General features: G+C 40.1%; 1 protein-coding gene across 1 annotated transcript; it reads right to left on the bottom strand.

Annotated features, from left to right (window-relative positions):
• Nucleotides 1-297: 297 nt before the first annotated feature.
• Nucleotides 298-43,323, bottom strand: LOC124144993. The gene is made up of 6 exons (XM_046514624.2): nucleotides 43,124-43,323; nucleotides 28,161-28,424; nucleotides 10,886-11,058; nucleotides 9,922-10,093; nucleotides 4,654-5,370; nucleotides 298-2,387 (listed from the first exon to the last, which is right to left on the bottom strand). Exons 1-6 carry the CDS (start codon nucleotides 43,302-43,304, stop codon nucleotides 1,534-1,536), a joined length of 2,361 nt encoding a protein of 786 aa, XP_046370580.2. The 5' UTR covers nucleotides 43,305-43,323; the 3' UTR covers nucleotides 298-1,533.
• Nucleotides 43,324-52,541: the final 9,218 nt, after the last annotated feature.

Consider the following 52,541-nt stretch of genomic DNA (forward strand, 5'->3'; position numbering starts at 1 on the left):
GCATAATGTGGGAAGATATCCCAAAGTGATGCAGGTCTCAGACGTTTACCACTTAGGTGAAACCCACGAGCACGGGTATGGTGCTGACAAACCTAGAAACATAATCGGGGTGAACGGGGATTCGAACCCACAATCATAGGTTTCTGGTGTGCCCAAGGGACGCAACCCCAAGAGTAGAGGAATGTCCGCTATTGCTGATCAGCTAAAAATGTAATACATGCATTACAAAGCACAATTGGACAAAAATTACCGACCCCTTAATATTTTGGATGACTTGGTGGTGGAGGACTGAGATTGTTTTAGAGACAAGATATTGGTTTCAGTCACTGCTTCAAAATGAAATTTTTTTTCTACGAAACAAGTACCGATTGTTTTTTTTTCACAACATATGCTTGCTGGGATTCCAGGTTTGAATACGTCCTTAGCAGACAATACTGGTCATTAGGTTGCTAAATAGATCGGTTGGTCAGACTCGATGACTTGGTTGATGCATGTCATCGTACCACGGCGGTCTGAATCATTCCTCACAAGATCAATCACTGCATTGTCTGATCCTGACTCAATCATATACAGTTCTTTATGACATAACTGGAATATTGCTGAGTATGGTGTTAAACAACAAAATAACACTTAATTATCAGGACAGCCATCCTGCCAAGCAAGCAATTATTCCTTTTGTAAATATTGAATTGTTTTTAGTTTTTTGTTGAACAGATTATTTCTTTAAAAATATATCTGAATAAACATGTTTTTTTTACATAAGAGAGCGGGATTAGTCCCTTAAACAGGTAAAGAATAACTGTTAAGTCCATTTAAAAAGTTGGAGAGATGAAGACTACACAAACTCTTAGTTCCTATTATATGAGATCATGCCATCATCACCATACAATGCATGAATTTGGACGAATTAACTTTTGATTTCTTTTAACAGTTTTTGAAACGTATGTAGTTTTGCTTATCAATAATATACTACTCCGCTTTGGATAAGAATATTTTTTATCTCTCCATGCAAGATACACAAACTGATCCTCATAATCTGTCCAGTGTGTAGAATGATCTGATTATCCCTATCAAATTTGAGTAGTGTAGATGAGACTGGCAAATCTCTATGCAGAGGTGTTTGATTGATGTTGGCCCAGCCCACCGGTCTATACCCACAAGGGAAATGTGGTCAATATGATGCTTTGTGTGAACGTTATTGAAACAACCAGAACAACTCTGTTACCCCTTCCTCCTAATTGTAGCACCCTGACAAAACATCCTTAACCTCAGACAAAGCAGATACTCAGAAATAAGCCCCTCCCATGCAGCTAGCAAAGCCCACCCAAGAAGTGATCAAGTTTAGCGAAGCCCTGCACTTATACCTGAGAGATTCAATTGGTCTATGTACAGACCCCTTCAGTCCATACCAAGTGTTACATCAGGCAATGTGATCTACAATATGGGTGAGGCAGTTGATGACAGACCAACAGCAGTATGGGGTTGATAGCAGCAACAACACAAACAGCATCATAAAGCAACATCGCACACAACTCACAAGCTGAACATTGTCCTTGGATGGTAGCGAATATGAATCCGGCGTTTCTTTATAAATCTGTACATTAAGAAAAACAAAAACAGAAAGCAAACAGAGAATACTATGAACATTGTCTTTCCAATTGGGTCCTGACTTTTCGGATCACGAACCAAACGTCTGCTTTCATGCTGATTATGACTTTTATTCCTATGATGACTTTTCACAACATGTGTGTCTTTCTTAAAATTAGACCTTTGAACTTTTTGGTCATCTTTTTCCGGTTCATCATAATAGGTATACTCCACATCATCAGCATTTCCCTGAGGGTTATCCCCCTTTAGTGGCTGGTCCATATCCAGGTTATCAACCAACCCGCCATCATCGTCTTTCCCGAATCTTTCCACATCATTCAACTCATCCCTCTTTTCAGCACCAAAATGAACAATCTTCCTATCACGAACGTTCTCCTCCTTATCAGGATACATGTCCTTATCCTCATACGCCTCATCATCAACACCCTCATCCCCATCTTCATCCTCGTCCTCGTCCCCCTCATACTCCTCCGACTGTTCTCCACCGTCACCCCCGTCTCCGAACCCATCCTCGCCCTCCCTGTCTTCAAGGGCTGGAGCCATCTGATTCAGGGCCAAGTCCTCAGCATTCAGCTTCTGCTTCACCGGGATCAGGCCCTCCTTCTTCACTTTCTGGGAGTCTCCCAGACTCGCGTCTGCCTTCTCCAGCAGGGACCGGGAGCTCTCAGGCAGCACCCGGTGTGTGGAGTTGAGGTCGAGAGGTCCCGGGTCAATGAGGTAACGGAGATACATGGCAAGAGCACCTGCTCCTACAGCCGTCTTGTGGGAAAAACAGCCACCTGGAAGAAAATTCGTGCAGATATAAGTAGACCAGTATTTACCATCCAAACCTTAGTGATATCACTTGGGTGACATCAAGTGATATCTCCACGGAGCTTTCGCTTCCATCAAATTGCATCACAATGTTTTGCGATAACTGTGACATCATCAGTTACCATGACATAACAATCAAATTACATCATAAATCTCTTTGCACTGAAGCTGGTGAGCTGTACTTTTGTACACTTGTTATGACTTGTTATTTATCTGTTTACAAATGATTTTGGATGATAAATAGAATTTTACCCTCGTATCTTTTGATATCAAGTATATCAATATTTGACAATAAAAGTATAAAAGTCCTTGTCAAGGCTCAGGGTTTATACTTTCATCAACTCTTGTTGACATATATTTGATATCTGAAGACAGATATACCGTATTCGACGTAATAAGCGCCCCGCTCTAATAAGCGCCCACGGCGATAATTGCTCATATATTGGCTAGTGAACAATCCCAATTAGCACCCCTTCCAATTGATCAATGTACACAAGACTTATTTATTCGTGCATAATACGCACTCGTGTGTTATATGCATCCTTAATTATGGGCCATTAAATTCTGAAAAAATATATCTGTCGTATATAAACATTTCAGTCTGTCAGCATAAACCACGAAATTTATCTTTCAAATCTGTTTTTTCAACCAAAATAATATTCTTATAAGAGCCCCCTGTTTTCTAATTTTGAGAGCGCCCTGGGCGCTTATTACGTCGAATACGGTAAGATATCTTTATATACTAGTACCATATAAAAGAAAGATTAAGTTTTTGAATTGGATCTGTAAAGTCTTGAGGTTAGCCTCAATCCTACCATTAAGAAGAGATTCAGACACAAACATAATGACTGAATGTCAAACAAACTGTTGATTGTGTGAAAGTTATACCTCAAAGGCATTTTGAAAGTTCGATAGTTGACATCAATACAACTCAATTTAATAATGATCAACAATGAAAATATTCTGACAATATTTGCAAAATCTGTGTTTTGGGAGGAATGAGTGCATACAACTATACTGTATGGCTTTTTGATATTTCCAGGAAACCCACATACTGGTCATATGAAGATTGTTTTGTAGCTAGGATACAATGCTTGCTTGTCATTCCCAGTCAGGATGATAGTCAAATATAAGCTAAAGCCTCATGAAGATTTTGGGTGATCCTTTAAGGCGAAGCGAGGTGGGGCGAGTTTACTGATATAGTGTTGTGCATGCCTGTGTGTGTGTTTGGCTGCTGGTGCTAGTCCACTGAGATACCATGCCACAGTTTAACATGGATACCAAAATCAGGACCCTTGAAGATCAGGGGTAGAATAGGTCTTCAGCTCGCTGGCTTGGCTGATGCATGTCATCACATCCCAATTGCTTGGATCGATGCTTATGATGTCAATCACTGGATTGTCTGGTCCAGACTTGATTAGTTACAGACCACCATCATATAGCTCGAATATTGCTGAGTGCGGCGTTAAACAACAAACCAACAACAACAAAAGCCACAATCAGACAGTGTGCTGGTTTGTTGTTTAACGCCGCACTCAGCAATATTCCAGCTATATGACAACGGTCTGTAAATAATCGAGTCTGGACCAGACAATCCAGTGATTGATATCATGAGCATAGATCCACGCAATTGGGATCGATGACATGCATCAACCAAGTCAGCGAGCCTGACCACCCGATCTCGTTAGTCGCCTCTTACGACAAGCATAGTCGCCTTTTACGGATGGGTTGCTGAAGACCTATTCTACCCCGGAATCGTCACGTGTGCTGACTCTGACTTGTATTACCCCCTTAATGTTGTGTGTCAGGTAGGGTAACGAGTACTTTAAACATCTTTTTGTATGACGCGGCAAGGAACTTGAACAACCATCCTTCTGCTCCCGGGCAGATGCTCTATCGCCTACACAACGGAGGCGTTCCCTGGTCCTTTGATCAGATGGACAAGGTAAACAATGAGTGAGTGAATTTGGTTTAATCATTGTGTCAGGTATATCTGGTACTGGTCAGGTTTATCACGGTGTGCCACCTTGATGCGACAAGAAAGTTTGAGGTGATGCAGGTCACTTTGGCATAATCCCCAAGCCGACAAACACAGAAACATATGCAGGACAAATTTTGTGTTCAAACCCACGATCATAGGTTTCAGCACACAAAAGCTAGTGCCTCAGACACCAGAGTCAGCTAATTATATACAAAGAAACTACATATGAAGACATGAAAATGCATACAAACCTTCCATAGATTTCTCCACCAAAAGTTTTCGCTGTGGTCCTCGGGATGGTACATACGAGAGTTGTCTCCTTGCAGTCCCACCAATCAAAGCTTTGGGAATGTTCACGTGTTGCTGTTTTCGTTGAAAATTCAAATTATTGGGAACTTTCAACAGCTGATTTCGATTTGGTTGATTAAGGCTATTTCCTGGATTAACTAATGGTAAGTGTTTTTGAGTTTGCTCAAAATTATTTCCAACAGCCGGACTTTGTTTTACTTTGTTTACTGTGTCCCCAATATCTGCTGGTTTCAGATGGGGTTGGTAGGAAATATTTCCTTTGTTGCCGGACAGAGGTTTTAGCCTTCCTCTCTGCTGATGAAATGCATTCACGCTCGGTGCATTATTCAACCTGCTCTTCCTCGACTGATAATTCAATGCTTTTGATTGGTTTGCATTGAACTTTTTTAACAAAATACTATTTGGCAAAGCAGCATTCATTTTGACAACATTATTTTGATTATTGTTCAGTAACTTATAGGATTGATCAGCCATGTTGGCATTGATGAGCTGGTACTCGGTGCGGTTGAAGCCGTCCTGGACATGTTTCTGTTTCTTCTTCTTCTTTTTGCCACGGTTCGGGTCACCAAAGCAACCCGACTCCATCTGCCATGACAGCACCTGCTGGAGGTAGTCGTGAGTCAGGTGCTCGTAGAAGCCGATGTTGGGGCATACAAACTCTACAATCAACAACAAGAAGATTCATCAGTCATGGCTTGGGTAGACAAGTAAGATTGCTTGATAAAACTGCAACAAAAATAGACAAGCATAAAATACCTATTCTACCCCTGCCAATATGACATGTCCGGTTGTGTTCAAGGTAAGAAATATTGTACAGTTTTCAAGATCTGCTGCGGAAACATGCACTACCGCCATTTTCAGTCTAAGTCAAAGTCATTGCTATGGAAACTCGAAAAATACATTTTTCAAAAATCCCAATGTATATCAAGAGGCACCAGTTTACCACTAGACTAGTGCCAAGTTTGGTGAAGAAATATTGTATGGTTTTCAAGATCTGCTCCAGAAAGGAGCACTACCACCATTGTCTGTCTAAGTCAAAGTCATTGCTATGGAAACTCAAAAAATGATTTATCAAAAGGCACCAGTTCACCACTAGACCTATCCTTGTGCTAAGATACAAAAAAACACTTCAAGGAATCCAGTGATATATCAATGTTCTACTCAAATGGATTACAGTTTGTACAATACAATATGATAAAACATCCATGTTGAAATGGTTTTATACAATAAAAATTAGAATAAAAACAAAAGTAAAAACAGAAATACAATACTTTAAAAGAAAACAAAATTGCAATTGTAATATATATTCTGGTTAAATAAGTAAAAAAACACTAGCATAGCCACTTCTTCTGTTATAGATACATTTACATAAAACAAATAAAATTTTCTGAATGTACAGAATAAGAGTTACGTCCCTTTCATGGCCACATGATTCTAATACATATTGCAATACACTGCACATCACAGAACATATCTCAATACAAAGTGTCAATACTCATCTCTCCTATAGTGTCAACAAGTTAAATACTTCCACTCCTCATAGTTTAGTGTAAACTATCAGTCTTCAACATGAATTTATATAAACTTATTTAAACAAATGTTAAAAGGACATAGTATCATTAACATCAAAATAATTCATTTTAAGACAGTGAACGATTCCCTGTGGGAAGATTAGCTGTGAAAGCAATTGAGATCAATGCAATAAGTTTATTGTTTAAGAAGGAATTATCTCCAAAAGATTACCTACACTGCCAGTGTTTTGTCAAAATTTGAAAAAACAGCATTACAACCATTGTGTCATTACAACCAAGGCGGACTGTATCACTCCTCAATTTAAAGTGTTCGAATTAATGAGGTCAGATCTAATATAACTAAAATGTGTTGAATTAGCAGTCCAAAATTACAAACGGTAAATAATATTGTGAACATATCTCCTTACAATCTTCTATCTTCAGTTGACGGTTAATGTAACATCTTTAACTCTTGACCAGTCGTTAGTCAAGTAGTTTCTCCCCATGACAGTACCATATCGGATTGGTTTGGATTGGTTACAAGATAGCATTGCATTAACAATAAGATTATCTAAAAATTATATCAAACTAATCATGGTTTGAGTCGGAGAAATCACAGGAATCTGCTGATTCTAGTTCTGGAATCAACGCAAGATTCTCATGATGTTTCCATTACATCAGTTACAGACATCATAGTCCCAATGTATTGATCACAATGGATTATTGAGGATGAAACTGGTTATCAACCCCATACATGTTTAGACTGCAATTGACTATCACTCTCCTATGCCTACATATGAGACCCGTGAAGATTCAGGGTAGAATAGGTCTTCAGGAACACATGCTTGCCGTAAAAGGCGACAATGCTTGTCATAAGAGGCGACTAACAGGATTGGGCAGTCAGGCTCGCCGACTTGGTTGATGCATGTCATCATATCCCAATTGCGTGGATTGATGCTCATGATGTCAATCACTGAATTGTCTGGTCCAGACTTGATTAGTTACAGACCGCCATCATATAGCTGGAAAATTGCTGAGTGTGGCGCTAAACAACAAACAAACAAACAGCCTCCATATAACACAATGTTCAGAGGTCACATAGATACTACTGGGAACTTGCATCACAAGTCATATTATTAATAGCACTGGCATAATATGTTCAAGATGATAATGTCACTGATCAAATAACTGTAGAGACATGTACTGAAAATAAGAAAAAAAAATATTTGAAGAAGATACACATTATATATAATAGCTATCTTCCTGGAGATGATAATTTCATAGATCAAATCACTGGGACGACATGTACAGCAAATTAAAATTTTTAAAAAAATGATGATCAATCTGCTTTATACATGCCGGTTGATAATAATTTCATAGATCAAATCACTCTGGAGACATGTATGGAAAATTAAAAACTTTAAATATTTACATCAATAAGCTTCTAACATGTCGGCTGTTTAATCCCAGCAATCAATCTTGCTACACTACATAGTATAGAGGACTTCCTCCTCCATAACTGACAGCTAGGACTGATTGATTGACTTATCCAGTCAATATGTTTCTTCAGGACACACAGCATCATAGGCATGTGGTTATCAAACCTGTAACCACATTCCAATGACATGTTGAAACATCAGGACTAAATTAGCCCCGTGAGCACAGATCCTCGGTGTCTCCTCGGTGAGAGCAGACTAAAAGTGGGATTGGCTGATAGTGTTTAATACTCTCTGGTGATGTGGGATGGTCTTCCAGGTCCAGACTGTCATTGATAGCCTACAGTGATATACAGTCAAGTCTTGTTAATCTGACAACTGACCTTATCCGACACTAATGATGGGAACCGATTAAAATAGTGCTATTTAGAATCCTTAATCCGACAGTCTCGCACTCCGATCAGTCTTAATCCGACACAGTGATCAGCGTAGACCGTGGTTATCTGCTTGCAAGTACACAGCCTGTGTCTTAATGCGAGAAGAGTCGGCTAGTAGCTGCATATTAACGGCTACAGAGTCGAAACAAGTTTTGTTAATCCGACATAATCATATGCAACCAACCATGTCGGACTAACTGGACTCGACTGTGGCTGGAAATTTGCTGACTGTGGCGTACACAAGATGACAAAATATTCCTAAAAGAGGACAGTCACTTCTCTTCCAGACTATACGATCATGCATAAATAGTAAGGTATTCCTTAACATGACAAAATATTTTAAAGTTTATGCGGTATCCAAAATGACATGTATATAAGACACATAATGTAAACCAATGTATGTATTATATCGTAAAAATTGTTTTGTTCATTCATACCTGTATCAAAAACCTAATTAACACGGTGAATAACGTTTGTTTGTCTGTTTCTTATATAACGCTGCAGTCAGACATATTCCAGCAGACTTCAAGTAATTTCATTCTGGACCAGACAATCCAGTGATTGACGCCATGAGCATCGCTCCACGCAATTGGAATGCAATGTTATGATATTAACCACAACACCAAGCCAGACCACCTGATCCATTTTGTTGCTTCTTATGAGAAGCCTAGGTGGCTGGGGATCTATATACTGGGAAGCCTAGGTGGCTGGGGATCTATATACTGGGAAGCCTAGGTGGCTGGGGATCTATATACTGGGAAGCCTAGGTGGCTGGGGATCTATATACTGGGAAGCCTAGGTGGCTGGGGATCTATATACTGTGAAGCCTAGGTGGCTGGGGATCTATATACTGGGAAGCCTAGGTGGCTGGGGATCTATATACTGGGAAGCCTAGGTGCTGGGGATCTATATTCTGGGAAGCCTAGGTGGCTGGGGATCTATATTCTGGGAGGCCTAGGTGGCTGGGGATCTATATACTGGGAAGCCTAGGTGGCTGGGGATCTATATACTGGGAGGCCTAGGTGGCTGGGGATCTATATACTGGGAAGCCTAGGTGGCTGGGGATCTATATACTGGGAAGCCTAGGTGGCTGGGGATCTATATACTGGGAAGCCTAGGTGGCTGGGGATCTATATACTGGGAAGCCTAGGTGGCTGGGGATCTATATACTGGGAAGCCTAGGTGGCTGGGGATCTATATACTGGGAAGCCTAGGTGGCTGGGGATCTATATACTGGGAAGCCTAGGTGGCTGGGGATCTATATACTGGGAAGCCTAGGTGGCTGGGGATCTATATTCTGGGAAGCCTAGGTGGCTGGGGATCTATATACTGGGAAGCCTAGGTGGCTGGGGATCTATATTCTGGGAAGCCTAGGTGGCTGGGGATCTATATACTGGGAAGCCTAGGTGGCTGGGGATCTATATACTGGGAAGCCTAGGTGGCTTGGGATCTATATACTGGGAAGCCTAGGTGGCTGGGGATCTATATACTGGGAAGCCTAGGTGGCTTGGGATCTATATACTGGGAAGCCTAGGTGGCTGGGGATCTATATACTGGGAAGCCTAGGTGGCTGGGGATCTATATACTGGGAAGCCTAGGTGGCTGGGGATCTATATACTGGGAAGCCTAGGTGGCTGGGGATCTATATTCTGGGAAGCCTAGTCGGTTAGGGATCTATATTCTGGGAAGCCTAGGTGGCTGGGGATCTATATACTGGGAATCCCAGCTGGTTTATTCCATATCAATGTTTGGTGCTAGATATACTTGTCTCACACTGTGGCCATTGCCTGAATCGAGGTAGCAACAGGACAAGTGTTGCTACTCACGCTGCTCCAGAAAGAGGTCCTGATACTCCGTCCTAATGACCCCCTTCATGTAGATGTGAACAACAGCCAGCATCTCGTAGTAGTTGTTGGTGCAGAACTCCAGCTGCAGGGTCTCCACATCGGGGTACCCCTGACCCTGGATGATGTTCTTCATCTCCTGGAGACAGCCAGCCTGGAACACCACAGGGAGGGTTAGACAAGGCTAGATGAAGTTAGACAAGGCTAGACAAGGCTAGATGAAGTTAGACAAGGTTAGACAAGGCTGGATGAAGTTAGACAAGGTTAGACAAGGCTAGATGAAGTAAGACAAGGTTAGACAAGGCTACATGAAGTTAGACAAGGTTAGGCAAGGCTAGATATGGTCAGAGAAGGTTAGACATGGTTAGACATGGCTAGACCAAGTTAGACAAAGTTAGACATGGTTTAAAAAGGTAAGACAAGGTAAGAGATGGTTAGCCAAAGTTAGACATGGCTAGACAAAGATGGACATGGTTAGACATGGTTTGACAAAGTTAGACATGGCTAGACGAAGTTAGACAAAGCAAGTTAGACATGTAAGTTAGAACCTACACCGAAATGTTGCTCTTAATTGTAATAAAGAAGTGGTTCATCCATAAATTCTTATCCTTACTTAGTACTCCAACTTCTAAATGCCTATCAAAAAAGTTAGACATGGTTTGACAAGGTTTGACAAGTTAAGACATAGTTAGCCAAAGTTGGATATGGCTAAACAAAGTAAGACATGGTTAGACATGGCTAGACAAAAGTAGACAAAGTTAGACATGGTTTGACACGGTAAGACATGGTTAGCCAAATTTAGACATGGCTAGACAAGGTTAGACATGGTTAGACTTGGTAAGACATGGCTTGAGAAGGTAAGGCATATGAGGGTGTCACCATGGTAACTCCCTTGATTCAAATTCAATATACTCCACGAAAGATCAACAATGTGTCTCAGAACTACCTTCTCTGCTACCATCGTCCACAGGATCTGGTGAGTGAGGCCATACTCCGTCAGTCCCCGCAGTGTCATGGTCTTAACACACTGGTCGCTGATGATGCAGGAGCGGCCATACTTGTGACTGGCCCCTGTCAGCTCCCCCATACACCGGTCACTCACTTCCTCATCCAGGTTGGCTGAAAGCATATCAACACGTATAATTATCTGCTTGTTGACATATAGTAAACTACTTCAGGAAATATAGTTGTATTTTTGTTAGCATAGAGTTGTATTCTTGTTGACTTTGATTGACTAAGGTTGTGACATAGTTATACAGTCTGAAGCCCAAGTTGAGTCAAATTCTGTCCAACTAAGTAAAATTAGCTTATAAATGCCATATGATAGAAGTAAAATCTACTGAAAATGATGCCAAGAGCCAAGTTCGGGGTTGTGGACTCAAAAGGGTTTTGGCACAGACTGCTAGTATATTAAGAATTGATATCAAGACTCTGTGTGTGTGTGTGTGTGTGTGTGTGTGTGTGTGTGTGTGTGTGTGTGTGTGTGTGTGTGTGTGTGTGTGTGTGTGTGTGTGCGTGCGTGTCTCTGTGTGTGTGTCTGTGTGTGTGTTCGCCTCTGTGTGTCTGTGTGTGTCTGTGTGTCTCTGTCTGTGTGTGTGTCTGTGTTCGCCTCTGTGTGTCTGTGTGTCTGTGTGTGTGTGTGTGGAAGTATAAATGAAACATAATGCCATAAAGGCAAAAGCATTTTGAAGTCAATTCTAATTGATAAATACGTCAACAATATTAACTTCACAGACTGCTTATGTATTCCTTAACACAATCAAAACTGTAAACAATTCAAAATCAGGGGCATGGGCAAGCCATGCCCATTCTATTGTCAGCCAATCAAAACATAGCCTGATATTATTTTGGTTTACTTGAACATAAATGCAAGAACAATTGCTTGGATAGCCAATCAAATGCTGTGGAATCACTTGCAATTTACTCGTTGTTTGTTAACACATTATAGTGTCAGATGATTGACATAAAGGGATCATCTGTTGGCATATAGTTGACTGTTTGTTGACACAGAACTTCATTACCAGCTTGTGAACATACAATCTCATTAAAATCAGATCTCAGTTCTCGCTACCGCTAAACAAAGATCTGAGGACATCCCATTACAGGTCACGTCAGACCGACCTTGCACGAACTTTGACTGACCAATGGAATGACCAATCAGAAGGCAGCTTTCTCGTGCTTTACGGCACCAATTTCAAATTGGCAACTACGCTTCGAAACATATTTTGACAAATTCTCAATTACAAATTTGAAACCTGAACAATTGAACATTCTGGAATGGCTAATAGATGGTCTAGATTGTATAGATTACAACAGTCGTTAAAGCCGTAATTATCGTTCGGAGTTTTCGAGGTTGCATGATAAGAAATCACATTCTGACTGTCACTTTCATAATCTGGTAAGCAATGCTCTGATTGGTCGGATGAAAGGTCGTTCTGACGTGACCCCTAATGGGATGTCCTCAGATCTTTGTTTAGCGGTAGCGAGAACTGAGGTCTGATTTTAATGAGATAAGTGAACATATAAACTACATGCTTATAACACATAGTGTTTGTGCATGTTTGTTGATTAACACCAACATTCAAATATTCCAGCAATAAGACGTTGGTCTGAGGATAACTGAGTCAGACAATACAGTGATTGATAACATTAAGTTACAATAAACCAATCACCAAGTCTGTCCATCCAATCCATTGAGTTGCCTCTTCTGACAAGCACAGGTTGGTGGGCAGCTGTTGTGACCACCGATGTTTCGCATATCGGTATCAGTGTGTCACACTTGGGCAGTGTTTAAAACACCCTCCTGCCCCACAGTCTGAGACGGTTTATTTTCCTTACTGACGGACAGTTTTGAAATGTTGCACACCCGATGGTTGGGCTATTGCCTAAATTACCTGAGCATTCTAGTTTTAATTCAGTGTGAGGGGTAAATTAACTGTTAACGTTAAACACTATATTCAGTCACTTCCGCGTATGTTGAAGTCGAGTTTCTGTCTTCATTTTCTATTGGCCAAATGCTCGAAATTATCAGAACTCACTATTATTCTATAAGGTTTACCGTTTACCGATGCTGAATCTAACAGGAGTCATTGCTATTGTGAAGACAAACAGTTATTGATCACCAACTGGTAGATTGACATAAGCAGTCATGTGGGGATTAAATGTTCACATTTACCCATGTGACTTAGACAAAATACCACTGAAATACTTAGTCTTTGGTTAGGGCAAACTTCAAAATATTCCACATCTGTGACAGCAAAACCAACCAATGTCACAATTTCATGGCATTTTTCAATTGTGACGCCTGTAAACTTCAACAAATAAACAACAATCAACAGACTTGCAGCAATTCACAACTTGTTAATTCATTAACAAAATATTTTCCCTAAATTTTAAAAAACCCAAAATAAACCCCAAAACAAATATGGTTACCAAGAACTAAACCTTATCAACAGGTGAGGAAGGTGATGAATGAGAATGTTGACCTGACTCTGTGACCCCCATGACATACAGGCGACATGATGACACTACACGACACGACACGACACGACCAGGTAGCTAGATACTCTGTCCCTGTAGGGGTATTCCCGCTATTAATCATTATGTTCTGCAGGTAAACATGGAAATCACCTCCCTAAGGGTTTCCTTGGTAGTTATCGCTGTATATATCCAGCTACAGATTGATTGATCTAGTCGCACAGACAGAACAGGACCCATTTATTGGGGGTGTTGTTTTTCCAACTGCAACTGTGAAGTCACATCCCACCGGAGTAATAAATTCACATCCAGCAACAGATTGATTAATATGATCAGGCGTGATGTTAGGAGAATGAAGTTATTTCTGCAATACTTGTTGCAACAATATTAATGCCAGTGCCAGGGATGGACAGCGACTGAAATTCCCCATTCAATTTACATTTCGCTAGTAAAAAAACATCATCACTTCATGGAGACACTCCCATACAACTTGGTCTGTAACGATTCACTATGAGTTATCGAGAAATGTTGTGTCCTGAAGTGAGTCTGGTATCACCAGTTTGATTGTTTGTTTATTGTTTAAAGCCGCACCCAGCTATATTCCTGCTGTCTGTTTTTTGTTGTTGTTTTTTTGTTTAACACCGCAATATTCAAGCTATATGGCAGCAGTCCATAAAAAATTGAGTCTGGACCAAACAATCCAGTGATTGACATCATGGGCATCGACCAGCGCAATTGGGATATGATGACATGCATCAACCAAGTCAGCGAGCCTGACCACCCAATCCAGTTAGTCGCCTCTTACGACAAGCATAGTCTCCTTTCATGTCAAGCATGGGTTGCTGAAGACCTATTCTACCCCGGATCTTCATGGTCATATTCCTTCTGTATGATGGGGGCCAGTAAGTAATCGAGTCGGGACCAGACAATCCAGTGAATCATATTGTGAACAAAAATCCATTCTGTCGGGATAATATGACGACAGTCTCATCAACAAAGTCAGCAAGCCTGACCATCCGATCCATTTGGCCTTACGACCAGCATAGGGTGCTGGAGACACGTTTTCATCCGGAACCCCCACGAGGCTTGTACCACCAGTGATCATAAGGCACGTCGTATGGAGGTGAGGTGAAATGGGGTTTAACGTTGCGTCCAAGATTATTGCACTTATATAGCTACGTGCATGTACGTGTGTGTGTTTGTGTGGCTGCTTGTACTAGTCCGGACTGATGCCTATTTATAGTGCTAGCTCACTGAGATACCATGCCGCAGTTTAACATGAATACCCCACTCAGACACAGTATACTGACTCCGAGCCGACCAGTCCTTGTTTTAGCTCTTAATGCCGAGCGCCAGACAGGGTAACAACAAGTACCAGCTTTTAACATCTTTTGGTATGACGCGGTCGGGGATCGAACCCCGGACCTTCCGCTCTCTAGGCGGACGCTCTACCACTAGATCACGGAGGAGGTCCATGTTGTATGCATGCAACACGATGCATGTACACATAATGCGCATGTATCTGTTTAATCGCATGGAAATCGTTTGTATAATTCTTTTTCTTATGCTAGGTGCAAACGTGTCCAAAGGCAGGGTTAGAAATTAACAGTTTTTGTCCACTAGTCCTTATTATGATAACATGTAGCAAAACCCTTGAAATGGGACAATTTCTACTAGTCCTAAAAAATACCTTTACTCTTGGGCAGTTTGGTAAGGGCTACAGGACTAGTGCCAATTTCTAACGCTGCAAGGTATTGTTAGTTTGATTGTGGTTTGGTCTGCTGGTCATGTTCTTCAATGATTGGATACAACAACTTCAGATGGCAAATTTTGAATTTTCATGTATCATACCATGCATGATGTTATTGACTGACTCTCTGGCAGCGGTAGAAACAAACATTTTTTGTCCACCTCTCCTTATAATGATAACATATAGCAAAACCCTTAAAAATCGCAAATTTCTACTAGTTCTTATGATACCTTGACTATTGAGCAGTTTGGCAAGGACTACAGGACTAGTGCCAATTTCTAAGGCTGCGAGTCGGGTCTCGTGGAGACAGCATCTGCCCGGAGAGCAGAAGGATGATGGTTCAATCCCCGGCTGCATCGTACCAAAACATGTTGAAAGATGGTACTTGTTGTTACCCTGCCTGCCGCTCAACTTTAAGGGGCAAAAAAAGGACTGGTCATATCGCTATTTTCGTGCAACAACCTTGAATGCTAAGTTTAACCCCATTTCATCCCACCAGCTGTTGTTTCCATGGTAACAGACCCATAAAAAACAACATATCTTCGAAGACAAACATGACCTATACAAATGTAGAATGATACTTTTTGTCTACCAAATATCATGACAACATTTCATTTCCATGCTGACAACCTATTTAAATTCCAATTACATCTCTAATGCATTTTCAAAACGCTTGAATATGACCTATTGTTATACTACATTTTGTGTCACAGATGTGACACTGGCTTCATTAAAGTGTTTCAAGGTAAAGTTGTTAGTTTTCATATTAACAATGACATATCAGCAAGTTTGTTTGTTTGTTTGTTGTTTAACGCTGCACCAGCAATATTCAAGCTATATGACGGCTAATCGAGTCTGGCCCAGACGATCCAGTGATTGACATCATGAGCATCAACCACACAATTGGGATACGATGACATGCATCAACCAAGTCCGCGAGTCTGACCACCCAATCCCGTTAGTCGCCTTTCACAGCAAGAATAGGTTGCTGAAGACCTATCAGCAAGTCCACTCATCACACACATCAGTTTTGTTTATATTATTTGTGTGCATTACCTGATTACTAAGGACAAGTTTTGTTCAAATTGACATCAGGTGGCTGATATACGGGTAACATGCAGCCTTCAAAATTCATGCTAGTCCGTTAGCCTGAGACTTCTACGGGCAATAGTGCTAAGCTTAGTTCTAGTATAGGATCGTTAAACTTATCACTCGTTATGTAACAATAACATAGTAATTCTACAAGCTTCAAGTCTGAAAGACGTTTTCCTCCATCAAAATGACAAATGGATAATTTATTGATATTTGACGAGTTTGTTGTTGTTTAACTAGGCACTTAGCACTATTCCAGCCATATGACAGTGTTCTGAAAATAATTGAGTCTGAACCAGATGATCCTGTGATTGACATCATGAGCATCGATCAACACAAATGGATTGCAGGGACATGCTTCAATCAAGTCAGAGAACCTGACCATCTGATCCTGTTATGCACCTCTTACAACAAGCCCAGGTTGCTGAAGACTAATTCTAACCCAGGTCTTCATGGATACTGTGATATTTGAGATAAGCTCTTAATGCACTTCAACATGTTCAGAGTATAAATTGTGTTTTGGGAGCAAGAAATCAATACTCCTTTATTAACTATAAACGGCTTCACTTTCTGTGTTTAATAAGAGGATTACTGTGGGCTTCAATTTATGTTTAATACTTAACGAGATAATTTCCAAGCAACGAAAAAGCATATCCTATAAGAAAGGTAATATAAATCAATGCACGTGATCGAAACTCAATGATGATGTTTATTGCTAGTAAAATGGATATTGTTTTATAAATTCACTTTGCAATTTTTAATATTACTGTAATAAACATTCCTTATCAGTGGATTTTCACTTTATAAGTACCGGGGTATTGGCACATATGCAGCCATCTTCATTAATTAAATCATCGCAATATTTCAGGATTCAATTTCAAGTGGCGAGGATAATATCATAAACCATATTTCACTAATTCTCAGAGTTTGCAGCTGGTCCTGTTCGAACAAGACACAAATGTTTACAATGTTCACATTTTCTGTCAGATTTGTCCAATTCCTATTTGCAGCAAAACTGAAGCATTGAGAACTGGTTCAGAATTACAGCCCTCAAATGGTTTTAGTCATTGAGGACTACCATCATTGGATTATTACTTTCCCCAGCTCAATTTTGTTACTATTAGTGTCAGGCTAGCAGACTAGCGTGACTTTGACTTTCGCAAGCTGTGCCTGGTACATGTGTGCACATTCCATATACGAGTGAGGGTGAAAACACTATCAGTTTTCAGGGCAGGTACAATCTCAAGGGCATCTCCCACACAATGAAAGGCCTTTAACCTTTAAAAAAACCTGAATTTTAAAGGCTGGATGCTTAATCGGCGCTTTCTCTCACACTGACAACAGCCATGGATTGTGTTCTAGTAGAGCAAATCAACAAGGAATTTGTAACAGATCATTCCCAAGAGTTGGGAACAAATCAAAACAGACTATAAACATGACAAAACATGACACTTAAGCTCCAATGTCACTATTGTTTCCAAGTTGTAATATGGCTTCAGTATTGTATGTTTAAAATGATATCACAATTAAGTGGCAATTTCTGGGGACCAGGTGTTAGTTAATCCTCTTAATAAATAAACAAAATGGCAGATAATGACAGGATGCTGAATACATTTGTACACAATTTATATAGCATACAATGGGGGATCTGGTTTAGTATAGGTCCTCAGCGACCCATGTATATTAAGTTTGTTAGTGGTTTAATGCTGCAATGTGAGTGTGTGAGTGAGTATGGTTTTACGCCGCTTTTAGCAATATTCCAGCAATATCATGGCGGGGGATACCAGAAATGGGCTTCACACATTGTACCCATGTCGGGAATCGAACCCGGGTCTTCGGCGCGAGGAGAGAACGCTTTTACCACTAGGCTAATGCCCGACCGCCCTAATGCTGCAATGTAGGCAATGATCCACGCCATCAGGGTACGATTACACTCAATCAACCAAGTCACAGACCCCGACCACCCGATCCATTAAATACATCAACGTCAGAGAATAATCACTCTCTGTTCTCTGGAAATCAGATTCCAATTGGATGTAAAAGGCAAAATAGCGAACAAACACAAGTCACAAGCAATTTAAAATGAGGAGGTCAAAATGTTAAAAAAGACAATTTGTACACCTGCATTTTGAACAAACTCACAACATTTTCACATTATCATTTTTATTGTATGTCTGTGTACACAGTGAGTATGAATGTCACCATTGTTGGAGTCAGTTGAAAGCAGTAGGACCAGCTTTTCAGGCGTTAATGTTCAAGTCAAGGACAAAAAGAGGACACTTGAACATAGAAATTGTTTGAGTCTGGACTTTGATTCCAAATCACTACCGTATTTCCTCTATTAGACGCCGGGTCAATTGTTCAGTGCAAAACATAGAAGCCGGGCCTCTAATAGACGCCGGGTCGATCAACTGATACAATCAATGATCCCTTTTTGGGACCTAAATTACATAATGATAGTGAAACTGGGGTATTAATAGAAGCCGGGCCTCTAACGGTCAAAGGCTTGTCCCAAATAAATAGAAGCCCGGGCGTCTAATAGAGGAAATATGGTAAGTACATACTCAGGGCGCTGGGACTGTAAAATCGAGGATGATAATAGGGCTGCACTTTCAGCATACATTGCGAATGCAGTAATTCGCTTCACCAGCAGACTATTACTATTATTCATCCCATATTGATCATGCTTAAACATGCTTTGTGAAGATCCAGGCTAGAATAGGTCATGCTTAAACATGCTTTGTGAAGATCCAGGTTAGAATAGGTCATGCTTAAACATGCTTCGTGAAGATCCAGGTTAGAATAGGTCATGCTTAAATATGCTTCATTAAGATCCAGGTTAGAATAGGTCATGCTTAAACATGCTTCGTGAAGATCCAGGTTAGAATAGGTCATGCTTAAACATGCTTCGTTAAGATCCAGGTTAGAATATGTCATGCTTAAACATGCTTCGTTAAGATCCAGGTTAGAATAGGTCATGCTTAAACATGCTTCGTTAAGATCCAGGTTAGAATAGGTCTTCAGAAACCCATGCTTGTCGTATGAGGCCACTAACGGGATCTGGTCAGGGTCCCTGATGTGGTTGATGCATGTCATCGTATCCCACTTACGTGGATTGATGCTCATTATATCAATCACTGGATTGTCTGGTCCAGACTCGATTATTTACAGACTGCCTTCATATAGCTGGAATGTTGCCGAGTGCGCCATTAAACAAGAAACAAAATGCTTGCAGATCTTCCTTTACTCATCGTGTGCAGGCATCAAACACACATGAACACATAAAGAAAGCACTAAGTCTCACTTATTCTTAATGAAACGTGTATCGCTGCTGTGAGCTTCTGCAACATCTTACACACTTGTGTCAGCACACAAACAGACAGAAAATACAAGTCACCTGAAACAGCATTTCAAACAGAATTATTTAAGAACGATGTCTACTCATTCCAGGTGTCAAAACGTCACATAGACTGGACTATACGTAGCAAAACATATTGAACACCCAAAGAAAACTATCAATGCCTGTTGTGAATGATAACATGTGAGTACATACTCAATGGCTAAAAGAAACTATCTGAGCCCTGTCTGATTCCTTGGTACAAAGACCGCCTCCGTGATCTAGTGGTAGAGCGTCTGCCCGGGGAGCGGAAGGTCCAGGGTTCGATCCCGGGCCGCATCATACTTAAAGACATTAAAAGATGGTACTTGTTGTTACCCCGTCTGGCGCTAGGCACTAAGGGGCTAAAACAAGGACTGTCGGCTCAGGGTCAGTATACAGTGTCTGAGTGGGATATTCATGTTAAACTGCAGCATGGTATCTCATTTAGCAAGAACTACAAACTGGTATCAGTCCAGACTAATATAAGCAGCCACACACACGTGCATGCATGTTGCTATATAAGTGCAATAATCTTGGACGAGACGTAAACCCAATTTCACCTCACCTCACCTTGGGTACAAGTTGCTGGGACAATTTTTGGCCTATCCAGCACAGTCAAAAACTACATCATGCTTCAGTTGAATGAACAGAGGAAATAAACTTGGTCAAATGTGAATAAAATTGCGATAAAAGATTGCTAAACATGATTTACAATTTGATTAGTGTGAGAAATGTTTCGCTGGTGAAGCATCTGTTGAAACTGAAACCAACTTGCGTGACTGCACACGTCTCTGACGCCTTTACAACCTGCATTCCGACCTGCAGCAAGTATACCGGTATTCCCACATGGACCTGCAACAATGCCGAGGACCCATAACACCACTGAGCCAGGCTTGGTGTAGTTTGATACTGACAGATGCCATTGAAATTGCTGGCATTCCACACAGCAGTATGTGTCAGGTACCACACTTGACTTCGGCATGAAGCTACTAATACAGCAGTTATAGCCCACTCCCAGCAATATCCCTGTTACATCACAGCAGGCTGGAAATAATGGAATCTGGCATGGCTAAACATTGGTTGATGGCATGGGGAATAATCCATCATCATCACAATACGACACATAAGTCACTGAGTGGTGATGGGAACTGGCCTGGCTTTTGTATTGCACTTTATGGCAATAATGATGTATTGTGATACATACAATATATTGCATGCGTTCTTTCATCTGTAATTTGTTATTAATCTGAATAAAAATACCCATGTTTTAGTGTGTTGAGTCCCAAATGCACTCATACATCAGATTTCGTTCCCTAACAGTAATATTCCCATATCATGTATTATGCACTTATTAGACTAGTTATAAAATGAAATGTACTGGTTGTGACCTGAGTTGCATGATAGGATTGTTCCAAACGCTGAGTGGGTGGGTGGGTGGGTGGGTGGGTGGGTGAGTGAGTGAGTGAGTGAGTGAGTGAGTGAGTGAGTGAGTGAGTGAGTGAGTGAGTGAGTGAGTGAGTGAGTGAGTGAGTGAGTGAGTGAGTGAGTGAGTGAGTGAGTGAGTGAGTGAGTGAGTGAGTGAGTGTGCTGTTTTATGCACCAGTCACCAGTATCACACAGCTTGATCAAAGAGGCTTGTAAATTTGTTTACTGTTAAACAACACACTCAGCAGTGTGAGTTTAATATTTAACGCCAAATCGGCAATATTTCAGCCATATTGTGACGAGAAAAAAATTATACTTTAAGAATACATATATTTAGATTAAATAAAAACCTGTCATCGATGGACAGTAAAATAACTAGAAAATCACAGATTAATATTTAAAGCTAGCATACAATACATAATAAAAATGGGCTATAGATCGCCAGCAGCTGAAGGTAGATCACCATGTTAGGGTCCATGCCAAGCCATATTTACATCATCCCTTAAGGTGTTGGCAATTATTAGCCAAAGTTATATGAACACATATTCTATGATTAAAAATATGGCAGAAACAAAATTACTTCGAATGACGTGGTCTTACATACCCTCTCTGGGGGACAATCATTTTACACACTCAGCAGTATTCCAGAGGGGACTGGGTAGGGGAGATGGCGGATTAATTAATACATACACAGAAATAAACATTGTTCACTGGACATGCTGACGTTCTGAAAACTAAAGCGAGTTGTGATTCCGAAAATAAATTTTGGCCTCTCCCTTTCAAAGGAGACCGCCTCCGTGGCCTAGTGGTAGAGCATCTGCCCGGAGAGTGGAAGGTCCGGGGTTTGATCCCCGGCCACGTCATACCAAAGAGGTTTAAAGATGGTACTTGTACCTGTCTGGCGCTCGGCATTAAGGGGCTAAAACAAGGACTGGTCGGCTCGGAGTCAGTATACTGTGTCTGAGTGGGGTATTCATGTTAAACTGCGGCATGATATCTCAGTGAGCTAGCACTATAAATCAGCATCAGTCCGGACTAGTGCAAGCACACACACAAACACACATGTACGTACATGTCTGGCGCTCGGCATTAAGGGGCTAAAACAAGGACTGGTCGGCTTGGAGTCAGTATACTGTGTCTGAGTGGGGTATTCATGTTAAACTGCGGCATGATATCTCAGTGAGCTAGCACTATAAATCGGCATCAGTCCGGACTAGTGCAAGCACACACACAAACACACATGTATGTACATGTACGTCGCTATATAAGTGCAATAATCTTGGATGCGACGTTAAACCCCATTTCACCCACCACCTTTTAAAGGAAACGAATATGTCTTGAAACAGAAATATACTACTCAAAAGTTGTTAAAGACCATGTGATTCTCTCCTACCACCATATTACTATGGCACCCCAATCCACATCAACTAATAGTAATATGAAAGAATCGGGTGTTTTTATAAAAAAGATGCATGTTCATGTGGCTCATACTCATTATAGTGAGTGAGTGAGTGAGTGAGTGAGTGAGTGAGTATGGTTTTATGCCGCTTTTAGCAATATTCCAGCAATATCACGGCGGGGGACACCAGAAATGGGCTTCACACATTGTACCCATGTCAAGAATCGAACCCGGGTCTTCGGCGTGACGAGCGAACGCTTTAACCACTAGGCTACCCGACCGCCCCCATACTCATTATAAAAAGAAAATAATATTTACAGTAAATCTGTGAAACGAAAAAACATTCTGTTCCATTAAAGTTGTGCAAGTCCAAGACTTACACCTTTGTTGTTGAGCAACAGACACCACGCTTCTGGCGCAATCAGGATCATCCTTCTAAACCGGTGTCTGCAGGATCAAGACATTGTTTACATGCCTTGATACACTCAATACTGATGGTTTATCACCAGACATTATCATGGCAGACATTGGAGGAGGGGATCCCCAAGATAAGCCGTGACCTGAAGGCAGGCTGGTTCCCCTAACAGGAATATCTCTGTATGATGCGGACACACTTCGTCATGAAGACACAGACAACTGGTGCTAATAGCCCGGTTAAGTTGGATGTCCAACATGAAGCTGTGTGAGGCAAGCTAGGTTTGTGTAGCAGAACTCCCAATTGTGAAACTGTAAACAGCCTTGGAAATTCGTTTTTTTTAGACTGGTAGAGGGGACTACTGTAAACCTGATTTTTCAAGTCCTCAGAGTTTGTAGCTAGTCCTTGTTGGAGAAAACAATCATGTTAACTTTACATTTTCAATTCATATTCCAGAACTCCAACTTGTAAAATTGTATACAGCCTTAGAAATTTGTTTAGACAAGCCCAGCCGACTAGAGGAAATGTAATTTCACTGTGTCCTCAGAGTGTGTACCTAGTAGGGCTGGGACAAGTCCAAATCTACTACCCAGGTACCCGACCCCCTATTACCTGACCCTACCCAGGTACCCGCTGTTGGTCTCAAGAGTTGGAAACAAATCTCAGATTGGGCATTGTTTCACTGCAGCTATTTAGATACATGTATCAAACGATCAGTTCATGCGTACACTGAAGTTGACTGAAGCTTTATCCTTACTCAAACATATACAAGTCAAAAGGAATGTATGCATCGTCAGAAAGAAATGTGAACATTAGCGACTTGTGGTGTAACCACTGAGCTATAGTGAGTTTTTGTCATTAAACAATACATCACATGACTAATCACGGGTTCCGGTAGTACTGTCGGTACCCGGGTCCTACTCAGGACCCGGCCGACCCGAGTACTCAAGTTACCCGTCCCGCCCATAGTACATAGTCCTTCTTGGACATGACAAAATGTTTAGTTTACATGTTCTGTCAGTCACATTCAGTTCCAATTTGTAGCGAGGTTGAAGCATTAAGAACTGGTTCCGAATCATAGCCCTCAAATACTACAGGTCATTGGATTTTCACTTGTCCTCAGCAAAATTTAGTAGTGTCGGACCAGCGGACAAGCATGAATTTAAAAGGTTGTGTAAATATACACAATATATATAATGAGGGTAAATCACTATTGGTTTTCAGGGCAGGTACAATCTCAAGGGCATCTTCTATACAATGAAAGACTTTTAATCATATTATTATATAATAAACCTTTTTCAGGATATTCTATTTCCTTATTATGCGTGGGAAATATCTTGAAGTGTCTCAAATACCTGCTTGTCTGACAGTCCAAGATGGTCTATTTTGTTGATGGATGGTCAGTTTTGAAAAGTTGCACACCCTATGGTCATGAGTTAAAGTTACTAAGTTGACAATCCACCAGTTTATTGTCATTTTCTGAGAACTCACATTAAACCCTTCTGTTAATTGTTTTCATTAGTCTAGAACCTTCTGAACTGGCAACATTTTATGTGGTCTGGTAACTTTGCAATGTTGCCAGTCCGGTTGTCTGACTGAAATATTGAGGAATTTTATACACTGTTATTAAATATGAACTGAATTTTATCAGTCAAGATGAACCCCACAGTAATCCTCCTATCAAACACAGAAAGTGGAACCATTTATACTTAATAAGGCAGTATTGATTTCTTGCTCGAGAAAACACTTTTTACAGTCTAAACATAGTACAGTCTTTTATTATCAGTACAAAAAGGCTGCAGGCTCACAGGACATGTATAACATTGTATAGGCAGAGAGAGGTACTCACATATTAATTTCCAATTGAAATGGCATGATATGTATGCTACTCAACCTTTGCTAAGGACAATACCTTTGATTAAAGATGACTATTTTGGTCCTCAGCAAATGTTGTATCACCAAAAAAACAAATTTATCTACATCATGTATCAGAGCTCCAGTTAAGCTTTTGGTGTTGTGATCATGATGTAACTGTCATTGTGGAGTTTGGCAAGGTTGATGGAATGCCCGTTTATAATTTCAAAATAAGTTGCTGATTTGCTAATCGAATACGCAGGGTTACTTCACAATATTTTGATGATACACACACGTTATATTTTTGTAGCGTATCTGTAATGTTCGTTGCGTATTACGCTTGGAATTTATTTTACTGTGTATTTCTGCATTACGCAGATATGCAGCTTATCTGGAGCTCTGTGTATATTTTGATGAACAAGATAGTATGGTTTTAGGTATGTTTTTTCTCATATTTATGAGATAATAGTGGTATTCATCCTGCACTGAATATAAATGACATTGCGTACACAATGAGCATGTTGAACAGTCTGAACATGATGAAGTGCATTCAGACTCAACAGAGCAGCTGAGAATATATCAAAGGAAACGTGACAATCCAGTCTAGTAATGGTCTTCAGCAATCCATGCTTGTCGAAAGAGATGGCTAACAGGATCAGGTGTTCAGGCTCGCTGTCTGAGTTGAAACATGTCATCGTATCCCAATTGCTTAGATTAATGATCACTGGATTGTCTGGTCCAGGCTCGATTATTTAGAGACCGCCATCATATAGCTGGAATATTGCTGAGTGCGGCATTAAACTACAAACAAAACAAACCCCCTTATATCACAGAATTATCCATTTTTATGGAGGAAAACTTCTTTCAGACTCAAAGCTTGTAGAATGACTATATTACGTTTTACATATTGAGTGAAAAGCAAAACCATACTATGTTCAAATTACCCTTAGCATCATAAAAAACAAGGTTAAGATCAACACCCAGTAACACTAAAATCAATGAAAAAAGCACTGCAATCACAAAAATGCGCATATTCGCAAGAATAGTAAATCTAAAAAGCATGTAATTAATCAGACATCAATATGCCATCACTGATGTAAAAGCATTGGAGACCATCAATACAATCATTGTGTGATATACCTTGTCAGATCACACAACAATAAACATAGCCGACAGTCCCCGGAGACAACTTGGCTTGTGATAACATGGTGGTATGAAAGAAGGGCTGTGGCAAGAGTTCAGGCATCATGTGCAGAATCAATCAAATTGTATGGCTGGGCATGGATTATTGATGGGTGTCCTTGCAGTTGGAAAATTAGGAGACAAACATACAGTGATTTATATGTGAGGTATGTTATCATATATTTGATACCTTTCATCTGTCATGGCATGTGTACAGAGTGATTCGGAATGAATAATAATGTATCATAATGCCTCAAATTCACTTCATGATGAGAACGAGTTAAGGAAGGATGCAATAGGCCCATTTTGGGCTGTTCAGATCAATATTTTGGCCAATTATTTGATCAATCACTCAAGAGCACAGGTATTCTTGTTATCACGCTCAGCACTTTCTTCTCATCTGGTTACCATGGCTACTGAGCAGTCAAATTTCACAAATGTGCAATAAAATTAACGTGAACTGTCATTTTACTTCCAGCTGAGCGACTGCCTCATGGTCTAGTGGCTAGAGCATCTGCACGAAGAGAAGAAGGTCGGTGGATCGATCCCCAGTGGAGTAAAAGCAAAAGATGTTGGTAATTGTTGTTACCCTGCCTGGCACTCGGCATTAACGGGAGTCAGTGAGTGCACTATGTCTGAGAGATGTATCCATGTTAAACTGAGGCATGGTGCCTCAGTGGGCGAGCACTATAAAATCGACATTAGTCTGAACTGGTCCACTGGTACACTCACACACACACACACACACACACACACACACACACACACACACACACACACACACACACACACACACACACACACACACACACACACACACACACACACACACACCCACTCACGCACACATACGCACTCACGCACGCACACACTCACACACACTCACACACACACACACACACACGCACACACACGCACGCACGCACGCACGCACGCACGCACGCACGCACGCACGCACTCACACACACACACACACTCACACACACGCACTCGGACACGCACTCGCACACACGCGCACGCACACACACACACACACACACACACACACACACACACACACACACACACACACACACACACACACACACACACACACACACACACACACACACACACACACACACACGCATGCCAGTTGTTATATAAGTGCAATATTCTTGACCACAACATGAAACCCTGTTTAACCTAACCACAAGCTGAGAAGTTGACATTTCAGTCAAAAAGACAATAAAACTAGGATAATGTCTTCTAATTTGTAAAAAAAACAATTTTATTATTTATCTTCATTTGTTTACTTTATGTCACACAATCACACTTTTAAGATTTTTATATAAAACAAGCACTTGTCTTTACAACAACTATTTCCATGGTGACCACATAACCTACACCCGGGGTAGAATAGGTCTTCAGTTACCCATGCTTGCCATGAAAGGCGACAAACGGGATCAGGTGGTCAGACTCGCTGACTTGGTTGATGCATGTCAATCACTGGATTGTCTGGTCCAGACTCTATTATTTACAGACCACCGTCATATAGCTGGAATTTTGCTGAGTGCGGCGTTAAACAACAAACCAACCAACCAACCAACCAACCAACCAACATAACCTACAGTTTTGGGGTAAAAATCTGCACACCAAGTTTTAAGTGGTCAGAAAGGGACCTAAATGTCCATTCATTCAAATGGAAAATGTGGATGTAACTGCTTGAACTAGAGGTCAGTTTCATCATCTTCAGTTTCACTAGCCTGATTGAACGTTCATGGAAAACAGCTGGCCACCTGTACAAACCTTGTACATATTTAAAATATATATCTTGAAATGGAACAGGTGGCAAAAAATACACAGACAACATGACAATTCACCAGCCATATTGTGGACCATGTCATATCTCACACACAGAAAAGCTTTAGGGTATCCAGAGTTGGAAGTCAGTAGAATCACTAGCAGTTGTCAACAAAAGGACATATATCCTTTAGCAGAAAACAGGTCATAAAATTGGAGGTATTATATAATGATTTGAGACCTGTGATTAACTTACTAGAATCATGATTACAGTGGAACTATCTCTTTTACACAACAAAGTATTGGATGTGAGTGCAATACCTTTTCAAACATAAATCATATCATTTATAGGTACTTTTTTTTATCTTTGTATCACAGTGATTAACCAGTTTCAAGCAGGTTTGGGGGGTTGGATAAATTTGATAAACCCTTAGTGCTGTGCCTTTTTTGTATGAGAAAGTCTTACCATTTTTCTGAGCCTTGTAGATTTCTGGCAACCACTTGAGTTTTGGGTCAATGCCGCGATGTTTCCGATATATCGACCATGGTGTGCCCACAATAAACTTAAAATTATTGTAGTAAGTCTCGTCATCTTTCCTCACATACTCCAAGGCCTGGTTGCTGACCTGAGTTGCCTCCCGTACCAGGTGGCGCAGTCGCTCCAGGACGTCGGGGCTGATCTGCTGGTGTTGCCCATGGTTGTACTCATTCAGCAGGAGCTGCACCTGACCTGAAACATGAAACAGTTTGAGAGTGAGACAACAGAAACACAGAACACATGGGGCTGATTGAAACCTGTGACACATGGGAGTGGGCTGATTGAAACCTGTGACACATGGGAGTGGGCAGACTGAAACCTGTGCCACATGGGAGTGGGCAGATTGAAACCTGTGACACATGGGAGTGGGCAGATTGAAACCTGTGACACATGGGAGTGGGCAGACTGAAACCTGTGACACATGGGAGTGGGCAGATTGAAACCTGTGCCACATGGGAGTGGGCAGACTGAAACCTGTGACATATGAGAGTGGGCTGATTGAAACCTGAGTGAGTGAGTGAATATGGTTTTACGCCGCTTTTAGCATTATTCCATCAATATCACGGCGGGGGACACCAGAAATGGGCTTCACACATTGTACCCATGTCGGGAATGGAACCCGGGTCTTCGGCGTGACGAGCGAACGCTTTAACCACAAAGCTACCCGACCGCCCCGATTGAAACCTGTGACACATGAGAGTGGGCTGATTGAAACCTGTGACACATGGGAGTGGGCAGATTGAAACCTGTGACACATGAGAGTGGGCAGATTGAAACCTGTGACATATGAGAGTGGGCAGATTGAAACCTGTGCCACATGAGAGTGGGCTGATTGAAACCTGTGACACATGAGAGTGGGCAGACTGAAACCTGTGACACATGAGAGTGGGCAGATTGAAACCTGTGACACATGAGAGTGGGCTGATTGAAACCTGTGACACATGAGAGTGGGCAGATTGAAACCTGTGACACATGAGAGTGGGCAGATTGAAACCTGTGACACATGAGAGTGAGCAGACTGAAACCTGTGACACATGAAAGTGGGCAGATTGAAACCTGTGACACATGAGAGTGGGCTGATTGAAACCTGTGACACATGAGAGTGGGCAGACTCAAACCTGTGACACAGGAGAGTGGGCAGATTGAAACCTGTGACACATGAGAGTGGGCAGATTGAAACCTGTGACACATGAGAGTGGGCTGATTGAAACCTGTGACACATGAGAGTGGGCAGATTGAAACCTGTGACACATGAGTGGGCAGATTGAAACCTGTGACATGTGAGAGTGGGCAGATTGAAACCTGTGCCACATGGGAGTGGGCAGATTGAAACCTGTGACACATGAGAGTGGGCAGATTGAAACCTGTGACACATGAGAGTGGGCAGATTGAAACCTGTGACACATGAGAGTGGGCAGATTGAAACCTGTGACACATGGGAGTGGGCAGATTGAAACCTGTGCCACATGAGAGTGGGCAGATTGAAACCTGTGACATATGAGAGTGGGCAGATTGAAACCTGTGACACATGGGAGTGGGTACATTGAAACCTGTGACACATGGGAGTGGGTACATTGAAACCTGTGACACATGAGAGTGGGCAGATTGAAACCTGTGACACATGAGAGTGGGCAGATTGAAACCTGTGACACATGAGAGTGGGCAGATTGAAACCTATGACACATGAGAGTGGGCAGATTGAAACCTGTGACACATGAGAGTGGGCAGACTGAAACCTGTGACACATGAGAGTGGGCAGACTGAAACATGTGACATATGAGAGTGGGCAGATTGAAACCTGTGCCACATGGGAGTAGGTACATTGAAATATGACCCATGGGAGTGGGCAGATTGAAACCCGTGACACATGAGAGCGGGCAGATTGAAACCTGTGACACATGAGAGTGGGCAGATTGAAACCTGTGCCACATGGGAGTAGGTACATTGAAATATGACCCATGGGAGTGGGCAGACTGAAACCTGTGACACATGAGAGTGGGCAGATTGAAACCTGTGCCACATGGGAGTAGGTACATTGAAATATGACACATGGGAGTGGGCAGATTGAAACCCGTGACACATAAGCATGATAAGAATTTAATGTTTTTTAACCTGTCTTTGTTTGTTTAACGCTGTGTACACTCAGCAATATTCCAGCTATATGACAGCAGCCTGTAAATAATCAATGCTTGACCAGACAAACCAACAATCAATATCATGAGCAAACGACCCACTCTGTCAGGAGTATTATGAACCACACACAACCAAGTCATCGAGTGTGACCACCCAACCCTTTCAGTTCAGCTATTCTAACCCTGACCTAGACCCATCCCATTGCTTATGTCTTCATTTGTTCATGATAACAAGGACTGGATAAATTTGGCAAAGTATTGACATCATAGGGTGAACAACCTAGCACAGATGTGAGATGTCATGACCTAGGTGTAATATTTCAGCAGATGTCCTAGTGTCTTTCTCTAATAGAAACCTGCTGAGCCTTGGCGTTCAACTACACTCAAGTTAACAATGTATGGTGGAGGCCAGAAGGAATCTGGGAACTGATACTCAAAACTCATGACAGGCTGCGGGACAACTCTCCAAATAACTAAACATTTTCATCTTCCACATTTACTTCTTGCACGTAGAGAGTGAGTGAGTGAGTAGGGGTTAAGGCCGCTTTTAACAGTATTCCAGTCATATCGCGGCATGTTAGTTTAATGTTGGAGGAAAGCCCGAAGTGATGCAGGTCTCAGACGGTTACAACTTTGCTGAAACCAACGAGCACAGGTATGGTGCTGACAAACCTAGAAACATAATCAGGGTGAACCAGGATTCTAACCCACAATCATAGGTTTCTGGCGTGCCCAAGGGACACAACGTAAAGAATGTGATATTGATACTTGTATTTATGTCTATATCTAAACAATGAGTCAGAATATTTTCAGTAGGTATATGGTTGCTGTGGAGGACAGAAACCTGAGTGAGTGAGTGAGTATGGTTTTACGCCGCTTTTAGCAATATTCCAGCAATATCACGGCGGGGGACACCAGAAATAGGCTTCTCACATTGTACATGCTGTACCCATGTCGGGAATCGAACCCGGATCTTCGGCGTGATGAGCGAACGCTTTAACCACAAGGCTACACGACGGCCCCTGTGGAGGACAGATCTTCTATCAGCAACTGTTATTGAGGGGATCATAAATGCAAACTCAAGAGTAATAGATATCACAATAGTGAAAATAACATGGGAACGACTTATCCTACATACCAAAAACTATTAATTTCACAAAGATATAAATGCAGAAATGTCAGAGCAATGGGCAAAAATTACATTAAACAATGGCCACTCTCATCATAATTTTGCAAACAATTTCAAAAGACACTGTGACTGCTGGGACCTTATACACAAAAGTTAAGCTTAATAAACCCAGAGGTTTCAGAGGAGTTACCCTAAATGTAGTAAAACTAGATGCGTGGTGGCATGTGGAGGTGTAAAGACAGACAGTGTAAAAAATTCATATACACTGGAAAACACTGGTATGCTGTTGGAGTCTCACATACGAGTTACTGGATGTTACTCGTAGTTACTGAATATCAAATTTCATAATGATACAAGCAAAAATGGAAGAGTTATGGCCAAAATGACCATTTCAATAAGACTCCCATAGGGCCATGTTAATTTGGAGCAAGAATCTGCAAGAGCCTTCTGAGACACTATTGCCAGGATCATCCATACAAAATTTCAGCTCGATAGACCTTTTGATTTTCAGAGAAGATGTCAAAACTGTAAAAACTTACATGACAACATATTGGCATACAACGGACAATCACCATGACATAAGTTCACTCAAGTTTTCAGCCCAGGTGAGCTAAAAACCTATTCCAGTTGAGTGATCATCCTGTTCAAAAATAGATTAAACCATTTTCCGCATGCTACTCCAAAATGATGAAATTCATGAACACAATCAATCTGCAGCATCAAGCACCCACTTCAACACAAACAGTTGCACTTATATCAGCGGGAGTTCCAGCCAATTGGTTCCATCATTACAGAAGCTGTTGGCCTCCTGCGGCCCTCCATGGTAGTGTCTGGGGAACACAATGATGGCTGTACAGCTCGGGGCAAGTCATAAAAGAATAGCTGGGGCAAATGATCAAAACAACACTCTTCCCTGCGGACATCAGCTATTCTGGCAATTACATTCATTTCACTGTATAGTTCACAAGGCCAGGCTGACATAAAGCTGCCAGCCAATTCTGATACCTAATTGTTGAACTTAAACCACTACCGTATTCGACGTAATAAGCGCACCGCTCTAATATGCACCCACGGCGATATTTGCGGATATATATTGCTGAATAATCACAATTAGCACCCCTTCCGATTGATCAATGTACACAAGTCCCTTATTTCTAATTTTGAGAGCGCCCTGGGCGCTAATTACGTTGAATACGGTATTGCTTAGCTATAGAACTGATTATCCTTACTGGGTTAGACAGTTCAAACTGAATATGATCTTTCCCCTACATTTGTAAATTATTGAAATGTTATCAAGAAAACAATAAATTTCTTTTCAGCAAGTACTAATTCTCAAAAAGAAATGTTAATCTATTAAAATAGTTTTAGGTTTGGAGAAGAGGTTTGTAGACTAAGACAAAATTGTTATGGATGAGCAACTTCTTTATTACAATTGTAATAAAGAAGTTGCTCATCCATAACAGTTTTGTCTTAGTTACCATTCCCACTTCTAAATGCCACTCAAAGAGGTTTGTAGAGCTGACTTGGACCTTTCAGAACTAAATCATATATTGGTATTGATTTGACACTTTGATCTCACTGATCACATCCCTTGATCCGTTACTATGATACTAAAATAAAAGATTTATGTTAGTATTAATGATAGTATGCCAAACTCCCACTCATGGTCATAACCTAGGGATGTAAAGATTCATCCAACAACCGCTGCATCTCTGATGTGCATCGCCCAGTGGTAGCATAGAGTGAGTCAGTGAGTGGGTAGCGTAGAGAACTTCATTTGTCCGGATGAATTTAACCCGGAAACCTAACCTTCCGGATAATTATTCCTGGTGATGCTTTCATATACTACCAAAAAATCACTTCTACACAATTCTTTCATATTGGTATAGTTAATCCGTCGTGACAGTTTACTATAGTAATATGAAAGAATCTGGTGGTAGTAATATGAAAGCATCCATTTATCCTTAAGTTCTGTTGAATAGTATATATAGTGACTTTAGAACATGAGTGATTTATTAGTCAGGACACTTATTAATCCAGATGATTTCAGAGGCAACACCACCATCTGGGATTTACTGTATTTAAAACAAGTTCATAAATTTGTAATGATAGTCCACTGCATTGCCATTAAATGAAATAAAATACCCTAATACTTTGACAGACCTAGTAACATACTTGGGGTGAACCAAAATTCGAACCCATGATCATAGGTTCCTGGCCCGACCAAGGGAGACAATTCTGCACAGAACTGCGGCACCTTAGACAACTGGGCTCTCCATGGCCCATATTTGTTTGGAATGAGTTACATGAACTGATATCAGTCATTTGGGAAACAAACTTCCCTTATCTCTGAAACAACTTCTGTTTAACCAAGAATATGGTGGATTTCTTAGATTAGTAGATCAAATATACTACTCAAGTTGTGATAGGGATTATAATATATGTCTTTCTATTTCAGAATACAATTCACATATTATGAGAATCAGTTTTAAGTATCATGAAAGATAACAATATCCTTATCAAAAGTGGAGTAGTATAGCTGTTCCAGTATTGCAATGGCATTGCGATGATATTCTGATATTTTAAGAGAAAAAGAGACAAACTTAAACTTCATGTGGTATGCACTACGGCTGTTACGTTTCACTCGCGTATTCTGTGAATCAAACTGTATCCATTCATGAACTGAATTCGTTATTCGTGGCCACTAGAATCGAATATTTATGAACATGCAATCATGTGCATTTACATATCCTGTACCTACAAATATCCATAAGAACATATTATATGCATAGATTTCTACAAAGACAACACTCTTTATAAAAAATAATTTGACAGTATTGTATATCACTGGTCATTGTCTCATTTGAGCAGATACTAGTACCTGGATAAGTGCAGTATATAAATGTATAATATATTAATAGTTAACAAACCATGTCAAATAATTTATGTTTCTTTTGTTTCATTGAAGATAACAAATTATACATCAACTGCTGACTTGTTATTGTATTCGTGTATTAACATTCGTATTCGTTACCCTATATTCATGATATGAATCGTATTGGCCTCATAGTGTATTCACTGCAGCCCTAGTATGCACCATGGCAGCTGTGTTACTGTTCCACATCCATATACCTGCTTGTAAGACTGACATAAGATGAAATGGTTTTATTTTTTCATAAAAAGTAAGAACATTAAAACTGTTTGGAAATATGTCACCTGAAGCAAATATTAGACTATTAGATTCTGTTTATGTATGTTTTACACTAACAGAATGCTTTGAAAGCCTTTAAAATTTATTAAACATTTTTTCTACATTTATATATATTTTAGGTTGAACCTTTTATTATGTTTATAATCCACTGTGTTGTTATATATTGCATGCATCTTTTTGTATCAGAGGTCTTTAAATAGGCATTGAGCCTGTCGACCAATTGTTTAAAAGGCTTATAGACATTAACCTGTGCAACCTTCACCTTATCGAAACATCCGTGCTGGTGTATGGACAGTGTGAATGACCGAACAAGGATGTAAGAATTCTCCTAGCCTGAAATGTGTTCCGTGATGCAATGTCACATCAGGGACAACCATGACTACTCAATAATGAATCTTAAAACCACTTGATGGCCATCGGAAGTGACACAATGAAATCAGCTTATATCCAGGTTGCTATGTTCATGTTTTGCAATCAGAATTTGCAAGTGCTATTCCTGAAGTTTTACATGCTACAGATATTATGAAAAATGAACTTCAGTAAAATGGCAAGTGACCATACGCAAAATATGATGATCCTATAACATGAAGATGACTGTAGTCTTCTGATCATTGTTAAAGCAAATATGACGTAATCATGGGAGGTCAGTGAATTGTAAATAATTTTATGGTTAGAACACTATTATTATCATAGGCTGGAATCCATGTGACACAATACATGAGTATTTCACTTACCAGATCATTGAGGTCGATATTCTATTTTTAAGACATGTATGTCAATATCCCAAAGCCCCTTTTCCAAACACCTTCCTTTCAAAATTCACTATTTTCTGACAAAAAGGTTATGCTTTCCATTACAATGGAAAAAGCTTATTTTAAATTAAACATTCCTTCACCTTTTCGATTTTGCTATTTCAAACTCCCACACAAAAATCAATAATGATATTCATTTTTTTCAATTTGCTTCAGTAGGCAAAATTGCATTGCACAATGTCAGAACATTTTATTGACATCTTTCTATACTTGTGTGATTATATTAGACTGAAGTACATAGTTATATGAAAACCATCAAATATGAATGATTAAACAGTTTGACTGTCATGGGAAATAACGCAAAGGGTTGATAAAGGAAGTATGTTTGTATTATTCCATTGATGTTACCAGTTAATGCCAGTGACGACTGACAAAGACGATAATCAGGGTGAATCCGGGATCCAAACTAATGACCAGCGGATCCTGACAACAAAGGGATGGAACTCTGCACACATCAAAGGGATGCAACTCTGCACAGTAAGTCATTGCACTATTGACACGGGACAACTATACTTAAAACTTGACATAAAACAACTCTCCTTCAGTTTTCCAAACTGCAAAGTATATGTTAAAGATAACATGTTCGAGATTGCTAAGGGTTAGCGGTGAGGTGAGGTGAAATGGGATTTAACGTCACGTCCAAGATTATTGCACTTATATAGCGACGTGCATGTACGTGTGTGTGTTTGTGTGGCTGCTTGTACTAGTCCGGACTGATGCCGATTTATAGTGCTAGCCCACTGAGATACCATGCCGCAGTTTAACATGAATACCCCACTCAGACACAGTATACTGACTCTGAGCCGACCAGTCCTTGTTTTAGCCCCTTAATGCCGAGTGCCAGACAGGGTAACAACAAGTACCATCTTTTAACGTCTTTTCGTATGATGCGGCCGGGGATCGAAACCAAGACCTCTACCACTAGACCACGGAGGCGGTCACCAAGGGTTAGCAACCACAATGGTTCCAGGATTTAAAATCATACAAAACACAAAACCTTCTCTCTTGTTAGACTATCAAATTGCAAAATATATAATTTAGTTATGATGTTCGAACTCAAAGATGTTAAAGATTATGTGCAGCTTTGTCTCAATCAGATAGGAAAGGGACAGTGCAGATACGAGAGAGGCCAAGGACAAAGATGGAAGGTCAAACCTATCACTTTAATGAAAATAATCCAAATAATTGAAGATGGTATCCATGGTTATTGGCTCATGATCTGTAGTGTAAGCTTTTATCTTATCTTTAGGAAAATATGATTGATTATCCCACTCAGACAGACGATGGAGGCATCAGAAGGGATCTCCCAGCAACCCCAGACTTGGCACCCATCCATCAGGTTGTCAGAAAAGTAAACCCACAAAGAGCCTGTTTCTACATACATAAAGATGCTGCAGAGCAAAGAGAACAAGGAACCAGCATACCATATTCTCCTCTTATTTTTTTAACAAGCTTCCAAATCTGTGTGCTGCTGTACAAAGCGATCTTAGTGCTAAGGTGATCGTAACTCCCATGCCCTAACATAGACTCTGACAGTCGTAGTGCTAAGGTTGTTCTGTACAACGGCACCCTGAGGAGCAATGGAGAACAGAATTCACTATTACAACTATGGTGTTGCATAAGGGACCAGTTCAAAAGTTTGATGTCGGATAAAAAAGTTAATTCCTTAACTTTTGAGGCATTCCCTCTGTAATTTATTGTACTATACCCGGCGCTCATTAGAGACCCTGTGCTTATTGTGTTTTATATGGCACGTACTTGACTCTTATTGGAGGTCAGTGCCTACTACCCGGCACTTATTTGAGGAAATATAGTATATCAGGAGGTGAAAAACCCTCGTTCCCAGCTTGAGCTGAAATAGACAGTCAGAGAAGAATGCATTTCTATGAGGTAAAGGGAACCTAAAGTGTTTCTACAGAGCCCCAGATAACCTTTTGAGTTTTTACTCGAAGGTTTCTAATTTAATAGGGTTATTACATTTTTCATTGGGTAACCTATATTATTTCACACATCAATTCATCACTCTATTGTGTTTTTCCTCAAATGAGTACACATTTTGAGATTTTAAAAAAAAAAAAATGTTTTAGATGAATATGTTTAACGGTTCTAAATAAAGGCTTGACTCAAAAGTAACTTAGCTCGTAATTGTGTTTCGGAAATTAGCTCTGTTGTACACACGCTGAAAAAGCTTCATTGGGTATTTATGCATGCTGTTTTTATACATTTGAGTTTTTCATTTAATGCATGCATTTCTGTATGCAAGTTTATTGAAAGTAATTGGGTTTTGAATATTTTTGGGTGGTATCTTACGCAAATACGCTGTTTATCTGTACCTGTTCTAAAAGTCCATGCAATTTGGAAGTAGAAATCAATTTTCACTGGTCCACAAACATACCTACTACAGAGTCTATATACAGAGCAATATTCCTAAAGGTAAAAGTGGAAGTCTTCAAGAAAATATCACTAGTCCTTCCTAAATTTTACTTGTCTGAACAAAATGACCTGCTACTAAGTTCCACCTACATAAATGTAAACGTGGTAGATCACAAGGAAATGTTACTAGTGATGTTATTGTGGATTTGTGGACCTGCCTTGTGGATGTGTTAATTTTGAACACTTGGAATGTAAACAATACTTTAATAAGAAGAGAATATATGGATGTCAACTTCTTTATTATGATGAACACAACGTTTTGGAGTATATACTTACTCCTTCATCAGGTGATGAAGGAGTAAGTATATACTCATCGGTTGAAGAAGGAGTAAGTATATACTCTGAAACGTTGTGTTCCTCATAATAAAGAAGTTGACATCCATATATTCTCTTCCTTATGTGTATCACTTGCCTTTCAAAGACCTGATACTTCTACTGTTGTAAAAAACATCACTGAATTAGAACAAGTTGCTTTGAGAATAATGATGTTCTGTTGAGACAGGGCTCCAGATAAATGTTTACAACAATTGAGTATTTGCTCATGTTATTATTCACTTTACATAGTGACGGTTTTCTGTGGGTATTCAATATATTTTTACTCCCCTGTGCCCAGCCTGTTGGGTATTTTAAAGTCAATGAGCAAACATAGTTCTGCTTAAAAGTCTGGGTGATGTTTCAGGTGACTTCCAATTTCCATCTATTCATGTGATGCCCTAAGTCTGTCACAAGCTCAGAACAGCGATACATATCTAAATTAAATTCATGTGTATGTGATGCTTGCAAGCAATCAGTAAATAAAGATTGGTGAAGACAAACAGGTATTCAAACAGTGTTGTTAGACCCGTGAAGATCTGGGTTAGAATAGGTCTACCATTTTTGCCGTAATAGGCGACTATGCTTGTAGTAAGAGGCGACTCATGGGATTGAATGGTCAGACTCACAGACTTAGTTGATACATGTCATCGTAACCCAATTGCATGGATTGATGCTCATGATGTCAATCACTGGATTGTCTGGTCCAGACATAATTATTTACAGACCGCTGTCATATAGCTGGAATATTGCTGACTGCGGCGTTAAACAACAAATAAACACAGTGTTGTTAAGCTATCATTTTATATATTTTTTCAGGCATATTTATATCCAAGTAACTAAGAATCAATTGGGTTATACTGATTTATTGTGCATATTCTAAGCATTTATATGCGTCTTACCTGGTTGTAACGCAATGCCCGAGTGCATGAAGATGCACCAAATCATTCGTAAAATAGGTGATATTGACAGTATATCTTGAAAACTTGTATATTATGATACATATTTAAGGCTCACTGTTACCATGGTTACCCTACATAAACTGTTAATCTTAAATTAATTCAATCTCATGGGGACATGAGTTAACATAGATCTCCAGTATCCTATTGCTGGTTGTAATTGAATCAGCAGGGTTAGAAACTAACAGTTTTTGTCCACAAGTCCTTATAATGATAACATATAGCAAAACCCTTAAAACGGGCCAATTTCTACTAGTCCTTAGGATACTCTTACTTTTGGGCAGTTTGGTAAGGACTATAGGACTAGTGCCAATTTCTAACGCTGATCAGTGATCAGTTAGAACGCTGCTCATGATTCCAGTCCCCTGTTTGTCTCATCTACACTACATTACAACATGCCACAATGGCGGAAATATTGCTGACTGCGGCACAAAACAGCATTCACTCATTCATTACAATGACGCACTCATATACAGACGTCTTTGCTTTTTTTGAGTTGATGGGTAGAATTCAACTCTGTGTCATCATCTATCATGTCCATACTGTCAACATTTCTATTTCCCTTTGAATTATGTTGATATTTTTGCACTGGGTATAGTAACAATGGATGTTTAGGTCATGGAGCCCCTAGGAGCTCAAGCGTGCCAAAACGAAGATATTCCTTTGATCTATTTGCACACTGTGAATGTCTTTTCACCTTGAGCTAGATAATAAGCAGTCATAATCATGGTAATCTAGAATGTTTAGCCCTTTCCTTTTCTTTGTAATTAATCATACTTTTTCAATTTCTAAATCACCAGGTACATAGTGAATCATAGCTTACATTAGGCATGTTCACGTGTTCATTTTCAATGTGTTTGTCAAGTTTGCTATGTTGTCAAAGGTTTCATAAATCGTAGGATTATAGGTTTTCGGATGTCATAGGTTTTCGGATGGCCACGTTTATCGCAATTACTCGCGCTATAACGGGGGATGTAGCATCACAGTAACATTGTAAATACTCCGATGATGGCCTGTTTTTTTAAGAAAGATGTCTTTTATAAGTGAATGAAATGTTTTACAGTTGTTCATGTGATTAGAGAGAAAGCTATGAATGTTTCTTAAATGTCCAAAAACCCATAACACAGGGATAATAGACTGTAACCTCAAACGAATTAATGTACAAAAATATGGTTTCTAAGCGTGTCTTTCAGGCATGGGAACTTATTCTAACTATTACGACATCAACATTGATATTTGAACACAAGGAATTTCAAACCTTATATACTACATTTACTGAATAAGGGATTAGTTTTCCCATATAAAATGAGACAATGAAATAATACAATACCTGGAAACCTTGCACCTACAATAAAACCCTCACCAAGTCCCCTGCATGATGATCTCACAGGTGACACAATGGTGGGTGGGTACCTGTCTAACCACCTCTCACCCACCTCCAAAACACATCACACGACTCTCCATGTCTACCAGAACTGTCACAGTCATGCTCCCTCAAAAACATTCTCAAGACATTATATGTCTGTTAACATGATTATATGTAGTTTTATGATTATAAGGGTTTTCTCTGACACAAGATGTTGCCTTCTATTCCAGGCTTTCAGATCGGTTCATTTAGAGGACACTGACTGATTGTCATCCTAAATCTCATTTAGAATTTTTCCAATAAATATGGTAATGATATTGAAGAATGTTCTATCCAATGTTTATAAAGTCATGGAAATCTCCTATTGCCATCAGTCTTTATCACAAAATGACAGTATTCACTTATAAAATTTTGAATATGACACCCAGAGTATTTAAAAATGTATTTGAATCATTAATATTAATTTGAATATAGCCTTGGTAGCATGTACATAAATGTTTACTGGACATATCTGATTTTCTTCCCTCAATCACTCCATATTGTATCACACTAAGAATACCCTATTCCTTATTAAAACAACTGCATGGCTTCACAAACATTGGACATTTTATTTATCGTGGTACTGTGGTCACACTTGGATCCCTCACAATTATTACTTAGACTTCCCAGGTTCACAAAAAGAAAGATCCACATTAATCCCTGTATTATATTTACAACAGGTTACCATGGTTACATAAATGCCAGTTGGCAATCAAACTGCAATAGTGACTCAGGGCATGTCTCACTTTGAACTTCTACTATGTCAATGTGTTAGGCTTGTTAATAATTATATCAAATGATGTATAAATATTACACCATGATAAGTCATAAAAGCACTTGATGTGGATCTAATTATTATAGGAAAACTTAGTATAAATGTTATATCATGATAACTTGTTAAGAACATTGGAGAAATGTAGCATATCCAGGCATCCCGCCAACTGACTGAGGTAATCAAACTGCAGTAGAGACTGAGACTTACACATTCTACTATGTCAATGTATTAGGCTAGTTATATGGTAAAAAATCACAGAAATGTAACATGTCTAGGCATTTGAAAACTCTATCCAGTTTACTGAGTTTCAACCTGAAGTAAATCACACATCATTAAAGATGGCTATCAGCATATTGCTCTTGATTTCTAAAAATAGATTGTTTTGCTTATCTTATCATCTTATGGAAAATAGAACATTGCCATATGCTTTGATTGTGCCAAATGTCACTTTATAATAGTAGATGACGTTTTAGGTTGTCTTTCTGTAATGGAAATATTTGTTCTTAATTCTTGACAAATAGACTTGCACATGTCTCTAAGGAAATAATTATTAGTTTAAATCATGAGATCTAGATTATGTAAATAATAAGAACAATTTTTAAAGTTGTCCCTATAAGAGACTGGAGTCCTTACATATCTAGACTTGCCTATTAGGAGAATTACTACATATCCATAGACATTTCTTCCAGTACAGCCTTGGAGCAAGGCTACTTGACAAAATACATGTGGTTTTACAAGAGTGCAATGTTTAAAGAATAATGTCCCCATGGATCTTCATAAAGAGCTATAAACGTGATAAATGAAGTTTTTTAGATATATATGCTATAAACATGTTTATCAGTTAAATTGTACATACTCCTTTGATCACTACGAGAGAAACACATATTATTTATCATGCCACACAAACATATTAATTTTATACTTGCAGCTGCAAGTGTTGAATGCCTTTAAGTTAACATACTACCATATGCTTGAGTTTGCACAGTGATCATTTTGAAAATACCCCCACAGCCTCAGTTACAATAAGTTCAATCAATAATCCATAAAACTATGGAATCAGGTTTCACAAACCTTAAGGAAATGACCTTGCAAATACACATTATAACGCCAAGGTAGGCTATGCTGATTGACAGATAATGATTAACACAATGGTAAACAGCTGCAAATATTGTACATATTTTTTTCCAAAGAAAGACTGACCTAGGTAAAGTTAAGTATACTGAAACTGGAGAGAGTGAAAACATAATTATCAGGCCTAAGCAATTTTATTAATAAATTGCTACTAATAGTTGTAATACCAGGTAGGTTACTGAAACATGATCAATATTTTTGTTTGTTGAAAACGTGATTAAATAATGAGATTTTAATGTACTCGCTTGCATCCCTCAGGAAATTTAAGCAGGTGATAAATGCATGTGGGTGTGCCCCATCAGAAGCAATATATACATGTATATATCGGTATATGGTCTCTGGCCCCAAACTTGAGGGGGGCGGGGCGACAAGGCGTGGTGGGGTGGAGGAAGGAATCGCCATAATTCTAATATCATACTGGTACCAAACAAATCAGGACACCCATGGTGTGAATTTTGTATGCAAAAAAATTCAAAGCATTAAAACTGGCCATCGACAAAGAAAATAATTCACTAGATCCGTGCATGCTGCTCAACATGTCATTGTCGGATCAACAACATTGTCAGTGTCACTGACAACACACAAAACTTACCTTCTACTACACGCAATCCAAACAGTCCATCCACGTTAAAGTCTTGATAACTATTTTTATAAAACACCACTAACTTTTCTAATGCCTCGATTACGCTAATTAAAGGTGTCTTTGCGTCTCCATAACGCAATGTGAGTAACGTAAACAAAGAGAGAAAGAACATCTGACTGGCGGCCGCCATCTTCGGCAGCTACCACTGATTACCTCCCCTGTGCAACAGAGGGCGCTCTACATTAGGGGATTCCCCTGGAAATGTCAAACGCTGAAGCTCAGCACATCGATCAGTTCCACGTGATGTTTCAGTTCTCAGAATCGATTCGCCGAGACGGTCTGCATGCTACAGAATGGGAAAAGAAAGCTCCCCATGACATATTTATATGAATACAAATGTGCACGGGTTTTCGTATTTTTCTCCCTTATTTATAATATAGATAAAGGAAACATTATACATGTATTGTTTTCTTCGTTTTTGTCTTCAAATTGACATCAATTGATTTTTGGGCATGCAAAAACGTGTGAGTGTCATGTTCGTATAACATTATATCACGTTTACTTTGGAACATGAGTCTGTTAGGGTTTAACGATGATCTTAACAATGTCATTTTGGCCCATTACGCAGGCATTTCTGCTAGAATTATTGCCATTTGTATGTTTTGTTTGTTGTTTACGCCGCACTCAGAAATATTCCAGCCATATGACGGCGGTCTGTAAATAATCGTGTCTGGACCAGACAACCCAGTGATTGACATCATGAGCATCGATCTACGCAGTTGGAATACAATGACATGCATCAACCAAGTCAGCGAGCCTGACCCCCCGCGATCCCGTTAGTCGCCTCTTACGACAAACATGGGTTACTGAAGACCAATTCTGACCCGGATCTAGAATAACGTATATATAGGTTTTGGGCGTATTTCGATTTTTAAACTCCTTAGGCAATAATTGACTTTCACATACCCGCTTTAAATAACGTTACTGCTTCTTCCGCGAAGAGACATGTGAATATTAAATCTCACAGAAGTTCCGAACAATTTTGATTATTCCGATTATATTTTTGACAAAACCTTACATGTGCTCTTTTTCGCTGGACATACATACCTGTTAAAAACTCTAACGCATTTGGCACACGCTTTTTCAACGAAACTGGCTCTCTATGCCACTGTAACCTGTTCGCTGAAAACAACTTTTAATAAAATCGTGTTTTAATTTTGTGCCGAATAGCCTTTTTTCCCCTTATAACTGTCGTAGCGCTTTTGTCATTATTTCTACATCTCTCTGTTTAAGCGATTTTAAAAACAACAACTTTCAACCAGGGGGTTCCAAAATACAGGATAAGAAGGTTAAAATCATATTAAGTGCACCCTCATACCACCACCACCACCTGGACCTGACCGGGCCTGCGACCCCTGGACACTGGTTTATAGACATCTCGCTCATTGAATACCTTTTGGGTTAGCAGCTTTTGCCACGTCGAAGGCCCGGGTTCGATTTGCCAAATAAGATAGGTACAGTGCGTGAAGCCAATTTCTGGTGTCCCCTGCAGTGATATTGCTGGAGCATTGTTAGAAGCGGCGTAAACCGGATATTCACTCACTCATGCCTGTTACTTACAGGGACCGCCTCCGTGGTGTAGTGTTTGTTTGTTTGTTTGTTGTTTAACGCCGCAGTCAGCAATATTACAGCTTTATGACGGCGGTCTATAAATAATCAAATCTGGACAAGACAATCAAGTGATTGACATCATGCGCATCGATCTCCGCAATTGAGATACGATGGCATGCACCAACCAAGTCAGCGAGCCTGACCTCCCGATCCCGTTAGTAGAGCGTCTGCACGGAGAGCTGTTGGTCGGTGATGCCGAAAATACATCAATCAAAAGATAATGTTTGTTTTTACCCTGCCTGGAGCTCGGCATTGAGGGGATGAAACTTGGTCTGGCCGCATTAAGTGCGGCACGGTATCTGAGTATAGGCTAGCACCATAAAATCGGCATTATTCCGGATCAGTACAAGCGCGCGCATACACACACTATGTGAATACTACATTGTATGTTGTGTTCTGTATTTGACAAGCTTACACATTCATTTACCGGTGTTTGACTGAATACTGATTAATGTTTTATAGAAAAGCCAAAATGAGCTACCTGTCTACTCTTTTTTATTGCTATATATGGTTGTGTTTCGTTGAGTGGACGACGTGTTTGGGGGAATTTATAAAAAAACAAACTTTTTGTTCATTGGTTGGTAATTTGATTCCCTTTATTGATGCATACGCCATTTGTCCTTTGTTATTTTCAGTCCTAAGTGGATTGGTGTCTGGTAACCGTGTTAATGAAGAGACGGAGTTAATGTACTTCACAACGCGTCGGCAGCCCTGAAGGTGTTCACGGCGAGGTCTTCGTAATTGGAAACTTTTTGACATTTCGTAGAGCCAATCTTTGCCAGTAGTATCCCCATTATTGAATACTGTATAGTATATATGTTCGGTGTCTATCCTTTCGATGATCAACAACAGAGTTGAATCACATCTAAAAGTATTCTCTTAAAATGTAGTTCTCGGCGCAACTACATCTCGCGTGTGCAATTTCATTTCCGAAAAAGGACACAGAGATCGTTATGAGGAATTCAATGCGTTTAACGACCACGCTGCTCATTTACAGCGTCCTCTATTGAGCTAATTCTTCCCATGTCCCCTGTTCTAAAGGTGGCAGTGGCGATTCTAGTGGGTTGTAGGGGGGTGGGGGTGGTGGTGGGTGGGGTGGGGTGGGGTGGGGTGGGATGGGGTTCTTGTTGGTTGTTGTTTAACGCCGCACTGAACACTATTCCAGCAATAGGACGTCGGCCTATGAATAATCGAGTATTGACCAGACTAACCAGTGACTGACGTCATGAGCAAATTAGGACGACATGCAATCAACTACGACACTGAGTCTGGTTACCCGATCCATTTAGTCGCCCCTCACAAGCATAGGGTATGGAGAGGGTGATTGGTGATGATAGTGATGGCGGTAGTGATGGTGGTAGTGATGGTGGTGGTGTGATGGGCGGTGGTGTGATGGGTGGTGGTGTGATTTGTGTTCGAAAATACATGCATTTCATATTTGGTCTACGAGTTCGTTAAAGTCTCGATATATTGTTAGTTGTTCAGGCATATTGTTTTATTTAAACCCTGAAATGCATGATATTTTTAGAATGTTTACCACAATAATAAGTAAGTAAAATTTACATGCCACTCCTTATGAGTTATGAGGTACTGTGTTAAAATATAATGCATTATAACACATTTTTGTACATTTGTTTAAAATGGCCCTTTATGTAAAGATAACATGTATTTTGGTAATATAACATTTAAAGTTTATCTATATAAAGTGCATTTTCAAATTTCTAGAACATCCTTGCAGTGTTTGGCACTTTTGATCACACAATTGGTCGGGTAAAATATGACACATCTTGTCCTCATCAGGGAGTTAGTGAGTATGGTTTTACGCCGCTTTTAGCAATATTCCAGCAATATCACGGCGGGGGACACCAGAAATGGGCTTCACACATTGTACCCATGTCGGGAATCGAACCCGGGTCTTCGGCGTGACGAGCGAACGCTTTAACCACTAGGCTACCCGACCGCCCCCAGCAGGGAGTGTATTTGGCATCAGTTCTTGACATTTACTTAAAAGCGGTATTCTGACAGTGTTGTATAGCGGACAGTACAGTAGAGCAAGCGGAATGCAGCGTGACCTATAGTTTAGACCTGAATCGGTTACTGCTCTCATTTACTGTGGCAAGACATTGTTTATCCAATTCAGTTTGTAAGGGAGGTAATCGTTTAGAAGTAACGACCATAGAAGATGTTAAACAAGAAATCAATTGAAACCAATATTTTTACAAATTGTTTTAAACATGATTAAATAGTTTTGGAAATTATATTATTGTAAATATAATTTGAAGAAAAAAGAGTTTTCATCGCATCAAAAGTTTTCTTGTTATTGAATTAAGAGATCCTATATCTGCCCTGGTGGAATATGATCCTAATGTAAATTCGCGTTGTCCGCTTTAAAACGTAAATACAGTCGGGGTGACAGCTCCGGGGCAGGTCAGTGAGGCAGGATCCAGGACAGTAAGCTAACTATATATATAGGCTCAGTGCTAGACTTGCACAAGTCTCTAAGGCAAAAATTATTAGTTTAAATCATAATTTCTAGATTATGTAAATAATAAGAACAGGCTGTCCCTCTAAGAGACTGGAGTGTTCACATATCTAGACTTGCCAATTGGGAGGATAGAATACTACACATCCATGGACTTATCTTTCAGTACCGCCTTGGAGGAAGGCTATCTCAGTGTTTATATCTTACACTCGGGTGAAGCGAGGTAAAATGAGGTTTAACGTGGCGTTCAAGATTATTACACTTATAAAGCGACGTTCGTGCATGCATGTGTGTGTGTCTGTGCGTGCGTGCGTGTGCGCGTGCGTGCGTGTGTGTGTGTGTGTGTGTGTGTGTGTGTGTGTGTGTGTGTGTGTGTGTGTGTGTGTGTGCGCGTGCGTGCGTGTGCGTGTGTGTGTGTGTGTCGCTGCTTGTACTAGTCCGGACTAATGTCGGTATTATACTGCTAGCCCACTGAGACATACGTATTATAACTGGAATACTGTTCAAAGCGGCGTTTAACCAAACTCACTCACTCTTGCGCAGCGCATTGACCTCGTGTTACTGTTATTGCAGCGCTTACCCCAGGCTGTTCTTTTATACAGCTCGTGTTGTACAACAGTTTCTGGTCAAGGACGTTAAAATTTTGCCATGGCCAGGAAATTCACCAGCCATGTCACCTATAGAATATCTTTGGGATCATCTTGACCACAACATCCGACACCGTCCAGATCCTCCAGACACGTGAAGATCCGGGGTAGAATGGTTCTTCAGCAACCCATGCTTGCCGTAAAAGGCGACTGTGCTTGTCGTAAGAGGCGACTAACGGTATCTGGTGGTCAGGCTCGCTGACTTGGTTGATGCATGTCATCAATCCCAAATGCGTGGATCAATGCTCATGATATTAATCACTGGATTGTCTGGTCCAGACTCGATTATTTACAGACCGCCGTCATATAGATGGAATATTGCTAAGTGCAGCGTTAAACAACAAACCAACCAACCCAATCCTCTAATGAACAGAAAACACATGGCACAAGCAGTGGGAGGGGAATAGAGGACAATTCCAGATGACGTCATTTAACGTATATAACGAACCCTGTCCGACGTCGTCTTCAAGCCTGTATGCTGGCACGTTGAGGCCATACACCTTATTGACATTCACCTTGTGACAGTAATGTTAACTCAGTGATGTTAACTCGGTGATGTTAACTCAGTTATGTTAACTCAGTGATGTTAACTCAGTAATGTTAACTCAGTAATGTTAACTTAGTAATTTTAACTCAGTGATGTTAACTCAGTAATGTTAACTCATTAATGTTAACTCTGATGTTAGCTCAGTGATGTTAACGCACATGTCGTAATGTTAACTCAGTAATGTTAACTCAGTGATGTTAACTCACATGTCGTAATGTTAACTCAGTAATGTTAACTAAGTAATGTTAACTCACATGTCATAATGTGAACTCAGTAATGTTAACTCAGTGATGTTAACTCACATGTCGTAATGTTAACTCAGTAATGTTAACTCAGTGATGTTAACTCACATGTCGTAATGTTAACTCAGTAATGTTAACTCACATGTCATAATGTGAACTCAGTAATGTTAACTATGTGATGTTAACTCACATGTCGTAATGTTAACTCAGTAATGTTAACTCACATGTCGTAATGTTAACTCAGTTATGTTAACTCCGTAATGTTAACTCAGTGATGTTAACTCAGATGTCGCAATGTTAACACAGTAATGTTAACTCAGTAATGTTAACTCACATGTCGTAATGTTAACTCAGTAATGTTAACTCAGTGATGTTAACTCACATGTCGTAATGTTAACTCAGTAATGTTAACTCAGTAATGTTAACTCACATGTCGTAATGTTAACTCAGTAATGTTAACTCAGTGATGTTAACTCAGATGTCGTAATGTTAACTCAGTAATGTTAACTCAGTGATGTTAACTTATTAATGTTAACTCAGTGATGTTAACTCAGTAATGTTAACTCAAATGTCGTAATGTTAACTCAGTGATGTTAACTCAGTAATTTTAACTCACATGTCGTAATGTTAACTCAGTGATGTTAACTCACATGTCGTCCTGAGCGTAATCTGTGAAATCGTCAATTTTACCCCAGTGCTGTGTGGGATCTGTGATGTTCACACTTGATGGTCAATAGTGTTTTTATCAGAGTGTATATATCGTCAAATGAATGTACAACATTTGCATCATCAAGTGCTTGGTGTTTTGGTATTTTTTGACATTTTTGGAAAACACTGATCGGTATACGCCCTAATGATCGTCAGTTTTAATGTCAATTTATTTGTTGCAATGTCGGGGACCCCTATTGAAATGTATTACGAACGCAGGACAATAGTGTGTCGAGCAAGTAGGTGTGTCATCGATGCAAGCTGGGAGGTCATTAAAACTTTTTCTTGTTGCGTGAACGCGTTTATCGAATCGTGAAAGCAAGTTCACTTGATTTGTTTATCACATCGATAAACATTCGCAAGATAATGCACATGCGCTCGTTCATGTAAACGGACAAATGTCTTCAGTGAATCGCTTGTGTCGCCAAGAGTCGGTGGGTTTAAACCGCGTTATAGAGTGTTTAAGTTATGTCATACTTGTCCACATCCATCTCCCGTCCAGCATATTTGCGTTGTATTTATTTTACCCCCGACCTAAAAGGAGATATAGTTATACCAAGGAAGTCCTTACGAGGAAGTTTGATTTCAATATAATTTTTCTGCGACCACTGACTTGAAAACTACTTCATGGTTTCTTTAAAATTTAGGGAACAGTTTTTTACACTAATAGAAGAGGTGCAGTGCAAAGTGCGATTATGATATGTGTATTTTCTGAAAAAATATATGATGTTTTTCATGTTGTAAACTTGGCATTTTCTTTACTTCAACATTAGTGGGATACAGCTTCAGTGCCAATAGGAGAGGTGCAGCGCACAGTTTGATTTCGATAAGTAGATTGTCTGAGAAAATATACTTTTATCATGTTTTGAAGTTAAAAATATGTTGGAGTCTAAGTCGGGGGTATTGTTGAGCCCTGCTCACTTTTTTTCTTGTTTTCATATATTTAATGATTTATGTTTCACACCGTATTGTATGTCTGGACAGGCCCGTAGTAGTGTTTCTCAAAGTGTCTGTGGGAAGGGGGGGGGGGGGGGGGGGGGGGGGGGGGGGGGGAGGAGGAGGAAGAGGGAGATAAGGGGTTGAGTGTGCCAGCTTCTGAAAACGTTAACGAAATCATTTTTAGGCAAATGACTGCTGCGTGAAAGACACGTGCTTTAAATGCAGAATTTCATGTTGGGTAATTATGTTCTGAAATATAACCGCGTCTACATATCTTCAGTAAACCCTTCATAATCAAATAACATTAAACTGATCTGCGTAAGCTAACGACGTATGTTTAAGTATGTGTAGAAGAATTATTTTTTTATGGTGATCGGACACTTTTAACCATTAACGACAAATATATTTTGTCTTGTCCTATTTTGAAAATAAATTATCACAGTAGTCAATTATATAATGGTTATATAAGCAAACAATTAGATCGTTTTGCCCTACACAATTTTCCCAATCGGGTGACTAGACATATTTCATAAACTCTCGACCTTGAGATTTTCCACCATTTTAATACTCTGGAAGGTGATCTCTTTGGAAAAGGTATAATTTCTTGCTCTCATGATGTCGTTATAATTACACTAACGGATATATGTCAAATGTTTATACTCCTCAAAAGAAATTAAGGACCACCCGATTCTGTCATATGTCTATATCAAATGAATCGGGCTTTTGAGTAGTATACACAGAGTATTGATTATAAAAAAGGTCAACACGTTTGCGGATTGTTCAGTATCAATATCATTTCCATGATATCTTTCCGTGCGTTTTTTTTAATTTACTTCAAGGTAGCCCCCGAACAGTGCCGAACGGCTTTGTATAGGCTATCGCGAGGCACTACGAGATTTCGTGAGATACGTTTGATACAACATGCTGACGTGTGCAGAGAGGGAATTCCATCTTGACGTATTTAGGCCACGTGTTATTCTAGATCTTCAACCCTTTTAGTATTCATTGATGATATTCTTTAACATAGGCAACACTGTCCTTATATTGTTGTTACAAAATGTACATGAAAACAAATCTTGTACAGCGAGATATGTACACGGAATACAACGTGTGTCTCCACCGTTCCACGGTCAAGTCGTTCGCGAATGCAATGGTCGAGTTGGTCAGATTATATCCACTTTACGTGCACAAACACAATATTTTGATTTGATTTTAAATCGGCACGTCGGTACGATTTGGAGCGGCACCAAGTTGGTCTTTTCCCCACCTTGGTTGCCTTGGCTGTGTGTGATGTCCTGAGTGAGTGAGTGAGTTTGGTGGGTTTTACGCAGCCTTTACTAATATTCCAGCAATTTCACGGCGGGAAACAACAGACATGAGCTTTACACATTGTACCCATGTGGGGAATCGAACCCGGGTCCTCGACGTGACGAGCGAACACTTTAACCACTCGGCTACCGCACCGCCCCTTGATGTCATGAATAAAATAGAACACTCTTTCTGATTTTATTGACAACAATCTATATAAAAAGTTTATGCATATTTGGTAATTAACGAAACAAGGGAAATTACTCGTCAAAGATAAAATATTTATTACCTTGTGACGAGACGTGAACCTGTGTACAATGCGCAGGTCATAACACGTTGGTCGCGGAGAGTAGGCGGATGGGTGACCGTGTTTGACAAACGTGACTGCTGAGAGGTTATAGAACTTCGGTCCTGCATAACACTGAAAGGCAGAATATATGCGATGTCTCCTTAGGCAAATGACTTTGTTCGAAATATGCCTCTGTTCACTGAATGGGTACCCGATAGGATGAAATTAATACGACTGTAAACCTTTTAGCATAAGGCAAATTAGGTTGTATACTCAACAGGAAGCTGGATATGACATTCCATAAACTTGGGTAACAGGCTGTTAACGTCTTTTGGTATAGCGCGTCAGGGAGATCGAGCCACCGGAATTCGTCTGTTGGGGTAGACACTCTAACCACTACACAACGGAGGCAGAATTAGCATCAATTATTGACTGACCACACCTATTTGTCTACACTAGGCTAAATCAGTGAAACCGAGTGAATATTTAATCATATGGACTGCAACTGCACACACCCTACACACACCCTACACACACCCTACCCACACCCGCCATAGCCGGAAAATTGATCAAGGAATACTGCCCTCTTGAAAC

This window comes from Haliotis rufescens, unplaced genomic scaffold (genome assembly GCF_023055435.1).
Source record: "Haliotis rufescens isolate VD_foot unplaced genomic scaffold, xgHalRufe1.0.p SCAF_3, whole genome shotgun sequence".
Taxonomy (NCBI): domain Eukaryota; kingdom Metazoa; phylum Mollusca; class Gastropoda; order Lepetellida; family Haliotidae; genus Haliotis; species Haliotis rufescens.

Coding starts and splice junctions, on each gene's coding strand:
- LOC124144993 (XM_046514624.2), bottom strand. CDS start 43,304: ATGGCGGCCGCCAGTCAGATGTTCTTTCTCTCTTTGTTTACGTTACTC. Junction 28,425..43,123: donor TGGATTGCGTGTAGTAGAAG/GTAAGTTTTGTG, acceptor TTCATGTTTCAG/GTCAGGTGCAGCTCCTGCTG. Junction 2,388..4,653: donor GGTGGAGAAATCTATGGAAG/GTTTGTATGCAT, acceptor ATTTTCTTCCAG/GTGGCTGTTTTTCCCACAAG.